Genomic DNA, 72089 nt, shown 5'->3' with positions numbered 1-72089 from the left:
TTAAGAGCCCATGGATAACCATGGATACAAAGGGTGCTTAAAACCTTCCCTTTGTATAACCAACCCCCCGAACCCAAAATCTGTCAAAAGGTCTTTCCTGTTCTTTTATGCCTTTCCTATTTGGATAAAATAAAAGTCGGTGGCGACTCTTGCAAAAATATAAAAAAATCAAAAAAAAAAGAAAGAGCAAGGAGTCAGTTCGCAAAAACCGAGTTTACAGAACTGGCGACTCTGCTGGGGAATTAAAAAAATCTTTTTTAAAAGAGGGGTTAACTTAGAGTTTTAGATCACTTTAATATTTGCTTATACTTCTTTATTTTGTTTTTTTTTTTTTCTATTCTGGATATATGTGTGGTTCCGTAACTTGAGATACATTATGGACAAATCCTAACCCGGATTAAGTACACATAAGAATTAGGTGGAGGGTATAGTGTCGCTACCGCGAAAAATGGAATCAGAGTCGCCACTAATATATTCATCCCATCGCGGGAAAGGAATATCAGAAACCTAACTCGAAACAAGAACAAAGGTCTTTCGACCAGAGAACATGGAACGGGAGTCAGTTACGCAAGGGGAAGGTGCTAGCACCCCTCACGCCCATCGTACTCGATGGTATCCACCTATGTTTGTTTCTATCTAATGGGTGTATCTATCACTAATGCAATGCATGATTAAACCTAAAGTTTTTTAATAATTATTGTGCTCGCTAGAGTTACCTCTATGCCTACGTATCCTCTTAAGAAGAATCAGAGCGTCGTAGTTCTGCTCAAGATTTTCTATGTTTTTTATTGTTTGTTGGTATTTTTTAGTGAACAGTTACAGCACACACCGCCGCTCGACCTTTGGAGACTCGCGCTGGGATTAGAGTGGAAAAAACATGCTCTTAAAAGAAAAACAAAAGTATGTCGAGCGTTTCGAGTGAACCTTAACCAAGGAAGACTCAATCAACTCTTGGTTTGTGTTTTTTAGGTTTAGGAATCTCCACTCAAGTGATCCCCTTAAACAAGAGGGACGAGAGCTTCCATTCCTTTTTATTACTTTTCACTATTTATTAATATTTTATGGTGTTTTATTGATTTTTGTTTGTTATGCAAAAGGGGAACATACATTTCTAACCTAATGCTAACAAATAAGAATGGCCCTAAGGTCAAGGATAACTATCCTAACTTATCTCAATTCCTCTTAACAAAGAAGGAAGAGTCTAAGGGAATATGGTAAACATATAGTAAGAGATAAGCAAAAGCAATAAGCAAAGTAGGTGACTTAACGAAGTCCCTAACCAAGTCTACTCCTAAGAGAGACTACACATAATGAATCCCAAGAGAAAACAATCCACAAAATGTGGAGGAAGAACAAACAATCGTCGCCTCTTAAACTAACAACAATCAAAGTGTATAAGAAGAAGCAAAGCATAAGAATGAGGGAAGAAAGCCCTAGGGCAGTAGCAAACCAAGGAATTAAGTGTCCTAAATCAAACACAAAAGCATGATGGCAACACACGAAAATATTCATAAGAAATTACCAAAGTATCGCTTGAATCGTCACTTAACAATTAGCGAATCAACATCAATTAATCAAAACCAAAAGAGAATGAAAACATGAGCTAAACTTGAATTCAGTAGCATATTAATTCTTTTATAGGTCTAATACCTCACACCAATCTATTTTAGTCAATTAACTTGAAGCAACACAAAGTTCTAACAAAAACTAGACAAAACTAGGTCAAAACTAGTTAGTAGAATACAAATTAGGAGTGAAGTTAGAAAGATGTAATCAAATGGAAGAAGTAAGTAGCTAATGACCTCTAATATGTGTCTAAACAATTATGAAATCAAGTCAAGAAGCCCCACACAAAATTATAGGTCACTTAGACAAGTTATGGTGCAATAGCGAACCAAAAAGCAAATTATGTACATGTGAGAAAGAAAAATCGAGCAAAGTACGAAAACATGACTTAAAAAATTCAACTCCAGGTCCTAGGACCTCTAAGCATCCCTAATTATATGTACAAAAAGGAACCAACATTATTGCACGAATGCATTTCAATTTGAGGGCACAAACGTCACAATTATCTATTAGAAACGCATGTTAATCGAGTTAAACGAAACTAACCAAATACCAATCAAAACAAAGAATTAGGAATTCATTTTTTACACACAATATCATGGGTTAGTCTACAGTGGCCATACAAAAATTGGTGATTAAATTCTGATCCTAAGGTACTAAACAAAATTAATTTGCAAAATCTATCAAAAGACAAAAGAAACATGAACATACCAAAGCAAATGATTTATTAAAAATAGCAAACTAATTTCTAAAAAGCTATAAAAAATACTAAAAATATTTAAACACCTAAATCTATCTAAAACATATTTTTTCACATTTTTTATTTGAGCCAAAATTGATTAAACAATCAAAAGTTATGGAAGAAACAATTTCAAACAAAAATATAAAATCTGTCTAACATAGGGTGTGGAAGTAATTCAGAAATGAACTAAGAACATGTTGATGGCGCGCCTGGGCCTGTTACTGGGGGGTGCAGAAACTAATTTGCATTAGGCCTAAATCAACATATGCGTGGCCCAACTTGTTATTATCATGCACTTATCATCACTATTTTAGCCTAAAGTCTCAATTAACATAAAATGTGACACAGCATGTGGATATTTATCAATTGGTGCACTAATTTAAATGGCTAAAAACAAAGAAAACGTCTCAGCCACTCACAAGCTAACACGCAGCATTCTATTAAAACACAAGAAGACAAACAATGAACTCACACATGCAGCTCACGTGAACAGTGATCAGCATGAAAGCCCTATTGGACTCATCTTCTCCGACGGACAAAACCGCCACTAGCGTTGGCGACGGCAGCAATCTATTTCCAGAAAATAAAACAAAAGATTCCGTTCCACACCAAATCCAAACACGATTTCGAATATCACACCCATTTCAAGTGAAATCAAATGGAAACCACACGAAACCCGTAACACCGAAAATAAATCCGAAACGAAAACGAAATAATGCACATGCATATGACCTAGAACATGGCAACTAGAATGCTGAGAAGGATTCGGCAATTTACCTGAAGTTTCTTGATTCAAAGCAAGATATGAAACTCTGCAATGCTTCACTCCTCTTCTTTATCAATGGTGCAGGATGTTGTAATGAACAAGGACCTCTGAGAAATAAACTCAGAGGTGAGTTGAATCTCTGAGACTGAGGAAAAAGCCCATGATGATGACTCTTGGAGCTTGTAGAGATGGTGAACGAATCTTGAGAGGATGCGGACGACGGAGTGCACCGACGGCAAAAGAATTGTAATTGAAAGATGATGGTGGATAGAAAAGATTGAAGCTCGTGAAGATGACGGTGGATAGAAAAGATTGAAGCTCGTGAAGATTACGGTGGATAGAAAAGATTGAAGCTCGTGAAGATGATGGTAGTTTCTAAAGGAAGGTTGTTATGGCTGGTGAAGATGATGAAGATTCGGTTTTGAGTTTTTTGTTGACAAATGGTTATATATGGTTGTTACGTTTTTGTTATGAAGGAGAGTTGGAGAGTTTTTTTTGTGGTTGTTAGATGAAGATGAGCGAGAGAGAAGATAGAGTGAGGAGAGGATTAAAGTTTCTGGAAACTGAGGAAGTAATGAAACGCATGTGTCACTTTGTGAAAGAGTTTTTGGTTTTTATGTGAGTGTCCATGGAGCTCATTGTGTGGTGTATGTATTGTAGCTTTTTCTTTTCCAAACTTAGTGAACAAGTTATTGTGAAAATGGGGTAAGTTCTTTGCATGCCTTTCACGTGTTCTAGGGATTGCATGGTTTAATATGGCATGTTGGTGAGTGTGTTCGCGTGGCTTACTGCAGAAACTTGGCCGTGTTGCAAATTACGAGCAGCTTACTTTATCACCTCGTATCTTGATAACCAAGTAGCCAAATGGTATGAATCTTTGCTCAAATGAAAGAGGGCGTGGAGATGAAGCGTTTGGTGTCGCATTAGAATTCTGGAGGTGTTTGAAACGCCTCAAAAATTGGGTTGAAATTAGCCCACCACGTATTTGATGGAATGCATACGCGTGCCCTGGGATTCTAGCCCTTGTCCTTGGCATGGAATGCTCTTGCATGGTCACCACTTTGAATCTTTGTAACTCATTCAATATGCATCCAGTTCCCATGATCTTTTGTTCATTGTGTAGAGGGCATGGAGAAGAAGAGATTAATACCAAGTTCACACCTTATGGGTCTTTGTGCCTCTCCATAATAAGCTTCAAGTTTAGCACGCCACGTGTTCGATTAAATGCTTGCACGTGACCAGGAATTTGCCCAACAGCTTGTCTTGCATTCAGTGTTATTTTTCCAAATTCATGACTTCCTATCTCTCAATCTAGACCTCGAATCGAAAAGTTTTCAACTACAAAATTGTAGTATGCCATGAATGGAACAATCTTTATCTTGAGCTTGTTTTGAAATGAGACCTGAATCCATGTGATAAATGAGCTTGATGTTGACTGCCCAGTCATTTCTCAAAAGTTCTAAAAATAATCTAAGTTAGAACTTTCCTCTTTTGGCAGCATTATATTTTAACTAATTTTTCCAAAAAAGGTAACTTTTAGTTAAAACTTGATTCTTGTTTATTTCATTGACTAATATCCACCAAAAGTCAACATCATGGGATCGACCCTGATTTTGATCAAAAAGTCAACTGTTTGACTTTTTCAACTTCAGACGAATTTTCTGATTCGATCCGCGATTCCACTTCCGATCAACCATCAACCAAAGAAAATCAATTGCACACTTCTCCATGGGTCTCATTCCACCTCACATTATAAAATTGACTCCTGATTAAATGTTGACCAAAAAGTCAACTACCTTGACTTTGGTCAAAAACCCTGATTTGGGATGATCAGATGAACTTGGAAAATGTATCCTCCACCCGAAGCTTTGCATTGAAGATAATGAAACCCTAATCTCAAGAGGACTTCCATGGAGATGATGCCATACCCTCAGACCTCCAGTCCTTCCCTTCTTAACAAAGAATTTTCTCAACAGCAGCTCTTCTTATTTTTATCAATTTCTGGATAGTAACCATGATATGAATGAATGTGTTGGATGAATGACCTAGATGAAGTATGCACATGAATATGATGTGAGAGCCAGTCAGGAATAAATATGTGGGCAAATTTTGGGGTGCAACAGCTGCCCCTATTTAATCATCTTAAACCTGAATGTGAGATTGGGGTTAGCCTTTCGAACATTCGAGGTAGAAGAAGATTAAATACTAAAGTACCAGAAAATTTGCACTCCAAGTAACAGATGGATGCCATTTTTCTTTTTTGGACGCCTCCACTTAACAAGATTCGGCAGGTAACAGTATGATATTCGCGTGGGATTTCCTCGAAGGAAAGAATTGGTGATGCCTATTTGCAACAGGAAAGTGCAAGAGATTGGTTTTCCATGACACTTTTTGGGGAGTATATGACAAACGTCCACAACTCGAGGTTTGGGACACTTATGACTCGTAAGTCGGGAACTAACGACTCGACGGTCGGGATTCACAACATGAGGGTTGAAAAATTGACGACTCGAGGGTCGGAAAGCAAAGGATTCACAACACGAGGGTTAAAGAACTGACGACTCGAGGGTCGTAAAGCAATGGATTCACAACACGGGGGTTGGAAAACTGACGACTCGAAGGTCGGAAAGCAAAGGATTCTCAACAAGAGGGTTGAAAAACTGACGACTCGAGGGTCGAAAAGCAAAGGATTCTCAACACGAGGGTTGAAAAATTGACGACTCGAGGGTCAAAAAGCAAAGGATTCACAACACGAGGATTGGAAAACTCACTGGATCAGAAAGGGGTATGCCGATAACCACCGGACTTAAACGTGGAGGACTAATCAATATTAGACCTGACCGAAGAATGCCCATAACCATGGGACTTGAAAAGGATGCCAGTAATCATTGGACTTGACCGAAGAGGACCATCAGTGGCTAGGATCTTTTGGGGATGTTATTAAACACTGGGTTTGCAAGGAACCACTGATGCTCGCGAAGCATAAGAACTACATGGATCCCACAGGCCGAAAAGCGGGGTGTAACTCTACAAGAGTGACAATCGTTCGAATTGCCACACACCAAGTATGGATCATCCAAACGATTGAACTTGACAAACGGGAAATAACCACAGAGACAACGATCTCGATGGAGAAAGACATCGTATCCTGTAAGTTTAAGAGTGCGCCTAAGAGGAGGGGTGAATTAGGTTTCCAAAGATTTATCCGGTTTTTAGAATACTTGTACTTATTTTTGGTTAAGTGTTTGAAGGTTTTTGAATGGTTCTTTTCTTTTCTTGATAATAGTGATGAAAGCGGTAAATTGCGGAAAAGTAAAGAACACAATGATGTATACTGGTTCCCCTCACAATCCGAGAGTACTCCAGTCCCCTTTCAAACACGAAAGAGATTTTACTATTGTTAGATCTTTGTACAAGCCTAGACTAAGACTCCTCCTACAATCTTCTAACAAAAACCACCAAGAACAATCCTCTTGGATTTCAATAAGTCCTTAAGAGAACACCCTCCCTAAGGATACCTCTTGTTTCCAAAACTATGGACAACAAGGTTACAACTACCAAGAACAATCCTCTTGGATTTACCAACTTGATTATGAGAACAATCCTCTCACTAATCAACAACCCTTACTTCCAACAATCTTGGATAGCAAGTCAATAATAACAAAATATATTTTGAGTAGAAGTTTTGATACAATTAATCAATCACTTGATTGATCTTCCCTTTCAAGTAAACAAATCTTTTAATGTAACACAAGTGTTTATGAATGGTATGAAATGTTTCTTTGCAATATTAAAAGAAAATATATGCAAGAGGTTTCAATGAAATTTGAAGTATATGACACTTGGTGTTTATATGAAGATTTCTTGATGTATAAGATTTGTATGAATTTTTGAATGAAAGAGGTGATTTGATAAATCTGAAATTCTGTGTTTTATAGCCTCTAAAACACCCCTACAAAAGATCATAATCCATGGAAGGTTGCCAATACAAAGGGTGAAGAGGTATGACATAAAAGCTGTTGGAAAAAATATAATTTTTCAAACTGCGCACAGAGGAACCGGTTCCCAAAATCTGGAACCCGGGTTCCCTAACCCAACGTTAAAAAGAAATTCAAATTTTGAACTGGGGAACCGGTTCCTAAAATCTGGAACTCGGTTCCTGACTCTTTTAGCGCAAATAAAAGTTGGCAGAAGTCTTGGGGAACCGGTTCCTCCAATTTGGAACCCGGTTCCTAAGAATGAAAAACTCAAAAAACTTTATGGAAAGGTTTGAAATGATTCTAGGATGTATGTAAGATTTATAGATGATGTATATATGTTTGAAAACACATGTTATGCATTAATAGACTTGCTTTGCCATAAATCTTAATACCTTAGATCAACCAAGCTTGAAACCATTGAGGAAATCTTGAATCTTGTTTCTTTTTAAAAATACTTGATCCATTGCTTATTTGATCTTTTTGCTCATCCTTTATTGATGCATACTTATGATAGTTGTCTTCATCAAAACATAGTATTGTAGAAGCTTGCCTTCACATTCTCCCCCTTTTTGATGATGACAACCTTTGAAATATGAAGTGTAATGCTCTTATGTGAATGCTCCCCCTAAATTTGATAACTCCCCCTTGATCAAAGCTCTCCCTTGATTCTTGAGAAATATTATTTCTTTGTGGCTGCAAATGTTAGGTACAAGCAAGCATGCACATATACACAAATATCTTCTCCCCCTTTGTCATTATCAAAAAGGATGGGAAAAAGATAAATTATTATAAAATATGAACACAAATAATTCTTTACCCATGAGTTTTACCTTATTGGTGACTTCATCAATGATCAAGCATTCTTCCTTAGTGAATTTGATCTTGAAGCCTTTGTCACAAAGTTGACTTTTGCTTAGAAGATTTTGCTTTAGTCTTTCAACATAAAGTACATCCTCAATGGATATGAAAGTTAGTGATCCAACTTTGTTAATGCCAAGAATTCTTCCTTTAAGGTATTCTCCATATGTGAAATCACCCTTGGACTTAAAAACTATATTTGAAAGTTAGTTTATGTCTCCCATCAAAAGCTTAGAACCACCACTTGATAAAAACACCATAGATTTTAAGTGGTCCTCAAGCAAACCTACAAAACAAATTAAGTTTGATTTGGTACCCAATGTGCTTTGGGTCCATCATAGTTAGTTCCTTTCTTCACCCATACATAATGTCCACTAGGAACACTAAAGTTCCTTACATAACAAGCATTGGGTGTGTGACCAATAATACCACAATAAAAACAAGTAGGTTCAAAGTTATTTCTATATCTAGGAACATATGGTTTCTTTTTAGGAAACCTTTTAGGATGATGATGAACCTTTTGTACTTTATTCAATTTGTTGAATTGTTCACTTGTCTTCACAAAGATAGTTTTACTAGTACTTGGTTTAGACTTTGCATATCCAAGACCACTTTTATCATTAGGGAATCTTTGTTGCCTAAGGACACCTTCCAACCCAATTTGTCCTTTTTCATACCTTTCAAGGACTCTCTTTAATTGAACAATTTCAAAAGAAAATGATTCACAATTCTTGCATGCAACACTATCTTCTTGAACACTAATCATTTTTTCCTTGTCATCTTTTTCTTCTATTATCTTAACCTTCTCTTCTAAAGATGATATTATTTTCTTTTGAGATGAGATAGTTTTATAGAGAATTTTGCACTCATTTAACAATTCATTTATAGCCTCTTGAACATCATTATCAAAAAGAGAAAATTCATTACTAACCTCATTGTCTTCATCATCAGAATGGTGTGTTGCTACCAATGCAAGATTCGCATGTTCTTCATCTGAAGATGAACTTATTTCATTGTCATCCCATGCTACATATGCTTTCTTTGATTTTTTATCCTTATTTTTCTTGAAGTATTTGTTCTTCTTTTCAAGTTTAGGGCATTCACTTTTGACATGTCCTCTTTCTCCACATTCAAAGCATTTAATCTTCCTTGTTGGTACTTCATCTTTAATGATCTCCTTTTTCTTTTCTTTTCTTAGAAATTTTTCAAACTTTTTGATAAACTCATTATCTTCTTCACTAGTGGATTCATCCTCTTGATTGCTATCATGATGCTTGACTCTTGTCTTCAAGGCAATATCTTTTGAATCTTTCATTTGAATTTCATGCGTTTCAAGTCTTCCGAGTTCTGTTTCATATTCTTGAAGTTTACCGAACAAGGTTGCGGAAGTCATCTTTGATAGATTCTTTTTCTCGGATATCGCCGTTACTTTCGGTTGCCATTCTCTTGTTAAAGATCTGAGCACCTTTAAATTTAGTTCTTCGGTAGGGAGAGTCTTACCGAGTGCCTTCAAGTGATTTGTCAAATGAACGAATCGTTTTTGCAATTCGAGAATAGTTTCTCTGGGCTTCATTCTAAATAGTTCGTACTCTTGGCTTAAGGTATTCAATCTTGATCTTTTAACTTCAGCGGTACCTTCATGAGTTTCTACAAGAGTATCCCAAATTTCCTTTGATGTTGTACATGTTGATATTCGGAAGAATTCATCCATACTAAGAGCACCATGAAGAAGACTGATCGCCTTTTTGTCAGCAAAAACTTTCCTTCTATCATCATCGTTCCATGAAACTTTAAGCTTTGTTGATTCAACACCATCGACGATAGTTGTAGGAACAAAGGGACCATTTTGGACTGCTTCCCATACTTCTTCTCCTTTTGCTTCTAAATGAGCCTTCATTTGGATTTTCCAAAAGTCAAAGTATTCACCACAAAATAATGGAGGCTTGTTGTTACTACCACCATCTCTAAAAACTGGATTCTGATTTGCGGAAGCCATTCTGGATCTTTAGGAACAAGTTACCTATAACTTGCTCTGATGCCAATTGTAAGTTTAAGAGTGCGCCTAAGAGGAGGGGTGAATTAGGTTTCCAAAGATTTATCCGGTTTTTAGAATACTTGTACTTATTTTGGTTAAGTGTTTGAAGGTTTTTGAATGGTTCTTTTCTTTTCTTGATAATAGTGATGAAAGCGGTAAATTGCGGAAAAGTAAAGAACACAATGATGTATACTGGTTCCCCTCACAATCCGAGAGTACTCCAGTCCCCTTTCAAACACGAAAGAGATTTTACTATTGTTAGATCTTTGTACAAGCCTAGACTAAGACTCCTCCTACAATCTTCTAACAAAAACCACCAAGAACAATCCTCTTGGATTTCAATAAGTCCTTAAGAGAACACCCTCCCTAAGGATACCTCTTGTTTCCAAAACTATGGACAACAAGGTTACAACTACCAAGAACAATCCTCTTGGATTTACCAACTTGATTATGAGAACAATCCTCTCACTAATCAACAACCCTTACTTCCAACAATCTTGGATAGCAAGTCAATAATAACAAAATATATTTTGAGTAGAAGTTTTGATACAATTAATCAATCACTTGATTGATCTTCCCTTTCAAGTAAACAAATCTTTTAATGTAACACAAGTGTTTATGAATGGTATGAAATGTTTCTTTGCAATATTAAAAGAAAATATATGCAAGAGGTTTCAATGAAATTTGAAGTATATGACACTTGGTGTTTATATGAAGATTTCTTGATGTATAAGATTTGTATGAATTTTTGAATGAAAGAGGTGATTTGATAAATCTGAAATTCTGTGTTTTATAGCCTCTAAAACACCCCTACAAAAGATCATAATCCATGGAAGGTTGCCAATACAAAGGGTGAAGAGGTATGACATAAAAGCTGTTGGAAAAAATATAATTTTTCAAACTGCGCACAGAGGAACCGGTTCCCAAAATCTGGAACCCGGGTTCCCTAACCCAACGTTAAAAAGAAATTCAAATTTTGAACTGGGGAACCGGTTCCTAAAATCTGGAACTCGGTTCCTGACTCTTTTAGCGCAAATAAAAGTTGGCAGAAGTCTTGGGGAACCGGTTCCTCCAATTTGGAACCCGGTTCCTAAGAATGAAAAACTCAAAAAACTTTATGGAAAGGTTTGAAATGATTCTAGGATGTATGTAAGATTTATAGATGATGTATATATGTTTGAAAACACTTGTTATGCATTAATAGACTTGCTTTGCCATAAATCTTAATACCTTAGATCAACCAAGCTTGAAACCATTGAGGAAATCTTGAATCTTGTTTCTTTTTAAAAATACTTGATCCATTGCTTATTTGATCTTTTTGCTCATCCTTTATTGATGCATACTTATGATAGTTGTCTTCATCAAAACATAGTATTGTAGAAGCTTGCCTTCACATATCCAATCCACACTGGAGGGAGAAAGTGATACTTCTTCTGGGGATATATTACCTTGTGCCTTTGGAGCGCAAACAAACTTGGCTTATGCGTGTTTGATTTTTTTTCATGGCGTAATGCTCCATATTCATGGAAATGCTACGCGTTTTTTTGTAGATGCAAGGTGAATGCAATGATTACTATATGCAGAGATAACGAGGGCCCTTTAAAGGATATTCCGCTGACTTGTCGATCGAACTTCGTCTCTGACCTCGGGTGAGGTAAACACCAGGGAGAATCCCCTTAGTGTTATGAACTCGGTGGATGTGCCAATAGACATTGGACTTTAACTTGACTTGAAGAATAACTTCTGACTTCTCACCCTGTGCCATTGCTCGGGGAATTTTCAGCTTGAGGAGATTCCCTCGACTCACCTTGTTGGGGATAAGAAATACTGATGAGGAACCCTTGTTGGGAGGATTGGAACACTCCTAGGAGAAATAAACTCCTATACTCGTGGAATGGAACAAACTCTCAGGAGAAATAAACTCCTATACTCGGGGAGAGAATGAATTCTCAGGAGAAATAAACTCCTATGCTTGAGGAGAGACTTTTCTAGGAGAAATAAACTCCTACGATCGGGGAAAGAGTAACTTGCTGGGGAAAAGCATTGTGATACTTCTCCACTCTGTGATGGTCAACCTCACCTTACAGGTGAATGACGGTTTCTTCAATACAAACCAAAAGGTTATGCCCCAGGCTGCCTGACTTACGAAGGTATTTGCCTCGAAAGGATCCTTACACCATGCTTACTTGAGATAATTTATTCCAGTACATTCAAGCATTTGAAATGGTTCTTCCTGATCAACGGGTCCTTGAAGTGATTTGTCGAATCTCGACGTAACTGCCCCAGATTGACTAAATGTCACGAGAAATTCCTCGTCGTGATTGACCCAGGTTGATTGATTTTGAGAGGTCAAACCTCGACTTGATTGCCCCTGATTATGCACATCTTTCTAGAATCCTCAAATTCTACTTCTTTTGAAGTCAAACAAACTGTGAAAGCAAATTTATCATGCTCGATGGAGCTTTCGGACTTCCCCTAAGGATACTTGATCAAAATGCATCTACTCAACAGAGTATTCAATCAAAGAAGGTGTCAACTGATTATGCTCAATGAAATCTTCAGGCAACATGTCCCTTGACATCAGTTTTTGATATGATTTCTTTTTACTCTACGGAGCTCTCAAGTCCTCTTACTTTGACATGATCAAGCTCTCCATGGATTCTCATCATGGAAACTTCCTTGATGTTTAAGCAAATGTCTTGTATGCAAAAGAATGTTAATTATAAGAATGACAATTCTAATACAAAGTTTATGCTAATCTTGAAGTTTAAACAAATTCTTTTTTTTTTTTTATGAAATGAAGTGGCGACCTCTTATGAATGAAAGATAAGGCGAGCTTACGATACCAACATAAATATGTGTTACGCTTCATTGGGAGTCAGCTAAACACTATCTCTTCGGAGTGCGTTTTCAAAATAAACCCTACTTCAATTAGGACTTTTAAGAGTTGTAACTTGGCCTGGTTCATGGTTTTCAGAAACAAAGGATTTTTAGGCTCAAAATTATTTGGTACCCACCCCCTTCATGATGTTCTCCATTCCTATATTCAGTTAACTCAATCATGAGTGTTCATCCCTCACCAGAAATTTTTGAAATGGTTGGGGAATCAATGAGGTTTTTCGGACATGGCAGTCGCTCACCTTTTATTCTTCTGATTCATTGTCACACGACCTTTTTCTTGCTTTATTTTCGCCATCATTTTTCTTTTATTGCTATATTCTTTTCTTTCATCACTTTTTTCTTTCTTTTTTTTTTCATGTTTTTTTCATTTTTTTCTCTTTTTTTTTTTGAACAAGTCGTGTGACCTCGTATTGTCTTTGATTTGTTGGAAGTGATTGCGACTGCCTCATTCCATGATTGATGAAGGATTGCCATTGTGGTATCGTCATCTTTTGATCTCCTTATAGGTGAAGGATAACCATTGCAATTTTGACATTCCTCAACCATTTTGAAGGATAACCATTGTTATATCCTTAGATGCATATCATTTGTGAGTTTTGAACACTTGATCAAGTTAAATGAACACTACCCTATCCCCGGGTTAAGATAAAGGTTTTTTTTTATCAAAAAGAAACTCCTCCTTCAAGGCTCAAAGGGGTTAACGAGGGTCTATCTCCCTTATATCTCCGGTGTTTGGGGATTTGAAACAATGCCTGTACATCCTCAGCAGGGTTTTATTCAAAAACACACAATTAGGGATTTTGCATTTTTTTTATTATCATCATCCTCACTCTACTCGTTGCCTAAGCAAGAGATTAGTAAAGTTGGTATCGTAATGCCAAAAACTTTTTTTTTGAGTGAAAACGAATGGATTATTTCAAGACAAACATAAACAATGTATTATGATATTTATTCAGAAATTAACAAATTTTTACATGCTAGCAATGCTTAAACAAACAAAGAAAGACTACAAATAAAAATGCAGTAAAGAACTAAATGAATGCCATTGTTGAGGAGACTTGACTCCGTATGGACTTATTGCTTCAGAAGATCCACTGAGTCAAAAGAGAACGTCAATTTTGGCCCTCAGGTGTGAAAGTGATAGCCATAGAATCAATCAGGTCTTGAACCTTATCTTTGAATGGCTGACAGTCGTCAATCGAATGACCAGGTGCCCCGGCATGGTAGCCACAACTAACATTAGGGTCAAATCCCTCAGGATACGGGAAAGAAACAGGCTTCACCTGCTTTGGTTCTACCAAGGAAAGATTGATCAAGTGAGAGATCAACTTATCACGAGTCATAGGAATGGGATCATACACTCTCTTAGGCCTTTTGTGTCTCTGTTTGCCTTGTGGGTGACGATTCTGTTGATGACTCCGCCTTTGTGGCACATATTGAACTGATTGATCATATGGGATAAGCTTTCGTTGAACAAACTGAGTGGGAGACTGACTAAGAGTTGTAGCACAAATTTGTGGGTCATCCTGAACAGAAGCAATTTCATGACAAGAGATATGATCAGGAGGATAATCAGGAGATTCCTCTTCGTGCTCGGAAACTGCATGGGCTTCTTCATCCATTTGCTTAGGGAATTCAGAAGGAGTATCAACAACTTGGACATTACCATTCTTAATACCATGCTCCATTCGTTCTCCGACGCGAACTAGTTCTGCAAAACCAGAGGCTTTACATGCAGCCAAACATTGGTAGTACGAACTTTCCATCACATCCTTGAACATATCCATGAGCTCTTTCTCTAAGAGTGGAGGTTGAACTCTAGCAGCTAATTATCTCCATCTTCGGGCATATTCTCTGAACGATTCGTCAGTTTTCTGAGTCAAAGCTTGGAGTTGCATTCTGTCGGGGCCATGTTACTGTTGTGCTTGTAACGTTTGACAAAGGCTTCTGCTAGTTCTTTCCAAGTTTGAACATCAGTTCTTTCGAGTTGATTATACCACTCAAGAGATGTGCCACTAAGGCTATCCTGAAAGAAATGCATTAACAGCTTGTCATTATCAGCATAAGGAGCCATTTTGTTGCAAAATGCCTTGACATGAGCTATCGGACACGTGGTACCCTTGTACTTCTCGAAGTTGGGAACTTTGAACTTAGCAGGAATCTTAATACTAGGCACTAGGCACAAACCAACAGCGTCTAAATCAATAGAGTCATGACCTTCCATGGCTTTCAACCTTTCATCCAGGAGGTGGAATCTTTTGTCCAACTCGTTAATCGGGAACATGAAGGCTTCAAATTCTGAATTATTCTCATGATGTGCAGTCTCCTTGACGGGAATGGGAATCTCAACAGTATTTCTGACGTTCTGATTCACAAGACCTTCTCCTGTGTTGAGATTAACATTTGCATTTGGCCTCTGAAGAACCTGCCTTAACTCTTCGTGTCTAAAAGCAAGGGCTTGAATAGCCTCCATACACTGATTCAGGTTAATCCCCATTTCTGTCCTCATCTCATTCAAGTCCTCACGGAGTTGTTCCATCGTTAACTTTCGAGCACAGCGGTGAGAAGTCAATTTGTTGTCGAAGTCAGAATCTGAATAGAAAGGGCCCCCATAAGCTTCTGATAGAACCATAAAATGCATGATATTATGAATGCATGTTTCATTTCTAAGGGATCCTAAAGCCTTTTCACACTTTTGTTTCTCTTTTATTCTCTTTTTTTTGCATATAATATCCTTTCTTTTTTCTTTTCCATCTTTTCTGTTTTTCTACTCTCTTTTTTTCGTTTCCTCTTTTTTTGTTCTTTTTTGAAATATGCTTTAGAATCCCCCACAAATGAAATGGATGAAGCAATGATGCTATGCAATGCAAAGTGGTGAGACCGAACGTCTCGCAATCTGGATATCTGAATTGTACTGATCCTTCTGAATGACACAGGTTCAAAATTCCGGCTTCAGATTGCAATATAGAAATTCGGGTATGATGAAGGCTAGTATCCTGTCCCACCCCAATCTCACGGGTATGAAATCTAGACACGGACAGGTGGTCCCTAATGGTTACCAGGGTTAACGATTCCCATGGGGTACAATGTGTTTGAGGCACAAACGTGCCAGACACAATGTTCCATGAAAGAACCACGCCTGGTCGTGGTACCCCATGTCAAGCTCGATCGTATCAAACGCTACGGGAGTTGACATGGGCATCCACACTAATCCTAAGTATCACTGGCCTGGGTAGTGGGCCTTTTACCTCACACAAATCCCCCACCTGCAAAACAACTCAGGAAAAATATGTGGCCCCCACGGGGACCCATAATATAGTCCAGATGCATGATATGCAAATAGGAAATAGACAGGATATGCAAACGTATAGACAAAAAGTAAACATGTAAGCAAATAAATAAACACCCAATAAAAGAAACAAACAAAGGCTAGGATCGACTCGCTAGGAATGGACCAGCACAGGTCTATCTATCCCCAGTAGAGTCGCCAGCTGTCGCTATCGCAAAAAATGGAATCAGAGTCGCCACTAATATATTCATCCCATCGCGGGAAAGGAATATCAGAAACCTAACTCGAAACAAGAACAAAGGTCTTTCGACCAGAGAACAGGGAACGGGAGTCAATTACGCAAGGGGAAGGTGCTGGCACCCCTCACGCCCATCGTACTCGATGGTATCCACCTATGTTTGTTTCTATCTAAAGGGTGTATCTATCACTAATGCAATGCATGATTAAACCTAAAGTTTTTTAATAATTATTGTGCTCGCTAGAGTTACCTCTATGCCTACGTATCCTCTTAAGAAGAATCAGAGCGCCGTAGTTCTGCTCAAGATTTTCTATGTTTTTTATTGAACAGTTACAGCACATTCCGCCGCTCGACCTTTGGAGACTCACGCTGGGATTAGAGTGGAAGTAACATGCTCTTAAAAGAAAATCAAAAGTATGTCGAGCGTTTCGAGTGAACCATAACCAAGGAAGACTCAATCAACTCTTGGTTTGTGTTTTTTAGGTTTAGGAATCTCCACTCAAGTGATCCCCTTAAACAAGAGGGGCGAGAGCTTCCATTCCTTTTTATTACTTTTCACTATTTATTAATGTTTTATGGTGTTTTATTGATTTTTGTTTGTTATGCAAAAGGGGAACATACATTTCTAACCTAATGCTAACAAATAAGAATGGCCCTAAGGTCAAGGATAACTATCCTAACCTATCTCAATTCCTCTTAACAAAGAAGGAAGAGTCTAAGGGAATATGGTAAACATATAGTAAGAGATAAGCAAAATCAATAAGCAAATTAGGTGACTTAACGAAGTCCCTAACCAAGTCGACTCCTAAGAGAGACTACACATAATGAATCCCAAGAGATAACAATCCACAAAATGTGGAGGAAGAACAAACAATCGTCGCCTCTTAAACTAACAACAATCAAAGTGTATAAGAAGAAGCAAAGCATAAGAATGAGGGAAGAAAGACCTAGGGCAGTATCAAACCAAGGAATTAAGTATCCTAAATCAAACACAAAAGCATCATGGCAACACACGAAAATATTCATAAGAAGTTACCAAAGTATCGCTTGAATCGTTACTTAACAATTAGCGAATCAACATCAATTAATCAAAACCAAAAGAGAATGAAAACATGAGCTAAACTTGAAGTCAGTAGCATATTAATTCTTTTATAGGTCTAATACCTCACACCAATCTATTTTAGTCAATTAACTTGAAGCAACACAAAGTTCTAACAAAAACTAGACAAAACTAGGTCAAAACTAGTTAGTAGAATACAAATTAGGAGTGAAGTTAGAAAGATGTAATCAAATGGAAGAAGTGAGTAGCTAATGACCTCTAAGATGTGTCTAAACAATTATGAAATCAAGTCAAGAAGCCCCACACAGAATTATAGGTCACTTAGACAAGTTATGGTGCAATAGCGAACCAAAAAGCAAATTATGTACATGTGAGAAAGAAAAATCGAGCAAAGTACAAAAACATGACTTAAAAAATTCAACTCCAGGTCCTATGACCTCTAAGCATCCCTAATTATATGTACAAAAAGGAACCAACATTATTGCACGAATGCATTTCAATTTGAGGGCACAAACGTCACAATTATCTATTAGAAACGCATGTTAATCGAGTTAAACGAAACTAACCAAATACCAATCAAAACAAAGAATTAGGAATTCATTTTTTACACACAATATCATGGATTAGTCTACAGTGGCCATACAAAAATTGGTGATTAAATTCTGATCCTAAGGTACTAAACAAAATTAATTTGCAAAATCTATTAAAAAACAAAAGAAACATGAACATACCAAAGCAAATGATTTATTAAAAATAGCAAACTAATTTCTAAAAAGCTATAAAAAATACTAAAAATATCTAAACACCTAAATCTATCTAAAACATATTTTTTCACATTTTTTATTTGAGCCAAAATTGATTAAACAATCAAAAGTTATGGAAGAAACAATTTCAAACAAAAATAATTAAAATCTGTCTAACAGAGGGTGTGGAAGTAATTCAGAAATGAACTAAGAACATGTTGATGGCGCGCCTGGGCCTGTTACTGGGGGGTGCAGAAACTAATTTGCATTAGGCCTAGATCAACATATGCGTGGCCCAACTTGTTATTATCATGCACTTATCATCACTATTTTAGCCTAAAGTCTCAATTAACATAAAATGTGACACAGCATGTGGATATTTATCAATTGGTGCACTAATTTAAATGGCTAAAAACAAAGAAAACGTCTCAGCCACTCACAAGCTAACACGCAGCATTCTATTAAAACACAAGAAGACAAACAATGAACTCACACATGCAGCTCACGTGAACAGTGATCAGCATGAAAGCCCTATTGGACTCATCTTCTCCGACGGACAAAACCGCCACTAGCGGCGGCGACGGCAGCAATCTATTTCCAGAAAATAAAACAAAAGATTTCGTTCCACACCAAATCCAAACACGATTTCGAATATCACACCCATTTCAAGTGAAATCAAATGGAAACCACACGAAATCCATAACACCGAAAATAAATCTGAAACGAAAACGAAATAATGCACATGCATATGACCTAGAACATGGCAACTAGAATGCTGAGAAGGATTCGGCAATTTACCTGAAGTTTCTTGATTCAAAGCAAGATATGAAACTCTGCAATGCTGCACTCCTCTTCTTTATCAATGGTGCAGGATGTTGTAATGAACAAGGACCTCTGAGAAATAAACTCAGAGGTGAGTTGAATCTCTGAGTATGAGGAAAAAGCCCATGATGATGACTCTTGGAGCTTGTAGAGATGGTGAACGAATCTTGAGAGGATGCGGACGACGGAGTGCACCGACGGCAAAAGAATTGTAATTGAAAGATGACGGTGGATAGAAAAGATTGAAGCTCATGAAGATGACGGTGGATAGAAAAGATTGAAGCTCGTGAAGATGATGGTAGTTTCTAAAGGAAGGTTGTTATGGCTGGTGAAGATGATGAAGATTCGGTTTTGAGTTTTTTGTTGACAAATGGTTATATATGGTTGTTACGTTTTTGTTATGAAGGAGAGTTGGAGAGGTTTTTTTGTGGTTGTTAGATGAAGATGAGCGAGAGAGAAGATAGAGTGAGGAGAGGATTAAAGTTTCTGGAAACTGAGGAAGTAATGAAACGCGTGTGTCACTTTGTGAAAGAGTTTTTGGTTTTTATGTGAGTGTCCATGGAGCTCATTGTGTGGTGTATGTATTGTAGCTTTTTCTTTTCCAAACTTAGTGAACAAGTTATTGTGAAAATGGGGTAAGTTCTTTGCATGCCTTTCACGTGTTCCAGGGATTGCATGGTTTAATATGGCATGTTGGTGAGTGTGTTCGCGTGGCTTACTGCAGAAACTTGGCCGTGTTGCAAATTACGAGCAGCTTACTTTATCACCTCGTATCTTGATAACCAAGTAGCCAAATGGTATGAATCTTTGCTCAAATGAAAGAGGGCGTGGAGATGAAGCGTTTGGTGTCGCATTAGAATTCTGGAGGTGTTTGAAACGCCTCAAAAATTGGGTTGAAATTAGCCCACCACGTATTTGATGGAATGCATACGCGTGCCCTGGGATTCTAGCCCTTGTCCTTAGCATGGAATGCTCTTGCATGGTCACCACTTTGAATCTTTGTAACTCGTTCAATATGCATCCAATTCCCATGATCTTTTGTTCATTGTGTAGAGGGCATGGAGAAGAAGAGATTAATACCAAGTTCACACCTTATGGGTCTTTGTGCCTCTCCATAATAAGCTTCAAGTTTGGCACGCCACGTGTTCGATTAAATGCTTGCACGTGACCAGGAATTTGCCCAGCAGCTTGTCTTGCATTCAGTGTTATTTTTCCAAATTCATGACTTCCTATCTCTCAATCTAGACCTCGAATCAAAAAGTTTTCAACTACAAAATTGTAGTATGCCATGAATGGAACAATCTTTATCTTGAGCTTGTTTTGAAATGAGACCTGAATCCATGTGATAAATGAGCTTGAAGTTGACTGCCCAGTCATTTCTCAAAAGTTCTAAAAATAATCTAAGTTAGAACTTTCCTCTTTTGGCAGCATTATATTTTAACTAATTTTTCCAAAAAAGGTAACTTTTAGTTAAAACTTGATTCTTGTTTATTTCATTGACTAATATCCACCAAAAGTCAACATCATGGGATCGACCCTGATTTTGATCAAAAAGTCAACTGTTTGACTTTTTCAACTTCAGACGAATTTTCTGATTCGATCCGCGATTCCACTTTCGATCAACCATCAACCAAAGAAAATCAATTGCACACTTCTCCATGGGTCTCATTCCACCTCACATTATAAAATTGACTCCTGATTAAATGTTGACCAAAAAGTCAACTACCTTGACTTTGGTCAAAAACCCTGATTTGGGATGATCATATGAACTTGGAAAATGTATCCTCCACCTGAAGCTTTGCATTGAAGATAATGAAACCCTAATCTCAAGAGGACTTCCATGGAGATGATGCCATACCCTCAGACCTCCAGTCCTTCCCTTCTTAACAAAGAATTTTCTCAACAGCAGCTCTTCTTATTTTTATCAATTTCTGGATAGTAACCATGATATGAATGAATGTGTTGGATGAATGACCTAGATGAAGTATGCACATGAATATGATGTGAGAGCCAGTCAGGAATAAATATGTGGGCAAATTTTGGGGTGCAACATATAGTCATGTATGGCATAATAGGAGTTCAGTCCTTAACATGCTGTCATGAAAATCCTTCCGCTCAGTGGAGGTTCCTTGTTGGTAGTATATGTTTAGCAAGTTCAGTTGCGAAGACATTATTGCTTTCATTAAACTGTAGAAGCTGAGTTGGCCGTAGAACCCATTTTCCCATCCTGGCCTTATTAGGTTGTGATGCAGAAACTATTCAGACGAGTTTTTCTTGAGAATATTATTGGCTCACAAGTTCAGTTGTGCAAGCCGGTAATATCCGAAAGAAGAATGTGGACTCTGACGTATCAGTAGAACATGTTGTGCAGGTGATTAACCCCTAGTATTATCCCATGTTTGGTTCTTTGACCTCATGCTCGTGACGTTGAACTTTGGAACCTACCTTATGTGCACCATGTTTGTGTTACCATTTCTGTATATGTGGCATTCATGCATTCATACATTCATAAAAATCTTTTCCATTGATTTCCAATGAACTTAGAGGTCTTTTTTTGTAAACATCGTAAGTTTCATCAAACTCAATGGATCTTGGGTGTTGATGGGGTGAAAACTCTAATCCACCAAAATGGATGATTGATTTTGATGATAACTTGATCAATGCTTTAATCCAATGCTTGAATGTTTGTAAATTAATATCTTAAGTTCTTTGAAACTCAAATAATATAAACAACAATTGCATCACTTGAATACATACATCCAGGTTACCCAAGAAACTTATCCTTGTCTGTCTCCATCTTCAGAATTGTATGTCTACCGTCAAGCTGATTCCTTCACACAAGTACGGAACAAGAGCCAACGTCAGATTAATAATGGAGTATCAAGAGCAACATAACATAGAGGTCAGAATGGAAATAAAGGATTTGAAGTCAAGTACAACCAAGCTCACTTAAATGCTGCGAGTTTTGATTGCTAGAGGGGAACCGCCTCAGAAGACTGTCATTGTTGAAGTCCCAAGTGCTGATGTTGACCCTCAACCTACTCAACAACCACCTTCAACATGGCCTGAGTTTGGTTTGCAACCTGATTTTACTCCTCCCTATGAGAAGACTCCTGGTATTGGTCAATCATCACGACCTGTGATGGGTCAAACTTCAAACCCAGTTATTCATGCTCCTATCATGACTGAATCTTAGCCCATTGTGCATACTGTTGCTCAACATGCTTATGAGAATCCTTTATTTGAATACCAAGCTGCCAATTCCCAGAATGGAAGCCAAGGGGATGCTGGAGATATTGAAGATGTCAAAGAACAATATCAGACTTTGAAAAAGCGATTAAGAGCCATGAAAGGCAATAATTACTTTGGGGTTGCTGCTAAGAATATGTGTTTGGTTTCTGATGTCGTCATGCCTGCAAAATTCAAGACTCCTGAATTTGAGAAATACAAAGGAAACACCTGTCCAAAAATCCATTTGATCATGTACTATCGCAAAATGGATGCTTATACTCAAACTGACAAACTGCTCATCCATTGTTTTCAAGATAGTTTGAGCGGAGTTTCGCTGAAATGGTATATGGGACTCGAGAGGAGTCGTATTCATTGTTTTCAAGACCTAACTAATGCTTTCATGAAGCAATATAAGTATAATTTGGACATGGCACCTGATCGCCGACAACTACAAAGCATGTCCCAGAAAGAGAAAGAGTCTTTCAAGGAATACGCTCAACGCTGGAGAGAGCTTGCTTCTCAAGTAGAGCCACCTTTAGTTGAAAAGGAACTAACAGGCATGTTTATGGATACTCTCTCACCTTTCTTCTGGGAGAAGATGATCGGTAGTGTATCTTCCAACTTCACAGACTTGGTAACCATTGGTCAGAGACTTGAACAAGGAATCAAGAATGGGAAAGTTACTCATGTTGTTGAATCCTCTAGTGGGGCAAGGAAGCCTTATGGAAACTTCCAGAAGAAAAATGAGACAAATGCTGTGTCGGAAGACAGAAGATCTCGTCATAGACCTCATAATGGTGATCAACCTTATGTGGCTGTTGTTGCTCCTGTGCGAGTTCAAGCTCCTCGACCTGAGGTTGCTAACCAAAATCAGATTCGTAATAGGGTTAACTTTGACCCCATCCCTATGACTTATACTGAATTGTATCCTGCATTGGTTCATAAAGGGTTGATCACAACAAGATCCATGCCTCCTCCTCGGAATCCTCTTCCAGAAGGTTTTAGGTCTGATCTTCATTGTCCTTTCCATCAAGGGGCAGTGGGCCATGATTTAGAAAGATGTTTCCCTTTGAAGGCCAGAGTTCAAGAGTTGATTAGATCAAAGATATTATATTTTAAGAATGTTGGTCCCAATGTTGTCACTAATCCTTTACCGAATCAGAATGGCTGAAAACGGGTCAGAGACAATTATCTCCCTAAAGCTAGTGTAACAAGACATGACAACTCATCCTCATCATTGATTAGTCACTAGGCCATGTTTCCTTACTGTTTGCATTTCCTCAGTTGTATTGTTTGCTTTTAAACTTTGTTTATTCCTGAATGTTAGTTTTAATAAAATGAGCATCGTATGTTTGAATTCATTTTCATATATTATGTCTATGTTTATGCTTCTTTTACAAAAAAAAATTATTTTGCTTTCTCTATCAAACTTGTGTTTTATGCAAAGATTGGAGGGAGGATGATGACAACGAAATACCCAGGTTGTTGAACTGTATGCTTTCAAATAAAACTTTATTGACGATGTATAGGCATTGTTTCAATTCCCAAACATTGGAGAAATAAGGAAGTTAATCCCTCGTCAACCCCTTTGAGCCTAGAAGTCGGTGTTTCTTTCTGTACGAAATAACCCACATTTTAACCCAGGGCAGGGTAGTTCCCAGTTAATTTGGTTGTGCATTCTATTTTAAGAGAATCATTTAGTATGCCTTTCAACAAGTGTTTTAATCACAAGCTTTCCTCCGCATACATCAAAGAAATGTTGGAGACGCCAAGCAAAATTCGACGATGGTTCATTGTAATCATTAAGCAAGGTAGTCACTATATTTCAAAAAAAAAAGTATCAAAAAAAGAAAATCAACGAAAAGCCTGCTAAGTCAAAATCAAAAAATGACTTAGGCAAAAATTAAGGCATCCCGCTGACTATAAGTTCAAAATAAACAGTTCAGGCAAAAGTTAGGGATATCAAAAGAAGGAAAAAAGGAGAGATAAGTCAATAAATTCTTGAACCACAAAATGTTGTGACTATCAAAAGGAAAAAGTGACTGCCATCTCTAAGTTTTCTTGGCTTATGAACTATCATCATTACAACAGGTAAAATTCCAAAAGTCTCTTGGTACCTGAATGCATATTTTGAATTAACTGAGTTTAGGACTGAAGATCATCACGAAGATGGGGTAGGTTACAAAAAATTTGAGCCTTATACCTTTTGGTTTTTAAACCGTGAACCTGACCATGTTACAACCTTCAAAAGCCCTAATTGAAGCAAGGTTTATTTTGAAAGCATACTATAACAAGGTTGCGTAAGCTGGCTCCCAAGAGATTTACCAATCATTTATGTTGATATTATATCTTTGCTTTATCTTTCACGTTGATTGTCTTAACCTTTATGTTTTGACCACTGATTCCATTTGCTTTACACATATATAACATCATATAAAAGTGACTTTGATTTCAAAAATATGTTTAGAGCATTGCATTAAAATTACCATTCTTGAATGAACATTCTATTTGCAAGTAAGCACTCATCTTCTAGGAAGTTCAAACAGTCGAGAAACTTGATCAGTGATCCTATCAGGGGCACGTTACTTCAAGATCCTGTTATTCACACATTTAATCAAGATTTGTTGATCAGAATATCCTCTTCAAGATGTATACTATGGCAAGTCTTCCCAACATTCATTTCAAGAGTTGAATCCGTGATCAGTTCATCCCCAACATAGTTCAACTGAAGCCATGATCTGTTAATTTGCAACAATTATTCAATCAGGGGCAATCTTCTTCAACAATCCCCAAGCACAATTTATCAGTCCTTCTCAAAGGATCATTTGTTTGATACAGTTAGCAGTGTGACAAGAAGTTTGTTCAAGCATCTTCTTTCCAAGCAGAGTTTTCAGAATTCCCGTGTTGAGGAATCAAAGCTCCAATCTTGCCTCACAAAAGAGTCAATCCCAGTTGTCATAAATAACTACATTGCATTGAGCATTCATCATGCATAGAAAAATTTAACATCATGCATAGAAACAAACTCATGCTCATTTACATTTTTCCAAGTCCTGTTGTTATCAACATCTTACCTTGAGATCAAAGTCCAACTTACTTGGCATTGACCTTTAATATTATTCAATCATGCTTTACTATTGATTGATCTTTATTTATATTCAATCATGTTTTACTCTTGATGTTGTTTGATCGTGCTTCACTCTCGGTTGGTGTCTCAATCATGTTTTACCCTTGATGTTGTTCAATCATGTTTTACTCTTGATGACCTTTGATATTGTCCAGTCATGTTTTACTCTTGATTGTCTTTGATGATGTTCAATCATGTTTTAGTCTTGATTGCCTATGATGTTATCCAATCATGGTTTACTCTTGATTTCTTTTGATACTATTCAATCATGTTTTAGTCTTGATTTCCTATGATTTTATCCAATCATGGTTTACTCTTGATTGTCCGTTGATGATTATTCAATCATGTTTTAGTCTTGATTGCCTGTGATGATGTTCAATCATGTTTTACTCTTGAATGCCTCTGTCAATTTATACTCCTTTCCAAATTCATTCATGTTTTACTCTTGAATTATTTCTGATGTGGGTTCCAGAGATTTTTCTTTCTCGACGTCTCTGTTGATTTCCTATCCAAAGTTCCTTTCATGTTTTACTATTGAAAGCTTCTGTTGACTGTTTCTTGATTTTGTGAAGTTCGATTCTATTCCTAGATGACGCATACCTTTTCCCCAACGGAGTCTGTTTACTTCTCCCCTGTGGTGTCCTGTTTCCATCTCGTGGAAATCATATGCATTCATAATCATAAGCATTACATTGCATCTCAGGTTCAAAAATTGTGTATTTTATATTTAAGTCTCTTCAATCACGTCAAAACGAAGATTTGCAATCATCGTGTCTCCGGATAGAAGAAACTTAAATAGGGGCATTTGTTGCACCCAAATTTTTGACCTCTGAGATCCCATCATTTTTCTAAGTATCATGATCATTATCATTTATCATCATGCATATTTTTATTTACTAACAAAAAAATATAAAAAAAAGAAAGAACAAGGAGTCAGTTCGCAAAAACCGAGTTTACACTCATGCTGTTTGATGTTTGGATTTATTGTTATCTTTATTGTAATGAACATGATATTGTGGATGTATTATCTGGATGGCTATGTTTCTTATTGTTGGATTCTTATGTCATTTAATGGTATGATATGTTATTATAAATTTGGTAGATAATTTTAGTATGGGATATAATCATTGAAATATTTGAAGTTAGAATTCTTCCGCGTGCGATATGCATATTTTATGAGAGCTGGAATTTCAAATTGTGTTATGAAATGATCAGGTGCATGTTAGTATGATTGTTCTAGGTTTTCATTAAGATAAAAATAACATGTGAAGCTCTTTTGTTGTATGCATGCTAATACTCTGAATATTTGTATTATTTAGAATTTAGAAAAAGGGTGTTACATCATGCACTTGAAATCTAATTTCTACATGTCCTTTTTTCAAAGTGTGGTTTGCAACTTGTATGCTTTTTTGTACTAATTGCCATGAGTAAAATTCTTGTGTTTGTGTGTGCTTTTGTGGAATAATTGGGACTATTTTAAAACACTAATGATGCCGAAATTCTGTGGAGTAATTGTTGTTGCATTTCATTCTATTTGGTTTATGAAAAGTGTAGAATTTGAAAAGATAGTGTTACCCACTTGGCTTGTTGTTTAATTGTGGATGTAAAATTGGAATAGATCTTATTTGAATGCTAATTGATGCTATTATGTGCTGGAATTTTCTGCCATGTCATGCTTACTTCTCTCTTTTCCAAACTTTTGCAAAGTTGACGCGACGCGTCGGGTTTAATTGAAAACACTATATCTTGTTAACCACTTTGAATTTTCGCGAATGTGAATAATGTTTCTTGAGTAGAATGATACTTCGAGGTTCGATTCCATGCTTACTTTTCAGTTTTGACCGAATTTTTTAGTCGGTTTCGGTTCTGTCCCGTTTTGAAAGCCGTGCTTTCGGGCCGATTAAATAAAAACTGGCCGCATATATGAGTTCCTTGGCACATTTATACGCCACCGTGTAAATTTTGTTTAATTCTGACAAGTTTAACTTTTGACCATTTTTCCCGATTTCGATGTTTCTTTGATCCGATTGACATGTAAATAGTTTCTTTAACTTCCATTTGACTTGTATTCATACTTGATTAGTATTTGTTTGTTAATGTGCTTGTGTTTACTAATTTCGGATACGTTCCACATGTACTTTGTTTGCTTTACACAACACTTTGTTCCGTTTTCGTGCTATTTTTTCGGTTTTTTATACATTGGACTTATTCCACAATTTTAGGTTATTTCCTTGTTATTTCTAATGCATTTGCTAAGTGTGTGTGAGGACTCCATAGCTTGACGCCGATGTAGTTATTTGGCTCGGTATTCAGCTTTATTTACATGATACCGCATTTTATCATGCAGAGATGCTCAGGTGTTCTACTTTACTTGTGGGACACCATTCTTGGACTTCATTTCCCTCATTATGAGGTGTATACTTGTTTGTTGCACATGTTGCGTACTTGTTTCCTGTAGGTTGCGGTTGTGATTTATTTTTGCGACCGACATTATACATCTTTGATTTTGTTGCCTCGGAGCGCATGCTGACGCCATTTGCTTGTTGTTAATAGCTGGAGCTTAGACCTATGGGTTCCTTACATCTTTCGGGATGCTACTTATGAATCATAATCCATTTGGTATTAATCTCGTTTCATTTTATTTCTTTCCATCACTTTCTCGCTTTCCACATCATACACAATATGAAACATAAGACTAGGCATCCTGCATCTGAAAGTTCTCGTGTGAGGCTCTATTTTTGTCGGAGTATTTATGTTTTTGCTTGCATAAATTCATAACAAAGGAAATTGTAAGTCCTCGAGAAGGAAAGCGGAGAGGGTTCACAATCGACCCCCTCAACTTCCAGTCTATGTCGTTCCTATGCTCACTTTTTACAAGTTACGAGCTATGAACATGTGCCAAAGATCTTCGAGTCGAAGGCCCCAAGAGGGTAAGTGGACGGATTTAGCAGCCAAACCCCCACATTTCTTATAGCTTGTGTCTCTCGATGTTGATGCTCGGTGTACATACGCGTCGTTCCTCTAAGATCTTTTCTTACCCCGATGACATGATACCGCAGTTAAGGAACCCCTTTTCCCACAGTGTGACAGCTTGGTTTCTAAGAGAGACTATCTCCTCTTCTCTATCTCTCACTCCCCTTGGTTAATGCGGGACCACTTTTCTACTACTTGGCCTGTGTCTTGTAGATGTATGCTACACGAGCTGAGCTCGTTTATGTGATACTTTTGCTTGCATTCGCTTTCCCCCATATGTTTCTAGTTTAGCATAGTCATTCCCTTTGCATGCTAATTTAGGTAGAAGTTACCCTTTCCTTCCCTTTATTCTATATATCCTTTCATACATTATTTAAAACACAAACCAAACTCTTTGATTTTTTTTCTTAAGAGCATGTTATTTTCGCTGCATTCTCAACTTAAGTCTTCAAAGGTCGGACAGTGGAGTGTGAATGTAATTGTTCACCTAAAAAACACAAAACAAACATAAATTAGTTAGCCGAGCTACGGTACCTCTGATTTCTCAAAAAAGGATACATAGGCAGCGGGGTAGGGCACGTGCGAATATAACTATTTCTTTTCCCTGCATTTTACATACATCCTGTAACACCCTTCTAAACCCCACGAAAATTATTAAAATAATCAGAGTAAAAACATGCAACCAAGGGTACCACAATTAATTTAAAAAAAACGTGTGGCAACTGTCATGCATTATTAGAAAACAATTTATCAAATAAACAACATCATGTTTAACACAGCAGAAAGTACGCCTCATGATAAGTGCATTTTGATGCACATTCCTCTACGTTTGTACTTATACATTTCCATGGTTTGCTTGTCTTATTTTTGTATTTTATAATGTTTTTATATTTTAATTTATTTTTATTGTTATTTTATTTTCGTATTTAATTTTCAACTTTATCAGTCTGCACGGAAACCATCATAACTGCAGTTCCAAGAGTCCGATTGAGGCGTTCTAATAATCGCCGGAAAGCTAAGAGAAAAAGCTACAATTCTTATGTTGGAGTCGAAGTCAGAATCGGACTGTAGCAGGGCCAGAAAAATTCGTTGAAGTTGTAGCACTAGTTTTATTTAAGTTTCGGGTCATTAGTTTTGGGTATGGGTCGTATGTTTGACCCAGTTGGATTGTAAAACGGGTTGTACTATTTCCCCCTTAGGGTAGGAGCCGCGGTACTGTTCACCTTCTTCACTATTCACGATTTTGATTGAAGCTGGTACGAATGGCTATGGAGAACTAATCGCTTTTGGTTAATCTACCGTATTCAGGTTCCAAAACTATGAGATTATTATAATTTTGCAATAAAATTCATTTTCCTTCAATTATATATGTTGTTTATCTTTTGCTTAATTTGATATTCATAATATATATTGTTTGATTCGATTGATTATGTTTTCCAATTTATTTGCGTTTTATCGTTGCTTAATCATTAATCCGCTGTATGCTTAACCAAATGCTTAATTCGGCAAACGGGAAATATAATTCGTATAATATTGTTGCGCTTATTGATTATATTGTAATTGAACGGGAATGGAATCCGCTTAGGGTAGTGAGATTATAATAATCGATGATTGGTAGGAAACCGAATCGGTAGATTGACTTATCCCATAATCACTTATTTCACAAAACAGCTTATTTAAATAATTGCTTTTGATAATCACTTTTTTCGACCACCAAACCAAACCCCCCCAATTCTATTTCAGTTAGTAATAATTAAGAGTCATTGAGAGACGATATTCGAGTTAATCTGTCGCTGTACTACCTGTAATACAGTGAATTGACTTTATCGAAATGTCGTGGTAAGCAAGAGTCGCCACCGACTTTTATTTTATCCAATTCGGAAAGGCTAAAAGAACAGGAAAGACCTTTTAAATGAGATTTTGAGTTCGGGGGGTAAGTTATACAAAGGGAAGGTGTAAAGTACCCTTTGCATCCATGGTTATCCATGGGCTCTTAATTGCTTAGCTCACTTTGTTTTGTTTGAAATGTTTGAAGTGTGAATAAGAAAAGATTTTGAAGAAGAAAAAGATTCCGAAGAAGAACTTTAGCTTGTAAATAAGCGTAGTCTTTTTGAATTTGATTTTGAAAAGAGTGGGAAAAGGATTTTAAATTTAGAGCAAGCAATTAGTAGCAACTACCCTAAGTTTTAAAGATCGTTCTTTTAGCTTTTCGGACGAAAGGGTCAATCCATACCATGAGAAGGCAGGAAGTCTTTCAATTGGATGTCTAAGGGTCATCGAGGTTTATCATTCTCCATAAAACTGTCCCTGCCATAAAGAGGGCATGTAGTCCATGTTAGAACAAGATTTGTTCTGATCAATATTCTTAGTTTTGATGATAACAAGGATATGAATTTTGTATGAGATAATGTGGTACTCTAATACTATGCAATTTTCGTTTCAGGAATTATACAAAGAGTATGCACAAATTCAGCGCAAGAAGCACTGACTCAGAAGGTTCAGCATGCAACATCAGAACATGGTCTGGCAAGACATCAGAAGATGGTCAAGCAGAATCAGAACATGGGTCTATGGAAGCATCAGAAGAACTTGAGTTCAGAAGCAGAAGCACTGAAGTTCTCATGGTATCACGCTCAGAAGCACTTCAAGGTCAGAAGACAAGAAGATGCTCTGCACCAAGCTGTTTGAATCTGATGATATTCAAACGTTGTATACACAAACATCAGATCAGAAGCAAGTACAAGATGGTAGGCTACGCTGACTGACAAAAGGAATGTTAGAAGCTATTAAAGGCAACGTCAGTAGACACAGCGCAAACAAGGCTCGATGTAGTTGACAAAAGAGTGAAACATTAAATGCAATGCTGTACGGATTACGCAAAGCATTAAATGCTCCCTACGGTCATCTTCTCAAGTGCCTATATATATGAAGTTCTGATGAGAAACTATGTTACGAATTCTGACCAACTCTTAGAATACTTGCTGAAACGCTGTTCAAATCAAAAGCTCTCAAACTTCATCTTCATCAAAGCTGACTACATTGTTGTTGTAATATATTAGTGAGATTAAGCTTAAACTTTAAGAGAAATATCACTGTTGTGATTATAGCTTTTCAGAAGCATTGTAATACTCTTAGAATTTGATTACATTAAGTTGTAAGTAACTAGAGTGGTCAGGTTTGATCAGGATACTCTAGGAAGTCTTAGCTTGTGTCTAAGCAGTTGTAACTAGAGTGATCACGTGGTGGTCAGGATACTCTAGAAAGTCTTAGCTTGTGTCTAAGCAGTTGTTCCTAGAGTGATCAGGTTGTGATCAGGAGACTCTAGAAGACTTAGTCGTGGGCTAAGTGGATAACCATTGTAATCTGTTGAGATTAGTGGATTAAATCATCAGGTGAGGTAAATCACTCCAAGGGGTGGACTGGAGTAGTTTAGTTAACAACGAACCAGGATAAAAATAACTGTGCAAATTGTTTTTATCGTTCAAGTTTTTAGACTACACTTATTCAACCCCCCCCCCCTTTCTAAGTGTTTTTCTATCCTTCAATTGGCATCAGAGCGCCGGTTCTAAGGTGCAAGCACTTAACCGTGTTTAGAAAAGATTCAGGAAGAGAAAAACGCTTCAGTAAAAGATGGTTGGTGATATTCCAACAAATCCACCTGCATCCACATCTGGCTCTTATGAGCAATACAATGGAAATGGTAACAATGGTTACACTAGACCACCAGTATTTGATGGTGAAAACTTTGAATACTGGAAAGACAAACTGGAAAGTTACTTTCTTGGTCTAGATGGTGAACTTTGGGATCTCCTAATGGATGGTTACAAACATCCAGTGAAAGCTAGTGGCGTAAGGCTTACCAGACAAGAGATGGATGATGATCAGAAGAAGCATTTCAAGAATCATCATAAATGTAGGACTGTTTTGCTGAATGTTATCTCTCATGCTGAGTATGAGAAGATATCTAACAGGGAAACGACCTATGATATATATGAGTCATTGAAAATGACCCATGAGGGAAATGCTCAAGTCAATGAGACTAAAGCTCTTGCTCTAATCCAGAGATATGAAGCCTTCAAGATGGAGGATGATGAAAATATTGAGAAGATGTTCTCAAGATTTCAAACGCTAACTGCTGGATTGAGAGTTCTGGATAAAGGCTACACCAAGGCTGATCATGTAAAGAAGATCATCAGAAGCTTACCCAGAAGATGAGGTCCAATGGTGACTGCATTCAAGATTGCCAAGAATCTGAATGAGGTTTCTTTGGAAGAACTTATCAGTGCCTTGAGAAGCCATGAAATAGAGCTGGATGCAAATGAGAGTAACATTCCTATCTTCTGTGATAACACTTCTGCTATATGTTTATCAAAGAATCCTATCTTACATTCAAAAGCTAAACATATTGAGATTAAACATCATTTCATAAGGGATTATGTTCAGAAGGGTGTTATATCTTTAAACTTTGTGGATACAGACCATCAATGGGCTTCTATCTTTACAAAACCCCTTGCTGAAGATAGGTTTAAGTTCATTCTGATGAATATCAGTATGGACTTGTTCCCAGAATAAGAAGATGAAAAGATCTTTGTATGAGTATCTTCTGAAATGTGTTAAGACTAGGCAGCCATAAGAAGTTCTGATACTAATCAATTAGAAACTCTGATTCTGTTATCTCTAACGTGTCATTATCTAAGTTGATTCAGAAGCTCTTTTAAAGAAAAACAGCTGTCACCAGTCTCTCCAGAAAATGAACACGTATTCACTATATCTGGACAAGCATGCGTGCAGTTGAGGGGACGCCTACTTAGGTAACTGTGCTAATCACTTCTTTTGTCATAATTATCTCTCCTCATGTCACGTAACATTAAATGTTATCCATCATTTCTTTTTATTTCTTTTCTTTTATATTCTTCAAACGTTTCTTTTCCCTCTTTTATTTCTCTCTCTTGCATTTAGTTTCATTTTTCGCTTTCTCTCTCTCTCTCTGCATTCATATCATAAACCCTAGCGGTTCTTCACTATCTGCAACTTCACCATGAATCCTTCGTCAAACTCATCAAACCAAGCAACATATCATAAACAAAAGAGAAAGGCAACCGAAGAATCTGAAAACGAACCAAAAAGGACAAGGATCACCTACGATCCTCTCAAGGTGAATCCTTTTGAAGCTATGATGTCTAGAAACTACTCTAGACGTGTGTTTGAACCCTTTGAAGGTATCCCTCAATCACCTCCCTCTTCACAGACCTCCACCACCTCATCCTCTTCACTCATCTCTCTGCAACCACCATCATCACCGTCTGATATCCCATCCTCCTCAACCCATCTCACAGATATCTCCTCACCTCTCTCACACCCTTTCCCACCAGAACACCTAACCCCTACAACTTTGTGTATCCTGATTCCAGATTCACCGTCAACCCTCCAACACCTACCACTATTACCTATCTAAAGCTTTTACACTCAGATGTAAATAGCTGGTTGGAGATTCTGGGTGCTGCACACCTTAACCATATGGATGAGCCTGCTACCTGCAACCTCTGGGAAGCCTTTCGCCAGGATTTTCTGGTTAGGGCTATGGATGTCCAGAGAAGGATCATGACTGAAGCACCTAGTGCTCGTGGTTTTCTTTTGGAAGCTGGTGAAAGCAGCTATCACCATCTCATCAGGAACAGAAGAGTTCTTGAAGAAAGGATACCTGTAGATGAGATGGAAGAAGGAAATCCCTGCAGAGACATCGTGGTATGGAGACCAAGGAATCCAGTGCTGACTGGATATTTTCAATGGTTGTTTAATTGGTTCAGAATGAACCCTTCTGAAAGCGCTCCTCACATGGTCTTTCCAGAAGTGGTTTATCCTGCAAAAGTTGATGGTCCAACTCCTCCAACAAACCTAGTAGCTATTCTTCAGGAGTTGGAAGTTGGAGCTTCTGAGTTGCCTGTACCAGAATATGCTGAGATGGAAGGTGCAGAAGCTGAAGACCTTCCAGAAGATCGCCCTGTTGAGATTGTTGTCCCTGTTGGCAGAAGTTCTGGCGCTTCTTCTTTTGGTGAACCCTCAGTTCAGATGAAGACTTTGGAAGCTCTACATCAGAATCAAGCTAAGTTGGCTTCTCGTTTGGACAAGCAAGAAACAACCAATGCTGAGTTTCGCTCCTTCATGGCAAGGCAAACTGCAAGCACTGACAGGATTCATGACATGCTGGCGCAGATTGTGTCTAGGCTAGGATCTTAGTCTTTGAGTCTTTGTAGTTTCTTTCCTTGTTGCATCTGCTTGTTCTGCATCTTTTTGTGTACTTCCTCTTTCCAATCAATGAAAAAGTTTCATTTTGTTTCTTTCCTATTGTCCTTTGCTTTTCATCTGAATCTTTTATGTTTTTGATGTTATGACAAAAAGGGGGAGAAAATGGTGATAAATGATCTGATTAATATTATCAGTTACAGGGAAGAAAGTCCCTACACCACTAACAGAATTTGCAAGATCTCTGTGTTTCTAAGTGTTGTCCAGGAATTAAAGATCATCTTTTAAGCTCAACATAAGAAGCAAACAGATGAGGAAAAGCAATTCTATAAAGAATCGGGCTTTTGGAAATTGAAGCAAGCTGAGTGCTAGAAAGCTTCAAGATCAGAAGCAAGAAGGAAGAATGTTCAGATATTCTGATGATAGAATATACCTTCATTTCTATTCCTTATATGTTCTGATGCATGTTTTTAATTACAAAATATGCTCTGAAACATTATGTCTAACTGCTCTGATACATATTATATGTTCTGAAACATATTCTATGTTCTGATTCATTCATGCTGACTTTTGTCGTTTAGTTTTGTTCTGTAACATTTCAGGATGTAGAGATGCTCTGATGATGCTCGGGTACATTCAACAATGTTTTGATACAATCTAGCATGCAATGATTCAAGAAGAAATTCAAGTTCTGAAGTTGTCCGATGGAAGCAGGAATCAGAAGCCGTGGATGTTCTGAGGATCTAAAGAAATTCAAGTTCTGAAGCTGTCCTACGGAAGCAAGATTCATAAGTTGTGAATGTTCTGAAGATAAAAGCATATGTGAACGTCTCTACTGAAATACTCAGGGAAGTCTTTTATTTATAAAATTCTTCTAGTATTAATTTCAGGGGGAGTATATTCATCTCAGAGGGAGATTGTTAATCTCAGGGGGAGACATATTCACACATCGTCTATATGCTTATGCTATAGCTGTTTAATTGTCTTTAGCCGTCTGTTCTTTCTGATTGCAAATTCATATCATTTATGTATGTTTTTGTCATCATCAAAAAGGGGGAGATTGTTAGAACAAGATTTGTTCTGATCAATATTCTTAGTTTTGATGATAACAAGGATATGAACTTTGTATGAGATAATGTGGTACTCTAATACTATGCAATTTCCGTTTCAGGAATTATACAAAGAGTATGCACAAATTCAGCGCAAGAAGCACTGACTCAGAAGGTTCAGCATGCAACATCAGAACATGGTCTGGCAAGACATCAGAAGATGGTCAAGCAGAATCAGAACATGGGTCTATGGAAGCATCAGAAGAACTTGAGTTCAGAAGCAGAAGCACTGAAGTTCTCATGGTATCACGCTCAAAAGCACTTCAAGGTTAGAAGACAAGAAGATGCTCTGCACCAAGCTGTTTGACTCTGATGATATTCAAACGTTGTATACACAAACATCAGATCAGAAGCAAGTACAAGATGGCAGGCTACGCTGACTGACAAAAGGAACGTTAGAAGCTATTAAAGGCAACGTCAGTAGACACAGCGCAAACATGGCTCGAGGTAGTTGACAAAAGAGGGAAACATTAAATGCAATGCTGTACGGATTACGCAAAGTATTAAATGCTCCCAACGGTCATCTTCTCAAGTGCGTATACATATGAAGTTCTGATGAGAAGCTATGTTACGAATTCTGACCAACTCTTAGAATACTTGCTGAAACGCTGTTCAAATCAAAAGCTCTCAAACTTCATCTTCATCAAAGCTCACTACATTGCTGTTGTAATATATTAGTGAGATTAAGCTTAAACTTTAAGAGAAATATCACTGTTGTGATTATAGATTTTCAGAAGCATTGTAATACTCTTAGAATTTGATTACATTAAGTTCTAAGTAACTAGAGTGATCAGGTTTGATCAGGATACTCTAGGAAGTCTTAGCTTGTGTCTAAGCAATTGTAACTAGAGTGATCACGTGGTGGTCAGGATACTCTAGAAATTCTTAGCTTGTGTCTAAGCAGTTGTTCCTAGAGTGATCAGGTTGTGATCAGGAGACTCTAGAAGACTTAGTCGTGGGCTAAGTGGATAACCATTGTAATTTGTTGAGATTAGTGGATTAAATCCTCAGGTGAGGTAAATCACTCAAAGGGGGTGGACTGGAGTAGTTTAGTTAACAACGAACCAGGATAAAAATAATTGTGCAAATTGTTTTTATCGTTCAAGTTTTTAGACTACACTTATTCAAACCCCCCCCCCTTTCTAAGTGTTTTACTATCCTTCAGTCTAGGGGAAGGATATAATAGTCATTAATTTTTTAGGCATCATGCGAGGATACCTTAGCAATTGGGACAATCATCACATTTTACCGAGGCAGCTTCGAGGGAGTTTCAATAACTTTGAAGGCAACATTTGCTTTAGGTATCCTCGGAATCGAGGGACTTGACTATTCTTAAGCAACAAAATTAAGGCAACAAGGCAACAGTAATAAGGCAACAAGGCAACCAGAGGGACTACCCTAAAGGTGTGTGGGTGCACAATCATGTGGTTAACTTCGATGACATTTATCTTGTAATTAGGTGATCTACATTCAATTCATGGTCATCACTCCCTAAATTACTAACCACGCAGTTAATATCATACGGAAATTAAAAGCGGAAAGATAAAAGTCCAACGTTATTACAATAAACACCTGCGAGGAAGCGGAAATAAGGCAGAAAATAAGAAGGAAAAATAATTAGTATAAACATCTCCGAATGCCTTGATCTTCCTCGAACCTTTGATTGACTCTGAACATCTGAGAATTAGACAGGAAATAATAGGGGTGAGTGTAGGAGAAATTCCTTGGTATTGAAAATAAACCTTAATTTTAACTTATAAGGCAAAAATTAAAATAAAATAAAAGGTAAAATAGCACTTAAATAAGAAAAGGGTTAGAACTTAGCTTTTTGATTGGTATGGTACGTAGTAGGAAGATCTTTGATTAACCCTGAATATTTGGGCATAAAGAAAAGAAATTTGTATTAGTGCATTAAAATACCCAACAATTATAACGTGGCAGATTAAAACAGGGATCGAGGCCAAAAAAAAGGGTAACGCAAAAACAAACCCTGAAAGGGCCAAAAGTTAACCAGGGTTAACGGTCAACACCTACCAACAAACCTAAGGCTATTAAGATTTATAAATGCCTCGAGGTTAACAAATGTTTAATTGATTAAAAGTATATACCAAAGTAATAATTTTTATTGTTAAAAACAATTATTTTAATGTTATGAAGAAAGTCGAGTTTTCGATTAAACGAATTAAAAGGCTATATGGAATAATAATAATAATAATAATAATAATAATAATAATAATAATAATAATAATAATAATAAATGTTTAAATAAAACAAGTTAAATAAGTAAAAATAAGAAAAAAAGAAATAAAGAAAAAGGTTTATGTAATTGAAAAAAAAAATTAAAGAAACTTAGCTGGGATCAGGTGTGGTTGATCATTGAAGGAGTACTGTGGAACGCTGCTGTTTGGACCCTTGGATCAGCGCTCCTATACATCCATTGGTGGATGTCTAAGGGTGAATGCTACACCTGGATTGACAGTACGCGCTGGATCTGTATTCAACTAATTTGAGGAAAAAATGTCTTTCCTAGGGATTGAACCCAAGACTTCCAAGTGACATCTACGACCTCCTTGCCAGCTACACCAAACCTTTAATTTATTATTCAAATAGGCAACAATATATAAATATAAAAGCGATTAATGAATTGGAAAGTCAAAGTGGTCCCTCCCTGTACGTGCGTTGTCCAATCGGATAGGCAGAAAAATAAAGCTAACTTTGACCTTCCAACCAGATTAGCTCTGAAAGTGGCTGTAGATTGTTCTTGTGAATCACCCTAAAAAGCTTGAAACTTTGGAGATATGGTATCACGTTATGAACGCATCTTCTTATCCTCCTTCTCATTAGGTTTTGCGGTGTATATATAGAGGGTTTTTAGGGTTGAAATTTTAGGCAAAATATCGTGTAATTGGTGAGAGAAATCTTGGAGAATTTTTATTCAATATTGCACCAAATATTACTATTTTGAGCCTTCTATTATTTTGTGCATATTTCTCTTTTAATCTCAGCCAATGAATAAAATTTATTCAAATCTTGATCAAGGAAAAAGACTAATTCCATAACCATATGATTATCTTATGATTTATTTGATTTTATTTGATTTTAAATTATTAAAATCAAATGCAAATGAAATAATATCATAATAATAAAACTATTTGATCCATGGACTCCCTTTGGGCTTAAGATTTCGTGGACAACTCAAAATTATAGGCCCATTAGTCCAAAAATACAAAATTATGCAATTAGGATTTTGTGTGTTTCTTGAAAATTGACCAACTTCTGAGCCTCATATATCCTTCATTTTTTGTGATATGAACATGTTATAGGACTTTTTGGAAAGCCCAAGGTGTCTTCTTCAGGCCACTTTAGAACATATTTTTCATTTGGAGATTTTATCTTGATGATATTGCTCCTGACAAAAAACAGCTTTTTGCGATCTTCTAGAAGGACCTGTAATGTATTGGCTCATATCGCTTATGCGGAAGCATTTCTTAACCTCGAGCCCAACATCAAAGTTGTAGAGAATGAAATTTCCTTGAGAATAGGCTTTGTTTGAGTAATTTCTGATAAAGTATGAGGGAGATATGATCAGTCAAAGTTGGGTTGACTTTTAAATCAAAACCCTAATTTAGAAACTTTTGAATTTGTTGATTTTTGATCTTTTCTTGATGAACCATGATCAATACTTGATATAATGGTGAATGATACTTCAATATAAGGATGTTGACAAAAAATCAGGAGTTTTGACTGTACTTTGACCATCGTTGACTTTTAGGTCAAATCAATCGATTGTTGACCATTTAAACTCTTGACTGAATAATCTTATGAATCAGAGCTTGCAATTTGGCATGAGGGTCCTTTGAGGCATATGAGAGACCATGGGTTTCTTTTGAGGTCTTAGAACCTGATTTTACTGTGAGGAAAGCAAAACCCTAATTTAGAGGCACTTGTTTAGGAGATAGGTAGCTTTGAGCAATTGAAGATCTTTGAGCATTTGAAAGTCAGGTGGACTGAATGTGATGGGAAAATTTTGGGGTATGACAGCTGCCCCTGTTTAATCTTCTTAAACTTGAGGATGTAGACTGGCTTGTGTGCCTATCGGAATCTGAAGGTGGAAGAGGATTGAACACTAGAATACCAAGAAATTTTCCCTTGCTGATGGTGAAGGGAATTTTCGGAGATGGGCTTAAAAATGCAATCTAGATGTTGGGAGACTTGATTGAGATGGGCTTAAAGATGCCATCCAGCTTGATAGACTTGAGAGTTAGGATACGTCGTACATTAGATTGTATCTGAAGGATATAATTAGGATGAGTCGTACGTTAGACTGAATCCACTATATTGAGAAGTATTTGTTGGAGATTGGTCGTGTCAGCACCGTTAGTGATGATAGGCAGTCTTATTTAAGACATCCCTTATCCTTTGTTAAAAAAAGAGAAAACCTTTCCGGGTAGTCTTCTTTAAGACAAATCTTATGATCCTTTCTAAGAACCTCTTCAGGTAGTCTTTTCTAAAGACATTCATCATCCTTTCCAGGAATATCTTCAGCAGTCTTATTTAAGACGAATTGTCATCCTCTTCAGGAACCTCTCCAGGTGGTCTTCTTTAAGACATTCTTTTCTATGAACTGTAGCGGGGAAAATCTGATATCGAAGCCATGAATTGACTCAAATCAATATTTCGTTTGAAATTGTCACCGCGCTTTATTGTTTCCAAAGGAAAAGGGAAAAGAACGTAAAACCCAAAGTTTTGTTTTTAAAACCAGAAAGAGATCTCAGGTACGGGTGTTGATTATATGAGGGTAAAGTTTAAAGCACCCCTCATATCTATGGTACTCCACAGGAACCTTTTTGAAAATCTGTGTCGTGTGTGCTAAAAAAGAGTTTGTTTTATTTTTAAAATAAGCTCGGCAAGACGTTAAGCCTTGTGCCTACATACCTCCTCAGTGCAATGGACAGAGCTAATGTAGTTCCGCTTAAAGGGAAAACATTTTAAAAATAAATAAACACCTTATCGTCGTCGGAGAGAAATACTCAGCCATTGATCTTGAGCATGAGAACAAACGAGTTCTTTGCATCGCAAATGAAAGAAGGGCTCCAACTCGGATAAAATAAACGAGTATGCCACTAGCTCTCTCATGCGGAAAAGATCTCATTATATCAATCAATTTCAAAATCGTGGGGTATAACCACTCGTTTCGACAATTAACAGTGTCTAAACTTTGAAGAAAAAGCCATTAAGGGCAAAAGATATTTTTAAGAAAAGGTTTTGAAAAGGTTGCAAACATAAGAATATTTTGGAAAAAGGGAGAAGATTTTGAAAATCTAAGAAGTGGGAGGAGATGAAGAGGCTAACCTAGTGCATAAAATAAAAGCTAAGGAAAAGAACGGTCTAACCGAAATAAGAAGCCAACACTTGACATTATGAGTCAAGGAAGATTTCCCATCCTTTGGACTTATCAATACCAACACATTAACACTTGGGGATCCAGATGAATTTATTATCTTTAGCACCACTTTGCATTAAGCACATTAAAATTCTGACGAAAATCGGGCAGAGTAACGGCTGTTTTCGGGTAAAATCCTTATCTCAATGCCTTGGAATTAACCATCAAGGACTTTCAAGGAAATACCTGCATACACAAACAGACAACAATCCAATGCTAGACAGACAGAATAACAACAGAGTAATAACAGAATAAAGGTCCAGAGGCACTAAGTCCATAAGTCCGAATCTCCAAGATGATCAGGATAGTAACCAATAGCCCAAAAGACAGCCTTATGTGTTTTTTAGATTTTGGTTGATTATTAGTGTTTTAGCATAAAAGTAACGTATGGTCCAAGTGGACAAAAGAAAAATAGCAGAAATCACCCAACAACGAGGCCGGTCAAAACTTTATGTGCTAATGCATGCGAGAGAAGCGATATGTAGATCACTCTCCGAAAGCAATACCGCACGAAAAGAAAATAGGTAACGATCTAGTCTTTACCAAGAATGCATAAGAATTCTCAAGGTATTAAGAATTTCATCGATCAAAAGAAAAAGAATGAGAAGAAAAAGATAAAATGCATAAAGTAAAATCAACTCACACTATCATTAATATCATTCATCTAATATTATGAATTTGGTCATTTCAAACCTATCAACATCCTAGATCCAATGATATTAATGAAGTGGAGGAAGAAGGAAACCAAAACAAGCATAAAAAAGGCAAAAACCACATTCTGCCAGCAGGAAATCGATTTCATGCAGGGGGAAATCGATTTCCATAGTGCAGTTTTCAAAAAAAACAATTTACGTACAACATGAAATCGATTTCAGCCTTAAGGAAATCGATTTCATCAGTGTAAATTTCAGCAAAAACATCATTTAAAGGCATGAAACTTGATTTGAACAAATAGACAAACACCTTATAGTCACACATCAACTTGAGCACGAAATTTCCATCACAAAACCAGCAAATATCATCAATGTAGCATCAAAGATGCATTGAACACTGTCATACCCCAAATTTTGACCTAAGATACCACCTCATATCATTTCATATGCATCATTTGTATCTCTAACAAATTGCATAGCTTGTGTTTGCTACTTGTGACTCAGCCGGATTTAAACAAGAAATCACTCATTAGTACAAGTAAAAATCAATTAGGTTTTTATTCTCCCTTCATCTCAAATGAATCATCTTCATCAACAATCAACATTTGGTCCTCAAAGGTTCATTTCAACAAGCTCAAAGGCTCTGAATCAACCAGATTAGGGTTTTGACTAGGGACAACATACTCTTGACTTTTGCTCAGAATTTGACCTTATGGCTTGGGACATGATCTCAAGACCCCAAGTACATCATTTTGACCTAATCTATTGGCTCAAGACATCTCCAACACAAGGATTGATCAACATTGAAATTTCAAATCATCAAACTAGGGTTTTGAACTATCAGGGACTGAAATCAGGGATCACATTTGGGAAACCCTAAAAGGCCCCAGGGGATCACTCAAATGTTTCAATCATCTTCGAATAATCCCTATGACAATATCCAATGGAAATTGTATCTCAATTCAAGATTCACAGTCATCAATTTCATCAGGTCGACAATTAGGGTTTTTGACCTAATTCACCTGAACAACTGACTTTTTAATCAGAACATGGTGCCACAACTTAAACCATGGCTCAAGTTCCTCCAATAAATCAATGTGATCCATTCATACCACTCATTTGGTGAGGATAGCCTGGTTCATTTGAAATCTCCAGAAACGCGATTCGTTTGAAAAAGTCAACTGTACAAGATCACCATTGACTTTTTGGAAATTTTGGTAAACCATGACTTTTGAAGTTTTAAATCATCAATATATGATATATGAAGTCATTTGATCAAGTAAAATCAATCAAGAATCAAAAAGTCAAAAGTTTGACTTTCATACTTAGAAAATTTTCTAAGTGTTTTTCAATGGTTTTTTCCAAACTTTGGAAGGGGATAACTCAAAATTTCACCTACAAACTGAAAAAAACTTCCAACATGAAAGTTGTAGATTTTGATCCAATAAACAACTTTGTCACATAAAATATGTTTCCAAAAGATCAACCATTTAAGAGATATGGAGCTTCAAAGTTGGTATCTTTTGAAAATTTCACTTTAAATCTCACTTTCTTCAAAGTTCATGGATCTTTTTCACCCATTTCCTTAAAGGTCTTGAAGAAACTTTCAACTAGGGTTTTGAAGTACATAACATGAGCTTTCCAAAATGTCCAAGAGCATGAAAAAATATGGATCATAGCTATGGTTTTGAATTTTGACATTAGTGAACATTATGCATGAAATTCCAAACCATTTTCACTAAGTTTCAATAGTATATGACCTATAATGCAAGTAATGATACATCAATGCAATAATTGAGAGATATTTTCTGATTTGAAGATCAGATTGTAAGGAGATAAGAAGCTTGGAAGATTAACCATGGTTAAGTCATTTTAACCATTTGCATTTAATGTGAAAGATTCCATTTTATCTCCAAATGCCAAATCACCATTCTTTGATCAACTTGCAAGGCTTTGTATTCAGAATCCTTGGCCTATAAATAGAGGTCCAAACTTCATTCAAAATCACACCAAAACCTCACAAATTATAGGTTTTCTCTTTCTTTCTTGAATTGCAAGTTTCTTAAGTTTCAAAGAGGTAGAATTTCCAACCTCTAAACCATTGAAGTTCTGAGCAAAGTGATGTTTCCCACAACTCATAAACATCATTTGGAAGTTGTTTGAACCATAGAAACACCCCAAAATACCTCAAATCTCAGAATCAATCTTCAACCTCCAAATATGCATAACACTAGCCTTATCATGCCAAAATCAATTCCAGGCCAATTATGTCCAAGCTAACCATCCAAACACATTCCACATACTATATGTGAGCTATCCCAACCATCATCCATGACCTGTAACCTCTGAATCTTCAAATTCGATTCATACTCCAAAGCTCTGCAGATCAGGTTCCATGACCATGCTCAAATGAATTCAGGTTGTTCCAAGCCTTCAAACATGTTCCCTAAGGTCCATTGAAGTTGTCCAGATCGAGCAACAACATTTGTAACACCTCCAGGCTCAAATTCGATTTCCAGTTTTGCCATTTTTAAGGTAAGTGCTCATGAACTTCAAACTCTATCATACATGCATCATAAATGAAAAATTGAGTTGCAATCTTGTTTCTGCACTATCACTGATCAATAACCCTCAATCAATTTCATAATTCATCAATCATACACGATTTCATGATCAATCTCAGAATTAGGGTTCTTCATGTTCATGTAAAAATTAACCATCTTAGAGCAAAAATAAATGAAATTAAAGATCACCATCATGTTCCTTATGAAAAACGAGTGAGATAGACTATCTACTCGATCAAAACAATCCAGTTTCAAAGATTTTCAAAATCAAATGGGGATGGCGTTCTTGGCACGTTTTTTTGTTCAGAAAATTCAAATTTTTGTTTTTTAATATAACTAGATGGACGCGTGTATGTTACAAGCCACAAGCGTGGCTCAATTGACTTTTGTTTTGAGAAACAACCTCCAGGTCGTGGGTTCAACACCCTTAGGGGCCAAAACCTCTTTTTTATCACTTGTTTTCTTTGATTTTTCACACAACTTCAATTAATTATTTAACCAATCAAAATTAATTATTTTTATTTCATTTTTTGCACACTTCATATTTAATATATATATTTTATGAATATAAAAAAAATCACAAAAACATATTTATTTAATACATTTTTAATTAGGTTTAAAATGACATGTTTTTAAGTGTTCTTTTTAATACTTTAAATTTTGTTTTCACTTGATTTTTAAAACTTAATCATTTGTAAATATTTTTTGATCAAACCCTAATTACTTAGGTCTTAATTAAGCATGAAATTTGTTTTTCATCTTAATTAAGTTGACTTTTTTCAAAATTCAAACTGTTTTAAAGCAAACGATCACGGTTTTTTAAAACGATAAACCATTTCTTTTTGGTTTTCTTTTCAGAAGAAACTATTGATTAAATCTTTTTTTGGATTGATCAATTGATTTTTAAAAAACATGGGCCTCTCGAATATTAGAGAGTGTAAGTCCCTTTCCTTTTTCTTTGTACAATTTTTTTTTAAACAGAAAACTTTTTTCAAAACAAAACTTTCAAACTATTTTCAAACGACGAAATTTTGCGTCTGTTTATAAAACAATTAACCATGTTTTATAAAATAAAACATGGGCCTCCACATAGGTGTAAGTCCAATTCCCTTACATGAAATTAGGTATTTCATTGTATATACACCTTTTTGTACATACCTCGATCAATTTGATTTTTAGCCTCGAATAACAAACCAAAAATGAAGGTTTTCTTTAAATCTTCCCAAAAATACCATGGGCATCCATGTAGGTATAAGTCCCAAGCCCTTTTGTAAATACTTGTTTACATAGCTTTTGAATAAATTCAATGGGCCTCTCCCCGAGTATAAGTCCCAAGCCCTCGTGTATACAAACGGATCATCCTTACAGGTATATTTCCTTCATAAACTCCATTGTATACACACACTTTGTCATATATATGTAATTGATCATACTTGTTCATGTTTGTCCATGTTTGTTCATACTTGTTCATGTGTTTGTTCATGTTATATATACTTGTTCAACTTAGTACAATACTAGGATGCCCATAGCCTCTTATTGGGCTTCGTGCAAAGAATCTCCCTAGTTTAGGCTAGGACATAGAGTATGGTTTCAAGGTGAAATCACTCTAAGGGCAGAAAAGTCTTTCAATTGGATGTTAAGGGTCATCAAGGTTTATCGTTCGCCACAAGAGTGTCCCTTGCCATAAAGAGGGCAGGTAGTCTAAGGGAATGATATGATAGTCATTTTATCTTTTTAGGCATCATGCGAGAACACCTTAGCAATGGGGACAAATCATCATTTTACCGAGGCAACATCGAGGGACAAGATCATTTGTTAAGGCAACTTCGAAGGGACTATGATCTTATGATGGTGAACTGAGAGTAATATTTGTTTTGCTTAGGTATCCTCGGAATCGAAGGACTTGACTATTTAGTACACTTAGAGGCAACAGGCAACAGAAGAGGTTACCCTAAAGGTGAGTGTGTGCACCAATCACGTGATTATGTTCAGATAATATTTATCTTGTAATTAGGTGACTCTAATTCGATTCATAGTTGCACTCCCTAAATTACTAACCACACAATTAATATTAACAATGATAATGGGGGAAGGGAAGTTGCAACCAGCGGAGGAAAGGGGAATTGAAACCAGCGGGATAATAACATTAATAGGTCTAACACATGTAATAATTAAGATTAGGGTTTAGGATTACCGATACTCGAGGTTTTGGCAATTGGCAAACCCTGAAAAAGGTAGAAAAAATGGCAAACAAAATGGGGTGAGTGCATTATCGGTTCGGAGGTGAACATTGCTAACCCTAATAAAAATAAAAGATAAAGAAATTAAGAATAAATATATAAAAAGGCACTTAGCTTTGCATTTTGAATTTGAGTGGCGGTCGAAGGTAGCTTCGAGATTAATCCTGAAAAGGCAAAAAGGCAAGGCACGTCAGTGTAAAATAGTCCTTTGACTTTCGAGGTTTTTAACCCTATAAGGCAAATGAATATTTAAATGATAAAATAATAAAGAAGGGTAAAGTCGGGACTTAGCTTCGTAGAAGGCGAGGCGCGTAGTCAGAAGGCACCTGAAAAGCCAACCCTGAAAAGGCACATAAAAAAAAAAGAAATATTTTTAGTGCATGGCAGATTCATCGATTATTGATACGAACCCTATTTTAGTCAAAAGACGAAAAAAATATAAAATGATATTAAACAAACCCTAAAAGGTTCATGGAATCGAAAGTTCGATTGAATAGATAAGCCAAAATAAAATCTACAATTATAGGGTTAATCCTGATACTCTAATTATTTTAAAATATAAACAAATAAAATTAAATTTAAAGAATTATAAAGAAAATCGATTTTTGATTAAAATAAATAAATGATGTAAAATTCTTATGAAGAAAAATCAATTTTATGAAAATAAATGAGTGAATAAAAAGAAATTAGAAAGAAAAAATAAATTACCAAAATATTAAAAAGAAATAAAGAAAAGAAACTTAGCTGCTGCGATTGGGTGTGGCGCAACTTTGAGGATCCATAATGACCCTGCCTCCTTGCATGCGTTGGATCTTGTTGTATGATGATCTGACGGTTGAGATCTGAGGGTACAAAACTAAGGGTGTACACATGACGCGCGTCGAACCTGCAATGAATTAAAAAGGAAATATATGTCTTTCCCATGATTTGAACTCGTGACCCCTGGGTTGCCAAAACAACATCCTACCATCTGTGGTAATTAAATTAGTTGTTAGGATGATCGATAAAAATAAATAACTAAGAAACAAACCTGGATGTTCAGCAGTCAAAGTATCCAGTCAAAGTGGCGTTGAATCACATACAAGAGAGAATCACAAACATATCCTCTTATCTCTTTCATCGATCCTCTCTTCAACAACAATGTTCTTCTCTCTTTTCAATTCTTCCCCATAAATTGATTACCTGAATTAAGAAATAAAAAGCAATTCTAAGAAGTCAAGCCGAAGCGGATCGGAGAGAGTACCTGCAAGGGGCATCGTCGGTGTCGGATTGGTTGTTTCCGGCGGAGGCAGTTGCGACTGACCACGTGGTGCGATGTCGACGGTGGAGAGATCCTGGTGGTACTGGCTTCTTACTGAAATCGGCGATGAGGTCCTGGGCTGATGATTGTTGCGCTGGCTCAGATCTGGGCAGCGGCGGTGTTGTATGTGAACCGAATAAATTGCAAATGATGATGTTCTCCGCTCCGGTTACTATTTGCGGATCGGTGTGAAGATGAGGCTTAAACCCGATGTTGTTTCTCTGAGGTGTCGATTTGACGTGAATATGTGTTATGTTGTCGAAGCCTTGAACGTTGTCGTGTTGAGATCGCGAAGTGATACTTGTCGCGTTTCAATTTTCACCTTTGGTAGATTGTCCCTTCTATCGTCTTTTCCTTTCTTCAGAACAAACAACTTTGTATTGTTATAGCGTTATTTTTGCCGAGAGTGTCGCGGTGATGACGATGATGTCTACGAGCTGTTCGTTGTGAATGCAACGATGAAGGTGAACGTGTTACGAATCCAAGCCGAATCAAGGCTTGGTATGAACCTTCAGATGTGAGCTTGATTTGAATCGGTGAATCAATTGTTTGTTATGATTCGGTATCGATGATTCTGAGACTGTGAAAGTTGATTGCGGGAATCATTTGCCGGTAATCATCATGCTCTGTTTTTTTTATTGATTGAAGTAGCGAGCTTTGTTGCCGAAGGATGAAAGCAGAGGGAGGTTCGATTTCAAGTGTTTGAATCAGTTATGTGTTTTGTCAGCAGTCGGTTTATGTTTACATGGGAATGAAGATGGGTTTGTATGGTAAGGAACATGTATGGTGGTGTGAATTGGTTTTGAAAACGTGACAAGGGATGGTATGAAGGTGATGATGTTTGACTTTTTTACTCAATTTTTGCAGCAACAGTAACGTGAGAATGAGGGATTGTTAGTGTATTGTAAAGTGGGATGGTGATTTGTTGCTTCTCGTGAGAGAGAAAGAGTGGTAAAAAAAAGTGTTAGAAAGTTGTTTCTGTGCGTGAGAAAATAAGTTAGGATTGTGGAAAAGTCCTCCCCCTAATGACTTGTATTGTTATCTATATATAATAGATGAAATTAGGTTAGAGAATGGGCTTGGACCCTAGCTTATCTCCTATTGCTAAACTATAATTTTATTTTATTTTGATTTGGCTTTAAATAAATGAAAACATGAGAATAGACAATAATTTGTTCACGGTCCCCTTGAATGATTAAAATAAATCCTCATAGATTAATTCAAATATTTTTTAATATTTATTTGGTTTGTTTAGGCTTTAAGTGAATGAAACCCAAATAAAATAAATAAACGTTATAAAAAATGAATGAATGATATTACGGGTCTTTATTTGGGAGAAGATATGCATGCTTGCTTCCTGATCCATTGGAGCTGAGACTATTTGAGCCATAATGTCTTGAGATTATGATGGGCAAATTTTGGGGTATGACAGTTGCCCCTGTTCAATCTTCTTAAGCCTGAAGATGTAGATTGGCCTGTATGCCTGTCGGAATCTGAAGGTAGAAGAGGATTGAACACTAGAATACCAAGAAATTTGCCCTTACTGATGATGAAAGAACTTTTCGGAGATGGGCTTGAAGATGCCATCCAGGTGTTTGGAGAAAATGCATGATTGAGATGAGCTTGAAGATGCCATCCAAATTGATAGACTTGAGAGTCGATATACGTCGTACGTTAGACCGTTCCTGAGAAATAGACTTAGGTTGAGTCGTACGTTAGACTGGGTCTGGTTTGCATCAGCAGATGTCTGGGAAACCGTGCGTTAGGTCGAAGGATGTGTCGTACGTCAGATTAGATCCAATTTGCATCCGTAGATGTCTGGAAAACCGTGCATTAGGTCGAAGGATAAGTCGTGCGTTAGACTAATCTCAATTGCATCCTCAGATGTCTGGAAAACCGTGCGTTAGGTTGAAGAATGAGTTGTGCGTTAGACTAATCCTTCATATTTGTTGGAGATTGACCATGTCAGCACCGTTCGTAGTAACTGATTTAGATCTTTGAATGTCTCTTGATTATCTCTGAACTATCTCTGGAGAATATCCGGAACTAAGTATCAGAACTAAATCTTCTTCTCGATTATTTCTGAACTATCTCTGGAAGATATCCAAAATTAAGTGTTAGAACTAAATCTCTGTCTTGATTATATCTGAGCCATCCTTGGAAGATATCCAAAATTAAGTGTCAGAACTAAATCTCTGTCTTGATTATTTCTGAACTATCTCTGGGGAATATCCGGAACTAAGTATCAGAATTAAATCTCTGTATTGATTATCTCTGAGCTATCTTTGGAAGATATCCAAAATTAAGTGTCAGAAGTAAATCTATGTCTTGATTATCTCTGAGCTATCTTTGGAATATATCCAAAATTAAGTGTCAGAAGTAAATCTCTGTTTTATCGATTATCTCTGAGCTATATTTGGAAGATATCCAAAATTAAGTGTCAGAAGTAAATCTATGTCTAGATTATCTCTGAGCTATCTTTGGAAGATATCCAAAATTAAGTGTCAGAAGTAAATCTCTGTTTTTGATTATCTCTGAGCTATCTTTGGAAGATATCCAAAATTAAGTGTCAGAAGTAAATCTCTGTCTTGATTATCTCTGAGCTATCTTTGGAAGATATCCAAAATTAAGTGTCAGAAGTAAATCTCTGTTTTGATTATCTCTGAGCTGTCTTTGGAAGATATCCAAAATTAAGAGTCAGAAGTAAATCTTTGTCTTGATCATATCTGAACTATCTTTGGAAGATATCCAAAATTAAGTGCCAGAAGTAAATCTCTGTCTTGATTATATCTGAACTATCTTTGGAAGATATCTAAAATTAAGTATCAGAACTAAATATCCATCTAGAATGAGCGTCAGAATTAAATCGTCGACTTGATTATCTCTGCACTATATCTAGAAGATAATATTCATTTGATTGTAGAAGTAGACTGCAAAAGAAACATTAGTTTTATGCAATGTCGTGATGCATGCATTGTAATTTTTGAAATGAATGAGAGTGTTATGCCTATGTAATGAGACGTATGTCTGTTATGATGTATGAACATGAGTTATGCTATTTTGGAGTATCTTGATTGAGAAAATAAATCTCTAGGTCGTTGCGACTCTGATGCCTGATTTTGTTTTAAAGATACACAGCTGGGGATTTATGATTTCTGCTTGGGGATGATCAGTAACTTGATATACCCTGACTGGGGAGAAAAGATATTAGTAAACCATGTTGGAGAAGAGCCAAGTGTTGGAGAACCTGTGATGTCAAAAGATGTGAACTCTGTTGAGGAGCTATGTCTTTGTCGAGACGAGAGCATTTGAAGATATCTTCTTAATGATTACTCTGTGGGGATATGATCTTGTGAACCCGGCTCTGTGGGGAGACATGGGTGTCTCGAAAGTTGCCCCCAGTATTATAGTGACTATCATTCTGGGATTTGATTAGGACACACCATTGGGTATTGATCGAGATGTCGAACTGGACTTGCGTAGATTTTCCCCTGCTAGTAGAGACTTTTTGGAAAGATTCACCTCACGAGGACTTTATGCAGTGTATATTGTAAGTGGCATGCCCCTAGTAATCGTACACTTAGGATGATGCCCCTGACTATTTGGCCTTTTGAGAGATTCTTGGAATCTTGACTTGATTGCCCCAGATCGACTGGATAAACTATGCCCCTTGTATACATAAGAGATATTGCTTCTGAAGTGGTTTTGTCTGTCGGGATAACTTTTAGTCATTTATTGTACCCTGTGCAAGTTCTTTCTGTTGCTAACATTTGAAATTATGTAGCAGAATATGTTTAATAATGAATTCATGAGATGCAATGCATACGTTTGTCTTGAGTTTTTGAAAAACATTAAAACAGGAGACGTAAAAGCATGATGTTTATAAAACATGATATTTGTAAAAACGAAACATCAACTCAGCATTTGTGATAAATCTTAAGGAGTCAGGATACCTTTTTGGTGACAGTATGCTTTCGAACTAACCATGCTTCAGTTAGGACTTTTAAGGGTTGTAACGTGGCTTAGTTCACGGTTTTAAGAAACAAAAGATAAAGGCTCAAAATTTGATTGTACCCACCCCTCTTCGTGATGATCTTCAGTCCTAAGCTCAGTCATTTCAACTTATGCATTCAGGTTCCAAGAGACTTTTGGATTTGCACCTTTGATAATGACGATGGTTCACAAGCAAAGAGAACTTTTGAGGTGGCAGTCACTTCTTCCTTTTGGTAGTCACAACATTGTGTGGTTCAGGAATTTATTGACCTATTTTTTTCATCTTTTTGATATCCATAAATTTTGCCTGAACTGTCTATTTTGAGCTTACAGTCAGCGGGATGCCTTGATTTTTGCCTAAGTCATCTTTTGATTCTTTTGACTTAGCAGGCTTTTGTTTGTATATATGTTTTTTATTTTTCCTTTTTGAAAGATATTGACTGCCTTGTTTGATACTTGATGAACCATCATTGTCTTTTGATTGACATCTCCAACACTTCTTTGATGTGTGCGGATGAACGCTTGTGATTGAAACCTTTGTTGAAAGGTGTACTGAATGATTCTCTTAAAATAGAATGCACAGCCAAATTAAACTGAGAACCACCCTGCCCCAGGTTATGATCAAGGGTTTTAATTAGTACAAGAAATAAACTTCTACTTCTTAGGCTCAAAGGGGTTGACGAGGGGTTAACATCCTTATATCTCCACTGTTTAGGAATTGAAACAATGTCTGTACATCATCAGCATAGTCCGTTCAAAAGCATGTTGTATGAGGTTGCGGTATCATTTTTCGTCATCCTCCCTCAAAAGGCTTACAGCTTAGCAGGAATTGAGTATCACAAAACACATGCAAAGTAAAGACATGATTTAAAATGAGTGATAGCGAAATAATTTATTCAAGACAAACATATGCAATATACTGATGATGATTATTAAAACAGATAATGTCTATCATGATTCAAATGTTTAAACAAACAGAAAAGAAACTTGCAAATGAAAGTAGATCTAATGATCCAAAAGTTCGTCCGCCTAGACGTCAATCAGCCTTGTCATGACTAGGCATAGGAGCGGTAATCACCACAGGAGTTTTGGGAGTGTTGAATTTGATTTCCCCGTTATAGATTAGATCTTGAATCTTATTCCTCAATGTCCAGCAATTGTTTGTGTAAGGTCCAGCAATGTTGGAATGGTACGCGCACCTCGCATTGAGTTTATAGCTAGGAGTGGAGGTGTTAGAATTCTTAGGAGAACCCCTCAGAGTAATCAATCTGATCTTCAACAGATGTTGTAATGCTTGAGCCGACGACATATTGATTTTGGTGAATTGACGCTTAAGTGCATCTGGCTTGCGTCGTTGTTGTGGAACTGGTGTAGAGATTCAGAGTATCCGAGGTTCGAGCTTCTGGAATGTGTATCTGATAAGAATGTTTCAGAATGTCCAGGTTTCGAGCTTCCGGAATGTATATCTGATTGGAATGTTTTAGAAGTCTGGGGATCAAGCTTCCAGAATGTTCATCTGATTGGAACTTTCAGAATGTCCGGGGTTCGAGCTTCCGGAATGTATATCTGATTGGAATGTTTCAAAAGTCTAGGGATCAAGCTTCCAGAATGTTCATCTGATTAGGATTGATTTGTTGATGGTATTTGTCTGACCAGTTGATCGACCTGAAAGGAAAAGTTAGTTTTATGTGATGTTATGAATGCAAATGCAATCTTTTCAAGGATCTTTAGGAATTTAGTTAGCAATATTAGAAAATGGTTTGGTCGCGTCTTTGTCTGAAGAATTCTGACTTTTGCTTTTGAATGTCTTTCTTTGAGAATCAACTCACCATATCCAGTGGGTCATCGCCTCTGATTCGGGATACTTCTGAACTGGAAGGTACGTGGCCATAGGAAAATAAATCCTCTTGCCCCTTGATTAGGTACTGAGTCTCTGAATTGGAAGGTACGTGGCCAGAGGAAAATAAATCCTCTTGCCCCTAGATAGGAATTCAGTCCTTAATAAGAGCACTTGAAAGGGTTAGTTAATCATGTTATGCTTATGATGTCATGATGTTATGCGAATGCAGTTCATTAGACATAGTGTGAGATAGTAAGGACAAACGAGTCCTTTCAACAAAACCTGCGAGGAAACGAAGGTTAGTAGCAAACACAAACAAGTCACACAAGTCACAAAATTCACACAAGTCACACAATTCCCTTAGGCTCGACCTGCATGGAGTTTAGATCATGTGAGATACCCTTCCCCAAATGTATTTCTAAGGATAAGGATGATATCAGCAACGGGTTCTACCAAGTGACTCAGAATTGTCAGCCCCCTCTAAAGCACCCTCGAACATGGTACATGCATACCACGCAATCATACTTTAGGAAGAAACCTATCTGAGTTGTAGTATCAGGTAGCGACCATAACTTGGCATGCACCAAGAATAGCCCCCCCACTATGTTCCTAAAAGTCAAGATGGGTTAAAGGTGACTAAAGGTCCCTGAGCTCTGACGCACCCAAAGATACATGCATAAACCTCTCTCATGCAAAAGAGGTATACAATAACCAGTGGAGGCCTAACTCAAGTGCGAACTTCATTTTAACCAACCCCAAGCATGCACAAGGGGGGTCTCCATGACTATGCCACTCCTAATCTTAAGTGTTCTTGAATCCGGGAATAGGATTCGTCCTTCACTTTTCACAAAACAGCCCTGAAAAATAAAGCAAGTAAAGCCAACAATAGAAAACATTTTTAAAGTGAATCCTAAACTTTTAAGGTAACCCCTCTTTTATAAGAAAATTCTCCCCAGCAGAGTCGCCAGTTCTGTAATACGGTGAACTGACTTTTATAATCGAAATGTTGCGGATAGCAAGAGTCGCCACCGACTTTTATTTTATCCAATTTTTAGAAAGGCTAAAAGAACAGAAAAATACCTTTTTAAAAGATTTTGAGTTCGGGGGGTAAGTTATACAAAGGGAAGGTGTAAGGCACCCTGTGTATCCATGGTTATCCATGGGCTCTTAATTGCTTTGCTCACTTTTAAATTGTTTGAAATGTTTGAAGTGTCGTGTGTGAATAAGAAAAGATTTCAAAGAAGAACTTTAGCTTGTAAATAAGCGTAGTCTTTTTGAATTTGATTTTGAAAAGAGTGGGAGAAAGATTTTAAATTTAGAGCAAGCAATTAGTAGCAACTACCCTAAGTTTGCAAAAAAACGTTCTTTTAGCTTTTCGGGCGAAAGGATCTATCATACCATGAGAGGGCAGGAAAGTCTTTCAATTGGATGTTAAGGGTCATCGAGGTTTATCGTTCTCCACAAGACTGTCCCTTGCCATAAAGAGGGCAGGTAGTCTAAGGGAATGATATGATAGTCATTTTATCTTTTTAGGCATCATGTGAGAATACCTTAGCAATGGGGACAAATCATCATTTTACCGAGGCAACATCGAGGGACAAGATCATTTTTTAAGGCAACTTCGAAGGGACTATGATCTTATGATGATAAACTGAGAGTAACATTTGTTTTGCTTAGGTATCCTCGGAATCGAAGGACTTGACTATTTAGTACACTTAGAGGCAACAGGCAACAAGGCAACAAAAGAGGTTACCCTAAAGGTGAGTGTGTGCACCAATCACGTGATTGTGTTCAAATAATATTTATCTTGTAATTGGGTGACTCTAATTCGATTCATAGTTGCACTCCCTAAATTACTAACCACACAATTAATACTAACAATGATAATGGGAGAAGGGAAGTTGCAACCAGCGGAGGAAAGGGGAATTGAAACCAGCGAGATAATAACATTAATAGGTATAACACAAGTAATAATTAAGATTAGGGTTTACGGTTACCGATACTCGAGGTTTTGGCAATTGGCAAACCCTGAAAAAGGTAGAAAAAATGGCAAACAAAATGGGGTGAGTGCATTATCGGTTCGGAGGCGAACATTGCTAACCCTAATAAAAATAAAAGATAAAGAAATTAAGAATAAATATATAAAAAGGCACTTAGCTTTGCATTTTGAATTTGAGTGGCGGTCGGAGGTAGCTTCGAGATTAACCCTGAAAAGGCAAAAAGGCAAGGCACGTGAGTGTAAAATAGTCCATTGACTTTCGAGGTTTTTAACCCTATAAGGCAAATGAATATTTAAATGATAAAATAATAAAGAAGGGTAAAGTCAGGACTTAGCTTCGTAGAAGGCGAGGCGCGTAGTCGGAAGGCACCTGAAAAGCCAACCCTGAAAAGGCACAAAAAAAAAAGAAATATTTTTAGTGCATGACAGATTCATCGATTATTGATACGAACCCTATTTTAGTCAAAAGGCGAACAAAATATAAAATGATATTAAACAAACCCTAAAAGGTTCATGGAATCGAAAGTTCGATTGAATAGATAAGCCAAAATAAAATCTACAATTATAGGGTTAATCCTGATACTTTAATTATTTTAAATATATAAACAAATAAAATTAAAATTAAAGAATTATAAAGAAAATCGATTTTTGATTAAAATAAATAAATGATGTAAAATTCTTATGAAGAAAAATCAATTTTATGAAAATAAATGAGTGAATAAAAAGAAATTAGAAAGAAAAAATAAATAACCAAAATATTAAAAAGAAATAAAGAAAGGAAACTTAGCTGCTGCGATTGGGTGTAGCGCAGCTTTGAGGATCCATAATGATCCTGCCTCCTTGCATGCGTTGGATCTTATTGTATGATGATCTGACGGTTGATATCTGAGGGTACACAACTAAGGGTGTACACATGATGCGCGTCGAACCTGCAATGAATTAAAAAGGAAATACATGTCTTTCCCAGGATTTGAACTCGTGACCCCTGGGTTGCCAAACCAACATCCTACCATCTGTGGTAATTAAATTAGTTGCTAGGATGATCGATAAAAATAAATAACTAAGAAACAAACCTGGATGTTCAGCAGTCAAAGTGGGCCCATCGTATCACGTTTGGCCAATTAAAAAAGATTGTGGCGTTGAATCACATACAAGAGAGAATCGCAAACATATCCTCTTATCTCTTTCATCGATCCTCTCTTCAACAACAGTGTTCTTCTCTCTTTACAATTCTTCCCACAAATTGATTACCTGAATAAAGAAATAAAAAGCAATTCTAAGAAGTCGAGCCGAAGCGGATCGGAGAGAGTACCTGCAAGGGGCATCGTCGGCGTCAGATTGGTTGTTTTCGGCGGAGGCAGTTGCGACTGACCACGTGGTGCGATGTCGACGGTGGAGAGATCGTGGTGGTACTGGCTTCTTACTGAAATCGGAGGTGAGGTCCTGGGCTGCTGATTGCTGTGCTGGCTCAGATCTGGGCAGCGGCGGTGTTGTATGCGAACCGAATAAATTGCAAATGATGATGTTCTCCGCTCCGGGTACTATTTGCGGATCGGTGTGAAGATGATGGTTAAACCCGATGTTGTTGCTCTAAGGCGTCGATTTGACGTGAATATGTGTTGTGTTGTTGAAGCCTTGAACGTTGTCGTGCTGAGATCGCGAAGTGATACTTGTCGCGTTTCAATTTTCACCTTTGGTAGATTGTCTCTTCTATCGTCTTTTCCTTTCTTCAGAACAAACAACTTTGTATTGTTGTAGCGTTATTGTTGCCGAGAGTGTCGCGGTGATGACGATGATGTCTATGAGCTGTTCATTGTGAATGCAGTGATGAAGGTGAACGTGTTACGAATCCAAGCCGAATCAAGGCTTGGTATGAACCTTCAGATGTGAGCTTGATTTGAATCGGTGAATCAATTGTTTGTTATGATTCGGTATTGATGATTCTGAGACTGTGAAAGTTGATTGCGGGAATCAAGCGCCGGTAATCATCATGCTCTGTTTTTATTTTATTGATTGAAGTAGCGAGCTTTGTTTCCGAAGGATGAATTCAGAGGGAGGTTCGGTTTCAAGTGTTTGAATCAGTTATGTGTTTTGTCAGCAGTCGGTTTATGTTTACATGGGAATGAAGATGGGTTTGTATGGTAAGGAACATGTATGGTGGTGTGAATTGGTTTTGAAAACGTGACAAGGGATGGTATGAAGGTGATGATGTTTGACTTTTTTACTCGATTTTTGCAGCAACAGTAACGTGAGAATGAGGGATTGTTAGTGTATTGTAAAGTGGGATGGTGATTTGTTGCTTCTCGTGAGAGAGAAAGAGTGGTGAAAAAGGGTTAGAAAGTTGTTTCTGTGCGTGAGAAAATAAGTTAGGATTGTGGAAAAGTCCTCCCCCTAATGACTTGTATTGTTATCTATATATAATAGATGAAATTAGGTTAGAGAATGGGCTTGGACCCTAGCTTATCTCCTATTGCTAAACTATAATTTTATTTGATTTTGATTTGGCTTTAAATAAATGAAAACATGAGAATAGACAATAATTTGTTCACGGTCCCCTTGAATGATTAAAATAAATCTCCATAGATTAATTCAAATATTTTTTAATATTTATTTGGTTTGTTTAGGCTTTAAGTGAATGTAACCCAAATAAAATAAATAAATGTTATAAAAAATGAATGAATGATATTACGGGTCTTTATTTGGGAGAAGATATGCATGCTTGCTTCCTGAGCCATTGGAGCTGAGACTATTTGAGCCATAATGTCTTGAGATTATGATGGGCAAATTTTGGGGTATGACAGATGGCTCATGAGTAAAGATGAGAAGATCCGTCGGAAAGACGCCGCAATCAGGAGGTACATCAAAGAAAGCAAGAGAAATCTTGAAGGTTCAACAAGCAACGCTTCGATGCCTGACAATTGGAAGAATATTGTTGACAAACTGAGGACTGAAAAGGCCGAGTTGAAAGCTTACTATGGGAAAGAAATCATGAAGCTCAAGCTGCATAACGCATTTGGTTCTTCGTCCGATGAGGATGTTTAGGATTTGTTTAGCTTTTCATTTAGCATTTGCTTCTGTACGGAGCTAAGCTCCGATGTTGTAACATTTCCCATTATTTCAATAAAAGAATAGTTTGTGTTCAAATGTTTGCAAGGAAATAATCTTTAAAATGTTTGGAAAAATCATAAATTCTTTTTGCATACATCATTCTGCATATCGAGTCTGTTGTATTGAGTCTCATCTTTTGGATCTTTCTCCAATAGATCGTCAACCTGTCGCGTCTCAAAGTTTCTCGACCGCGCTCGCAATCAGATCACAGATACAACACTCGTTCAAATAGAAGAAGAGTAATGGAACACTCAGAACAAGAGAATATTGAGCTCCGTGGCACAGTGACCACCCTTTAGGAAAAATTGGAAAGTCTCACTACTCTGGTTGACTCTTTAATGGTCGCACAGAATCAACAGCCACCACCCAACAGTCAAGCAACAGTAACATCTGAAGTCACTACTCCAGTCTCTGCAGTTGCATTCAACATTCCATCTTTCTCCATGCCAGAAGGTTGGGGCACGCCTTTCAGCTTTGGTGTAGGTTTCCGCCATAATTTCTCTGGGGTTCAAACAACCACAACTAAAGCGCCTGGTACACAGGGTTCGGTGTTCACTCCACATTCGGGGGTAACTTTTTCCCAAATCACTATGGCACTCTCTCAACCCACTATGACAGTTTCGACCCCTACGGTTCACACAGTTCCTTATGGTGGCAATGAGATTTATCATGATCAGGATGATAGCACAAATCAGCATAATCTTGTGGGAGATCTCCAAGAGCAGTTCAACAAGATTCAACTGGAAGTCAAGGCTATTCGTGGGAAATATTTGTTTGGAAAGAATGCCCAGGAACTCTGTTTGGTTCCTAGTGTACAAATACCAGCTAAATTCAAGGTCCCTGACTTTGAGAAGTACAAAGGTAGTTCTTGTCCACAAAGTCATCTTGTAATGAATGCCAGAAAGATGTCTACCTATGCAGATGTAGCAACCTGCCTTAAAAATTAAGACTTTTAGAGTCGCCACCTATTCTGAAGGGCGAATAGGAAACCCTACGTAGATACGAGATTCGGGGTAAGTTATTATAATCAGGTTGAGGGAAGGTGTTAGGCACCCTCAATCCTTTCCTATTGGCTTTGAATCTAAGGTAGTAGTTTATGGCTAAAAGTTAAGGTTTAATAGCTAAAGCAGTGAATAGGGTGAAAATTGAGATTTTAGGGAGGGGGACTCGCCTTGGTTATCCAAGTGCCTACGTATCTCCTTAGGGAGAATCAGAGTCAACGTAGTTCGGGCACAAGGTTGTACGCCTTTGAATTTGATGTGATATGGTTTGAAGGCTTTTTGAATGGCCTATCGTTGTTTTGAAAGGCATTTTGAGTTGCCTGATTGACAAGGATGAATATCCGTAGTGTCGTGGTTTAGTGTATTTTGAGATCTGGGCGTACAACCCTGATTGGATATGGCACCGTTAGATGCGGTGATCAATAGATTTGATCAGTATAGCTAACGGATTAAGGGGCATTGCTTATTACTCAGATTGATGGATTGATCGTCGCGGGCAGCAAATTAAATGTTTTAATTTTAATTTCTTTATTCAGATATTTGATCAGTACGACATAGAGAGTCGACTAATTCGAAAGCGGGATGAAATAGATATTCATCCGCCATTTATCCGTTAAAGGGGAAGTTAGAATTGACTATTTTTATTATCTCTATCTCTCGTCTAATGCGACTAATAGATTTAGTCGGGTCGAAGAGAGAATTAGTAAGAATTAATTAAATTATTAAATAATCAAAAAGATTATTTCTCGTCTACTACGACTAATAAATTTAGTCGGTTTGAGGAGAAAATTAAATTGAATAAAAAAACAATTAAACAATTATTAATATCATCAATAAAAATTCAATTGGTTTTATTTTTATTTTTGCGCAAGGGGGGTGCACTTTGTGTTTGGGAAGGAAAATAGGGTGTGTGGTTAGCATATGGGCCAGCCCAACTACACATGTGGTCCGCTGGATCCAGTGTAGCATGGGGGATGGCTACGGTGTACCCTCGCATGTGATGGACGGCCATAATTTATCTAGACTTTAATCAATGGCATGCATGTGAAAATAAATGAGGGACCCTAATAAGGTTACTACGCGCTGCTTGAAAACGGACCAATCACGTGGCCTGGGAATGGCCACGTGTCGCACGCGTGTCATACCCCAAAATTTGCCCTCCTATATTCAATCAAAGATTTCTCTATGCATCTCCAATAACTCAAGGCTCTAAGGTTGTCTCAAGTCATTCTCTCCTATCCAAAACTAGGGTTTTGTATTTTATCAAAGGTGTTCGAATCTCTGAGGCCTCAAATGAACCTCAAGGTATCTCATATGTCTCGAAGTGTCTCCATGTCAATTATTAAGCTTTAATCCCAAGGATTTCCCGCTCAATGGCTCAGATGACCAATAATCGACTGTGTTGACCTAAAAGTCAACTGTAGTCAAAATGCAGTCAAACTTCAAGATTTTTTGATCAACATCAAGTAGGTGAGGTTATATCCATCATTTCATCAAAGTTTGATCATGATCCATCAATAGAAACTCAGAAATGAACAAATGCAAAAGGTTCAAATTAGGGTTTCTTTAGGAGAAAGTCAACGCAACTTTGACTGGTCATAACTTTCACATGGAGCATCAAAAATTCCCCAACCAAAGCCTATTCTCAAGGAAATTCCATCCCCTACAACTTTGATGTTGGGCCCAAAGTCAAGAAATGCACCATTTAGGAGATATGGACGAAAACATTATAGGTCCTCTAAAAAGTCAACAAGAAACACCTTTTGGGTCAAGGCTCATAACTTGAACATGGAAACTCTACTTGAGATGAAACCAAAAGGGTTATTTAAAGGACTCTCTAAGATTTCTAAAAAGTCCTAGAATGCTTCCATGTGATAAAAATTGAGAGAGATATGTGTGGTAGAAGTTGATTGATATTTGAGAAAAGCTTAAAACCCTAAGTGATGAAAATTGCATTTTTTAACTCATGGGCCTATACTTCTTGGATTTAGAACTTATTTCTAAAGAATCCAAGAATCTCTCAAGCCCAATGACACGTCCTCTGCTATTTTATTTTAAGTATTTTGAATTAATTCAATTTAATTCAACTTTAATTAAAATAAAAAGTGAAATAAAAAGATAAGTGCATAGCTTATTATTTAGCATTCTTATACCTAAAATATTCATTAATAAAGGCCAAAAATCAGAATATTTGATTGGGATAAAGATTGATGCAAAAATGGAAGCTTTAGATGCAAAATTGAAGAGTTTTATATCACTTGCAAATCAAATCCAAATGAGGCAATTTATGAAGATTGGATGCAATATTATAAACCTAATTCGTTTCTTATAAAGAGAAAAGAGGGGACTCTGATGCAGGGGGGACAAAATTTGGGACGGTAGGAACCCTGACTAAACTTCAAAAAATCAAGAACGAGGTAAATACGGTTTTGAGGATTAGAGAGGTTTCAAGGCATTCTGAAGATTCAAGCATGTTCTTGGGATGATTCCGAAGCTGTACCAATCCCCAGTTGTAGCCAACGCATGTTGAATTACTCCATACGAGCCGCGGTTTGATCTTTCCTAATTTTTTTTCGATTGCCTTGATTTACGTGTTATAAACCGATTTTGAGAACACGTTTGTGTTTATACGGATGTGGAGATTGTTTCTGTGTGGTTTAATTCCTGTTTAAGTGCATAAATCCACAGCTGCCATTGTTAGGTCGCGGAGGTCTCGAATTGGGGCTCTTGTGTTTCAGGCAGAATCAGGACAAATTAAGGCCACCATCATGCTTAGGAGATAATGTTTATGTGATCTGGACTTTTATTTGGTGTTTATCTATGCTAATTCGCAGGATTCTAGGGAGGAGGCCTACGGCAACGGAACAAAAACGTGGGCTAAAGTGTTCTTTCAGAAAAGCTCTGCGAGGAAGAAAGGGAACAGTGCAGCGCGCCCTTTGTTTTTAATTCAAATTCGGTTATTGTTTTAAACTTATAGTTATCGGCGTATCTTTATGTTATCGTGGAATAGCAGCGCAAGTGGCAGAAGCTTATCGCTGGTAAGGCAAAGGACCTGGGTTCGATCCCCAGGTCATGCACTTTATTATTTTTATTTTCTTAGCCTGTTTGTTATGAATAACCCATGGATCCTGTGCTGAGCGTATCACGATGATCATCATGTGTCTCTAATCTGGGTCGTAGGATCCCTCACGCGTGCAGATCTAATGTCTCAACACGCAGGTCTATCATGCATGCTCATAAGCTTGCAACATAGGAATCAAAACCAGGTTTCTATGCATCTTTTATTTATTTGTTTTATTTATTTTTTTTTAGATTAATATTAATATTTTATTTAATTAATTTATAAAATTGGGATTAATATGTTTAAATTAGAATTAGGCTTAGGATTATTTTCTTGATCGTCCGACTATTTCGATTTAATTTATTTAATCGGTTTAAACCGTTATAAAATAAAATAAAACCCTTATAAATATATTAAGACATTAGGGTTTGCTCCATCCCATTTGTCCAAAGTATCGAAATATTAGGATTAAAATTATTATTCGTTTCGACTAAATTTATTGGTCGCGATGGTTAATAATCGATTAATTTAATTAATCAAATCCTATAAATTAAAATACATATTATCGTGCTAAATGGTTTTAACCAAATCGATTGGTTACGATGATTAGCACACCTTTTAGAAAACTCGTTATTATTTGTAATCGAATCAATCGATTACGAGGGATAATGATACAAATTAAATCATTTAAAATTTTTAAAAGACTATAATTCGTTATTAGTAATAATCAAATTAATTGATTAAAATTGGTAACGATACAACTTTCAATCTGTTAACTATGGCGATCGAATCTATTGATCGTTGCAGTTAATAGTGCCATATCAAATCAGGGTTGTACGCCCAAAACACTTAAAACACATCAAACTAGGGGTGGCAAAACGGGCCGCCCGCCCCGCCCGCCGCCCGCCCCGCCTTATGCCCGCCAAAAAACGAGCGGGGCGGGCATGCCCGCCAAGTAAAATGGGCATAAAAGTCATGCCCGCCCCGCCAAGATGGCGGGTTGGCGGGCGGCGGGCTTACCCGCCTATTTTTATTTATATTTTTTTAATAGTTTAATAGGCTTTTTTTATCTTTTAATTAAACTTTTTACTTATTTTTTAAAACAATTTTTTATAAAAGCAATTTTTTAACAAATTTACTTAAAAAAATATTACATATATTTATAAATAAATGTATAAAATAAACCATCAAGAATTAAAATTACTAGAATTAACTAAAAAAAGAGTGAATTTTGAAGGAGAGGCGGGTTTTGGCGGGCGACGGGCTTTGGCGGGGCGGGTATGGCGGGCGGCGGGTTTTTGCGGGGCGAGCTTTGGCGAGCGGCGGGCCTAAAATCCTAACCCAACCCGCCATTTTTTGGCGGGTGGCGGGCCGGCCCCGCGGGCCACGGCCCGTTTTGCCACCCCTACATCAAACCACAAACCACAGATTTTCATCTCTTCAATTCTGCGATGTTCACAACTGCGATAAGGTAATTCAAAATACCTTCGAACTTCGCATTTTTAAAAACAATTTCAAAACAACTTCAAACACTTTCAAATTCAAATTCTAAGGCGTATAACCCTTGCCCGAACTACGTTGACTCTGATTCTCCATAAGGAGATACGTAGGCACTTGGATAACCAAGGCGAGTCCCCCACCCTAAAATCTCAATTTTCACCCTATTCATTTCATTAGCTATTAAACCTTTATAAACCTTGCCACGCAAACCTTTATCTTTAAATGTTAGCCTTTAGGAAAGGGTTGAGGGTGCCTAACACCTTCCCTCGACCTGATTATAGTATCTTACCCCGATCTCTCAACTACGTAAGGTTTCCTATTCGCCTCGGCAGAATAGGTGGCGACTCTAAAGCTAAATTTTTAGGCAGGTTGCTACAGCTGGCGACTCTGCTGGGGACACACTTAATGGTGAATTACTATACTCCTATAGGTTTTGGCAGGGTTTAGGTTTGTGGCAAACTATTTAGGTTTTTGGCACACTTTTTAGGGTTTGGCTAATTAGCCATTTTAGGGTTTATTTATTTTTTGTAAATATTTAAATTTTTATTTTTTATTTATTTATTTAAAATTTCATCAATTTAAATAAATATTTGTTTGTTCAAATATTTTCTTTTTGCTGCATTTTTGGAGTTATAAGCAGCCGAATTTGAGGTTAGTTCTGTAAATATTTAAATTTTATTTTATTTATTTACTTACAGCCTTAAATTACAGTAATTTAAATCTTTTCTCAAAAGAAGGCGACCTTGTACTCAAAAAGATTCAATCTTTTCTCACAGATTCGAGAGGGAAATAGACTCCCAATTATGACGGCCCCTACGTGGTCAAGAGAGCTTTCTCAGGAGGAGCCTTAATACTCACGACTATGGATGGAGAAGAATTCACCCGTCCTGTGAACGTCGACGCAGTCAAGAAATACTTCGCCTAAATAATTAAAAGAACAGCTCGCTAAGTTGAAAACTCGCAAAGAGCGGCTTAGGCAAAAAAGAGCGTCTCGGTGAATCGAAAACCCGAAAGGGCGATTCAGGCAAAAATTAGAGACATAAAAAATAAATAATCAATCCCGGTAAACTTAAAACCCGAAAGGGGTAGTTTACGCAAAAGTTAGGGATATATGGCAAGTAACTGTGTTCAGGACAAACTTGATCATTCAAAATCCATAGCGGAGTGTTCATCAGCAGTAGGTCATCTTCTACGAAGCACGAATACAGCGCAACTTGGAGTGGAAGGGAAAGATAACGGTCGTCACGTTTCATCGTAGCCCTTTTCCCGAAAAATTACCAATTTCCAACTTTGTAAATACTCCATGGAATCAAGCATTTGGCTGATTACCATTCCATATATAATAATTTGAGCCTTGTGCTTTTCCTTTGCAATCTAGTCTTATTCAGTTTCTTGAAATGCATTTTGAATTTAAACAGTCATTTTCTTGAAACAAATGTTTTCATAAATAAAATGAATTTACTTGCAAAAATAAAGGTGAAATTTCTTTCTAAGGTTTACAAACAATAGGAAGAATGCAAATAGTTGCTCCGAGAACGGTTGAGACTCCGGGAACCAAGATTTCCCCATGAGGTCGCTTTGCGAGCATCTCCCGATGACAGATCTTTTACTTCAAATCATACTACTCACTTTGGACAGCGGACAACTGATAATCAGATATTCCCAACAGAGTTCGAACTACAAGAAGAGGACATCTTCTGCTCTACAAGAATTTCAAGTCGCAGCATAGGATTTTACATCCGCGGCAATTCTATTCACATTCACTTTACATTTTATAATTGTCATAATATTCATGCATACATTACATTACGACTGCATAGTCAAATTAGGCTTTTAATCATGAGAATGCCCGAGTCATGAGGGCATGAACTCAAGTTTCCCCTGCAAGTCCTGGAGAAACTTTTTCCTTCAAGACAACAATCCATGTAGAGAGATTTCCCCAAGCAAGTCAATAGATGGTAGTCTCCCTCAGAGAGATAGTTTGTTCACTTTTGGAAATCCTCAGCCGAGATTCTCCCACAGAGCGACACTCGACAATCTTATTCGGATAAGATAATCTATTTCGCATTCCCCAGAGGGTCGATGAGCAGTTCTCTTCTCCAAATAGGGTGGATTCCTCGACATAATTGACAAGTGGACGTTTTTTCCTCCTAAGAAAAAAAACAGTTTGGTATTTCCCCAGCAAGGTCAAGAGATGCCACTTTCTCGTCAAAGAAAATAAATCAGAATCTCCCAGGAGATCGACACATGATTCCCCAGCGGAGTCAGCGAATGATAGTCTTCATCCAGAGGATAGTTCATAATCCCCGGCAGAAGTCAGCAAATGGCAGTCTCTCTCGGCAGAAGACAGTTTGCTCACTTTCTTTCATAACAGGGTCGACAAATGGCAGTCTCTCCCAGTAGAAGACAGTTTGTTTCCCCCAGCAGTCAGCAAATGGCAGTCTCTTTCAGCAGAAGACAGTTTGCTCACTTTCTATCATAACAAAATCAGCAAATGGCAGTCTCTTTCAGCAGGAGACAGTTTGCTCACTTTCTCACAGCAGAATCTACAAATGGCAGTCTCTCCTAGTAGAAGACAGTTTGTTTTCCCCCAGCAGTCAGCAAATGGCAGTCTCTTTCAGCAGAAGACAGTTTGCTCACTTTCTATCATAACAAAGTCAGCAAATGGCAGTCTCTTTCAGCAGGAGACAGTTTGCTCACTTTCTCACAGCAGAATCTACAAATGGCAGTCTCTCCCAGTAGAAGACAGTTTGTTTTCCCCAGCAGTCAGCAAATGGCAGTCTCTTTCAGCAGAAGACAGTTTGCTCACTTTCTCACAGCAGGGTCTACAAATGGCAGTCTCTCCCAGTAGAAGACAGTTTGTTCCCCTAAGAGATCGACAAATGGCAGTTTCTTCAAACAGTTTGTCTGTTTCTGGGATGTTTAGTTCCCTACAGAGTCAATAAATGGTAGTTTTTCCTCTTAGGAAAACAGTTTGTTGATTCCCCAGGCACCAGTCGACGAATGGTAGTTTTTACCCCAAAAACAGTTCGTCCGCCTTCAAACAAAGTCATTAGCCCCTCAAAAGAGCGCCGGCCCATATGACAATCTTTCAAAGACGTCAAGTCAAAAGGGAAGATGGTGAAGTTTCTTTATTTACCGTCAAATGGTATCTTACCTCCAAGTGCTGGTAAGAAGTTTGACGAGGAAACAAACCCTTGAAGTTTCTTTATTTACCGTCAAATGGTATCTTACCTCCAAGTGCTGGTAAGAAGTTTGACGAGGAAACAAACCTTTGAAGTTTCTTTATTTACCGTCAAATGGTATCTTACCTCCAAGTGCTGGTAAGAAGTTTGACGAGGAAACAAACCTTTGAAGTTTCTTTATTACCATCAAATGGTATCTCATCTCCAAGTGCTGGTGAGAAGTTTGATGAGAAAACAAACCTTTGGAAATTTTCTCTTTATCTGAGATATTGTCCAAACACAACTACAACTAGTTTCGAGATATGGACATCCGAAACCAGGGGAAGTTGGTTACCTTTCTCTAAGTATCAACGCTTAGTTAAAGAAGATGGATTGCGCATCTTACGCTGCCATCCATTCACCAGAATCCACATCAAGTATTTCTACAGGAGTTTGTCTCCTCATCCCCCGCCAATCGCGACAACGGGAACAAGTCATGCAAAGACTACGTCAGTTACAACATCTCAGGAGCGCCCAAAATTCGGGCATTCTTTAATATATTTAAGTCTCTTTTACACAAGAGAGATCGAGATATCAATCTCTCTCCCTCCAGATAAAAGAAACTTAAATAGGGGCATCTGTCATACCCTAATTTTTGACCCCCTGAGATGTCACATCGTTGACGTCAAATTCAAAAGTGTTTCTTGATCGGTTTGGAAGCCGTGATCAAGATTTCATTAGTTCATTCATTCTTTGCAAGATAACTTCATGTCCATGGAGATTTTCATTTAAAGGTGCCATTGCCATTTTGCAAGATTCAAGAGTTTTGTTTAGAATTTATTTTGCGACTCTTGGCCTATGGATTCATCATGGTGAAGAAATTTGGTTCATATTGATACTTGGAAGTTGGTACAAGTTTGAAACAATTCAGGGGAATTTAATCGAATTTGCAAGGAATATCTTTTTAATCTTTTGGTTGAAGGATTATTTCAAGTAATTATTCAAAATCATGAATTCAAATATTTCAAGTTCCATATCATTTCAAGTTCATGATACAAGAATATATTTCAAGACTAAAAGCTTCATGCTACTTGAAGGATTTTCCATCATTTTCTATATCAAAGGGAATTGAATTTCTAAATTCAAAGTTTGTTCAAGAACATTCAAATTTCATGTTTCATACACAATTTCATGCAAGATTCTAAAGGAAGATCCAAAAGTGGATTTCTTTTACATGGAACAAGTTCTAAATTCCAAATGAATTACAAAAAGAACTTCATTCAAAATTCAAGATACAACATTCAAATTCTACACAATTTTTCAAGAAATGCATGAACCAAAATTGCATTGATATTAAGTTCAAGAATTACAACAAAAGAAAAATACAAAGTTTTTCTTGAATTTATTCTTCAATCTTCAAGCTTCCATTCTTCAAGACCAAGTTTCTTTATTCTTCCTTCAAGAATTCTCATGCAACATGAAAAAGAAACAAAAAGGGTGGAATTAGCAAAAGTCTCACAAAAATAATTCAAGGGGGCCCAAAAGCCCAAATCAAAGTCAAAAAGTCAAAAGTCAAAGAAAGTCAAAGGGATATATATTATGTCATAAGTGCTATACTTAGAGACTACCAATTTCATGACATGAAGACAAGATTGTCGTGGAACTTTCACTTGCAAGAGATGTGCATAATATATTCTATCCCATGTGCATAATATTCTATCCCATGTGCATTTTCTTGTGGAGCTTTGCCATTAAGCAAACTTAGCATGTAAGAAATTTTGCAATGATTATTTTGGGAAAGAATATTCTTTGTAATGATGACAACTTAACAACTAAGTGAGCTTAAAGACTAAGCTTAGTTGCCAAAATGACCAAAATTGTCCCTCATTTGTTCCTCTATAAATAGAGGAAAGGCAAGAAAATATGGAAAGGGGAAGGAAAATCGGAGAACACACACAAAGTTCTCACACTTCAAAGCTTCTTTCACATAAAAAAAGTCTTGTTGAAGTAGTAAGAACTTCATCTACAAGATAAAAAAAAGAGAAGAGAAGTAAGTGTTTCATACCTCACTTACTAGCATCCTTCAACAAACTTGAAGCTTCATCTTCAAGTCTTCAACTTCCAACAAGCTCAACCTTCGAGCATCCCTAACATCCAAAATTCCTACAAGTCCAAGAAGAGGAGGTTGCATCGTGTTCATCAAACAGGGGCTGCAACAACAATCAATACAACAACAATTCAAAACAAAGTTCAAAACAACATCAACGATTTTTCCAGAAGCAGTAGCGGTTAAGAGGTTACCTCAACGAATAAATCCGGCGAAAACCTCCTTGCCGTAGGTAAGTCTACTTCATACCTCACGCTCAATATCACTGTTAATTATTACTGTACCTGTAAATTGCTCCAAAAAAAAACCGAAAACAGAGCTCATGTTATTATTACTGTCGTAAAAAAAAACCTACTGGTATCATGATAACGAAATTGAAGAACAAACCTTGAGTTTGTCTTCAATCAAAAGAGACCAGAAACATGGTAAATAGCATATGTTATTGTAGTTATACTGTTAAACAAAAGAGAAAACGAAAATAAGAAGTAGTACCTGGATTTTCCCTCTGGTTCTTGTTCCATGGCTGCCGAAGGTTCGAAGGTTGTTGTTCCGAGAGAAACACCGCGAGAAAGAGAGTGTGTTTGTTTTGTTGTTGTCCGTGAGCGAGTGAGAGAGAGGAAGAGTTGTTGTTGTTGTTGCTCTGAGGAAGAAACGCAAGAGAAAGCTGAGAGTTTGGTCTTGTTGTTCTCTTTTGTTTTTCTGTGCAGAAGCGTAAGAACGAGAAAGAGAGAAGGAGGCTCGGCCTCTCTTCTATTTTCTGTTTAGGGTTTGCTTCTAACCCATCTAAATGATAAGAGATGGGTGGATCCGGGTCACACTGACCCGACCCGGTCCGGTCCACTTCTTTTTATTTTGCACTCAGCTTCTCTCATTTTGGGCCATGCACCTCCAATCTGTTTTACAGCACCCTCAGGCCCAATTATTAATTTCTTTTTTAAAACTATTTCTTTTAGTTTTCTTTTGAGAAAATTGTTTTCATAAAAAAGGATTTAGTATTTTATTTTAATATAGGTTTTAGTTTTATTTCCTAATCCTTATTAAAATACCAAAAAAATATATTAGATACATATTTTTATTTATGTTTTCTAATTATTTTCTTCTTTCATAAAAACTACAAAAATATATTTTCTTAGATTAATTTCATTTAAGTTTGATATTTTTTGTATAGTTAATCATTTAAATTTTTATTTGATTACTGTTGCACATTACTTGAATTAATCTCACTTCATCCGAGACTTCGAGATTATTTCTCCGTTGCTCTTTGGTTTTGTCTGTTTTGTTTGGTCTTCCATTTGCTGTAGAAGTCCTTAAACAATTAATGGATGATCGTGGAATGCTGTAAGCTGTGAGCTTATCCGACGTTTCTTTTCCGCTGGTGTGGATGCTCAATAACTGTTGAGATCCCAATTTATTCCAAGCATATCATTTGAAGATCAAGGTAACACCTCAAACTCAGAAATCCAATTTCTCATTCTTCGAGGTAAGCCTAAAACTCATAAAATTGTTTTCACAACAGTAAATCATTTCAATCATCATTCAACTGTTTTCACAACAGTAATCAAATCAACTGTTTCTCATAAACAGTAAATCATTTTTTAAGTGGGCCTCTAATAGAGTGTAAGTCCCAAAAAACCTTCTCTTCTTAGCTTGTTTTCAAAACTGTATTTTCAAAATCTTCTTTCTGTTTTCAAAACATTCTTCTGGTATTTAAAGGGCATTATTCCCGGTGAAACTCTTCAGATACCTATGTGACCTTTGTCCATCTTCACTTCTTCTGTTTTCAAAAACCATTAACTGTTTATCATATACATTCAACTGTTATCAACAAAAACAATAAAAATACTGTTGAGGCTCTGTACATACTTCTTCAATGGCCTCCACTCCATCCAGGTTAGGCTTTACAAGCTTTCAATTTACAGTCTTTGTTTAAATTACTGTCAAATATAAACTGTGCATATATTAGCTTAGAACTGCGTTTGAGTATAAACCTTAGGACAGTTAAACTATATATATATTATAGGAATATGACCTAGGATTGAGAATGTCTTCCCGGTGAAGGCTCTTTCCTAATTAGAGATCTGTAGTTCAAACCCCCAAGATGAATTATTCCCGGTGAAACATCTTGGCAAAAAACCTTAGAATCCAAAAATAATAGGACACATCCACCCAAAGAGGAATTATTCCCGGTGAAACCTCTTACCCATTTGCTTAGAGCCAAAATAAGTTCAAAACTACATAGCTTTCTCTTGTGCTATAACAAGGACCCTCGATTAGCCTCCTCTTGGGCTTTGTACAAGGACCCACAGGCTTCTTAAAAGCATTTCCAGCTTCCTCTTGAGCTTGTATACAAGGACCCATCAGGTTTCTTATAAATATAGGAACAGGTCTTTAGTCACCTTTTAGCCTACCCTGGTGAGTTTCTTCCAATTTAAA

This window comes from Vicia villosa, linkage group LG2 (genome assembly GCF_029867415.1).
Source record: "Vicia villosa cultivar HV-30 ecotype Madison, WI linkage group LG2, Vvil1.0, whole genome shotgun sequence".
NCBI lineage: Eukaryota > Viridiplantae > Streptophyta > Magnoliopsida > Fabales > Fabaceae > Vicia > Vicia villosa.
This window is presented reverse-complemented; position numbering follows the sequence as displayed.